The sequence below is a fragment of the Ceratotherium simum genome, unplaced genomic scaffold, assembly GCF_057802395.1.
Source record: "Ceratotherium simum simum isolate JZ-2026a unplaced genomic scaffold, ASM5780239v1 HiC_scaffold_45, whole genome shotgun sequence".
In the NCBI taxonomy this organism is placed as follows: Eukaryota; Metazoa; Chordata; class Mammalia; order Perissodactyla; family Rhinocerotidae; genus Ceratotherium; species Ceratotherium simum.
Window position 1 is genome coordinate 632,374 of NW_028261261.1, and position 71,617 is coordinate 703,990.

General features: G+C 44.0%; 1 protein-coding gene and 2 long non-coding RNA genes across 13 annotated transcripts; 1 reads left to right on the forward strand and 2 right to left on the reverse strand.

The window, feature by feature from the left end:
• Positions 1-3,021: 3,021 nt before the first annotated feature.
• On the reverse strand, positions 3,022-26,873 carry LOC147911248 (uncharacterized). 8 transcript variants are annotated; one of them, XR_015551369.1, is made up of 5 exons: positions 13,437-26,873; positions 8,135-8,301; positions 6,778-6,919; positions 5,701-6,589; positions 3,022-4,858 (listed from the first exon to the last, which is right to left on the reverse strand). It is a non-coding gene; the product is annotated as an uncharacterized LOC147911248 (long non-coding RNA). The 8 variants fall into 8 exon arrangements; XR_015551367.1 differs by lacking the exon at positions 3,022-4,858 and having other exon boundaries at positions 5,068-6,589; positions 13,437-21,086; positions 23,284-26,873; XR_015551370.1 differs by lacking the exon at positions 3,022-4,858 and having other exon boundaries at positions 5,068-6,589; positions 13,437-13,594; positions 20,919-26,873.
• A 3,537-nt stretch (positions 26,874-30,410) lies between these two features.
• On the reverse strand, positions 30,411-34,039 carry LOC101388890 (retinoic acid early transcript 1E-like). Of its 2 annotated transcripts, XM_087428389.1 has the most exons (5): positions 33,913-34,039; positions 33,003-33,266; positions 32,470-32,742; positions 31,676-31,810; positions 30,411-31,283 (listed from the first exon to the last, which is right to left on the reverse strand). In XM_087428389.1, exons 1-5 carry the CDS (start codon positions 33,986-33,988, stop codon positions 31,201-31,203), a joined length of 831 nt encoding a protein of 276 aa, XP_087284515.1. In that variant the 5' UTR covers positions 33,989-34,039; the 3' UTR covers positions 30,411-31,200. The 2 variants fall into 2 exon arrangements, with proteins under 2 accessions (XP_087284515.1, XP_087284516.1); XM_087428390.1 differs by lacking the exons at positions 30,411-31,283; positions 31,676-31,810 and having other exon boundaries at positions 32,462-32,742.
• On the forward strand, positions 32,685-37,501 carry LOC147911249 (uncharacterized). Of its 3 annotated transcripts, none has more exons than XR_015551375.1 (4): positions 32,685-32,831; positions 33,025-34,670; positions 35,093-35,368; positions 36,413-37,501. It is a non-coding gene; the product is annotated as an uncharacterized LOC147911249 (long non-coding RNA). The 3 variants fall into 3 exon arrangements; XR_015551376.1 differs by having other exon boundaries at positions 33,025-34,151; positions 34,242-35,368; XR_015551374.1 differs by having other exon boundaries at positions 33,025-35,368.
• Positions 37,502-71,617: the final 34,116 nt, after the last annotated feature.

The window sequence follows — 71,617 nt, forward strand, 5'->3', positions numbered from 1 at the left end:
TGAAAACATACTGCAGATGATAGTCCTGAGCAGGAGTAACACTAATAAAAATGGGACAATAATGAAAATCTATTTTCATTCCTGATGTCCTTTTACTTTATCTGATGTTCTTTCTTCATTTCCTCCAATGGACCAGAGCTCTCTCACTTATAGCACTTATGGGGAGTGGGGTGGAGGGAAGGCGCCAGTAGTGGTCATTTATCTCTTAGTGAGACTATAAACCAATGAGTCACATTCTAAAGAGGGGTCAAGTGAGGTGAAGCCGGGAGAGGTCACTGGACTTGGCAGTTGGGAATTCATTTACAAGGAGATTGAAGGTTGAGGGACACTATTTTGCTTTTCATGCATCGGGAGAGATCTGAGTGTGTCTGCAGCTGTTGGGGGAAGGAGCCAGCAGAGAAAGAGAGATTACAAACATAGGAGAGTTATTAATGATGGAGAAACGTACCTGAGGAGATAAGGGCTGCATCAAGGTCAGGGGAGAGAGTGACCTTGGAAGAGGGGACACCTTCCCCTTTAGGCCTGGAGGAAAGGAAGGGAGGGTGGGTGCAAACAGGTGAGTGTTTACATTTCAGGGAAGGTCGATGAGGAAGTCCACTCCTGACAGCTTTGACTTTTACGGCTTAAATCTGGTCCAGCCATAGCAGGCCTCCTCTTGAAGACAGAGCACCAGGAGCTGAGCACATGCTATGGCATTTCAACCTCTGGTGTATTTGTAGAATCCCGGGTACAACTCCTGAACAAGGTTCTCAGGAACAGTCTGGATGTGTCAGGGTGCAGGAGGAGGGGATGGGGAACGTGCGTTAGGGACTGTTGGTACCAAACGAAGTGTGGAGTGAGGCTGGCATCCCATAGAGAACTGTGAAAGGTAGATATCTGTGATAAACCAAAGGTCTAGAACTTGATTCTAGAGCTGGCTCAGACATTCCACACACACCAAAACCCTCTGAAGGAGTCAGGAGTCACTGCTGAATTTCTCCCTGCTGACAGTCTAGGGACTTAGTAGCTACTAGAGTCTCCTAACGGCCACCCTGAGGGAAGAAGTTCTGAAAGGGCTCAGGGCCCTGAAGGTGTCAGTTACCCCTCATCCTCCTGGACCAGCCACATAAGTTGGGTATGTTACAAAGGAACGGGGCAAAGAAAGACTTTGGTCAACCCCTACAGAAACCCAAAACCATTACTTACAAACAGGAACCTGACACCAAGGCTGGTTCTGCTTATTCAAGATCAGACAGTAGTTCCAGGCTCCCCTTCTACATGCAGGGGACTAGTGTAGAGATGAGAACCAGTGTTTGGGCTACAGGGAAGGGAGCTGTGGTTAAAGATCCCAATCCCAAGTCTGGGCTCAGGTTTAGCTGTGGTAACAATAAAGCAGACATAAAATCCAGGGGAATTTTCTGCTGGCCAAGTCAGATATGAGGTTGCTAAACTCTCAAATCTGATTCCTGTTTAATGCTTTGATGACAAGGAAAATGAAATCTCCCATGAAGTACTTGCTAGAATACTGAAAATTATTCTAGACTTTTCAATACTTAGTTGGCATAATTTCTTCAATGTTTTTATTTTGGGTAATTCGAGATTTAAAAATTTCCAACTCCTCCTAAAACATATTGTGATAGTTTTCTCAGAAACAACCCAAGGGGATAAATTGCGTATTCTGTTCACATGCCTCAGAGTGACATTCAAAACTGTAACAACTACAATGGGCACCAGCCACCAGGGCAAGGGGCACGCCTGGTTTCCCTTTGTATGTCGATGGGGATGAGGTTCTCTTTATTGAAATATCTTGGGACAGGGCAGTCCAGCAGGCCATCAGACAGGACAGCATCTAGGTTTTTGACATCTGGATTAGTTTATCCATCTATTGTGTAAAAGTTATACTTTAATACTGTCCCGATATTAGAAAGACTACTCTTGGGTAGAAAGAAAGTTTTCTCAATGTTTAGATCTATAACTTAAAAATCGTTTTGTTCTCCTAAATCTTCTTTACTGATTAGTTTGTGGGAGTTAGGACTACAATCTGCCTTTCTACAGGACTATGTCAAAAATGTTTTCTTTCTAGTTAAAAACAAACACAATTATGGAATTATGGTATTATCTTCACTTACTAAATATTCCCTTAACTTCTCACACTCTTTCCCCATCCCTACTGTCTCCTGTTTCTGTCACTAGAGCACTTGGTGAGAGAACTGGGTGCTCTAGACCTTTCTTCCTGTGGTATCATAAATCACTCAATCATAATAGCCATCATTTCTTTGGCTCATTGTATGAGCCAAGCAGTGTGCTAAATGCTTCATATTAGTTGTCCCATTTATTCTCCCTGACAATTCTGTGAGGCAGGTATAGGTCATTATCTCCATCTTCCTAATGAGGACACTGAGATCCAGAGAGAAGATAATGCCCAAGGTCATAGAGCTCAGTGGTGGAGCAAGGACTTGAGCCTCGGCCTCTGATTCTGGAGCCCGTGTTCCTAACCACTGTGCCGTGAGCATTACTCTTTCCATAGAATGTTACACCTGGAAGGGACTAGAGGGATTATCTAGTCCAATCGACTTATAAAGGAGGAAGCTGAGGTCCAAAGATGTGAGGTTACCAGTTCAGAGCCCAAAGATGAGACATGACAGAGGAGATGAGAACACAATGGTGCTTCTGATCCACAGGTCACTGCTCGTGTCATGAACTCCCACAGCTTCATCTACCATCCTCAACTAGAGGCTGTGTGGTCCTGTGAATGTTTTCATGGTCCTCTGCAATGAGTCTCCAAGGTACACATTTATCTGCTTCTGGGGCCGGGTGTTCCCCTCCTCCTCAATCACCTTTCACTCAAAAATATAATTTGGGCGTGGCCCCCATGGCATAGCGGATAAGACTGATGTGCTCCACTTCAGTGACCTGGGATCGCGGGTTCGGATCCTGGGTGCGGGCCTATACCATTCATCAGGCCATGCTGTGGTAGGGACACACATACAAAGTAGAGGAAGATCGGCACAGATGTTAGCTCAGGGCTAGTCTTCCTCAAGCAAATAACAGGAAGATGGGCAACAGAAGCCAGCTCAGAGCAAATCTTCCACACACACACACACACACACACACACACACTATATGTATACATGATTTTCCTTTTTTCTGTTCTTCCCTGAGGAACTACTGTCTGCAGAAAATACATAGATCATATTTTGAAGGTGCATCAGAAACTTCAGGAAACAGACATGAACATACAGCATTATTTATTTTTTTAGGATGGACTTAGAGAAAGGACCTACAGGATTGATATCTCCAATAAACACAGGCCTATGTTTGATACTAAAACGCTAGATAACTAGTGTGACCAATTTAATCAAGCAAAATGTGTGGCTGGGAGAAATGGCTGGACAGAGAGAGGGGAACAAGCACACCAAATCAGAACAGCCTCCATCCCAGAGAGGGAAGCAAGACCTCAGCTAGAAGAGTCCAGGGCAGTCTCTGGGCTTCACACTAGGGAGGGCAGAACAGCCAGGACAGTGTTTCTTTAAAAGATAAACAGTGAGCATCCACCAGGCCCTAGGGCCTGTTATTTCACCTTCTCACCTCACCCTGCTGGCAGGTCTCAGGAGCTCCATTTTTCTGGCTAGACTCAGAGAGGCTCAGCGCTTGCCCAGGGTCATCAAGTACTGATTGGATTACAGGGCTGGGATTAAACTCCGGAGAGTCTTAACTGCCTGTTGGTGGAAACCAGCACATCTGAGTGATTGCTAGGTTGTGGATCATTTCAATATTCTGTTATTATTTTTTATTATCTTTAATAATAGATGAAAATGCTCATAAGTGTGAAAAATAAAAGTTTTGCAAAAATAACCTTATTCTAATTTTGTTAAAAGTGAATAAATGTTTGCATATATGCGTTCAAATAAAAGTAATCAGAAGAAAATGCCACAAATTGGTAATGGTGAGTTTTGCTAGACAATGTTCATTTTCTTCTTTATATTTTTCTGTATTGCCAAATATTCTACAGTAAACATGTATTACTTGATTAGGAAAAAACAGTACATATTATAAATAATAATTGGACATCTAATCTTTCGGCATCTGTGACACTCCATTCCTTACATCTTCACAGTCAGTGTCAAAGGTTTATTAGCAGAAAGGACAAAAACAGAGATTGCAAATACATTTCACATCAGGTGCCAACCCCCATCACCTGGTGGGGGCAGCCTGGAGCTCTATTTTCAAAAGGATTCTGAGGCTGAGTCCTCCCTCCCCAGGAGCCAGCCCTGGGATCACTGAGCAATATCCAGCCCAGACAGGGCTGATGGAGGGCTGCATGAGTGTCAGGCTGTTTGCCATTCCTGAAACTGACTCCAGTGCTAGATGGGGCCTTAAGGGTCATCTGGTGAAATCCCTTATGCACTGATGAGGAAACGGAGGTCCAGAGATAGAAAGCAACTTACTCAAGGTTCTAAAGGCAGAACCAAGACTAGAACCTGGTTAAGGAGACCTGGCCTGTGGTCTCCTCGCTGCCTCCAGCTGATCGATTCATGCCCACGTGAGCCTCTCTACCTCAGCAATGGAGCAAGAGTTCTCCATCTTGGCCTCCAAGAACTCAGTTGTCTCCTCAACTCTTCAACCCTCCTGCCAAAGCCACCTGGGCTCCCCTGATGGTGTCTTAGGGGACTGTCTTCCGTGTACTAACCTTCAATATGGAGAAAATGGAGTAAACAAATCCCAAGGGTTGGATCAAATGGTGGACTTGCCCAGTAGGTGGCAGCACCAAGAAGAAAGAGACCAAAGCAGCATCTGAAGTGCCCTGACCCTCAACTGTCAGAAGAAAAGCCTTTCATGGAATATTTTGTGGACATGTTTGTATGGAGGCACTTAAAATCTACAAAGGAGATAAACAAGATTGGAAGGAAATATACCAAAATATTTAAAGTTGTTTTCAATAAATGGTGGTATTTTGTTATTTTTCTTTTCAATTATTTGCATCTTCTGCAATGAACAAAAAATTCTCATAAAGTTATTAAAATAGTGACAGATTATTTCAGTAAAATGTGTGCAGAGTTTGAGTACTGAAAAGACATTCATAAAGCATTCAGAAATGTGATCACCTATATTTCTGTCATGTATGTCATACAGTCATGCAAATATAGAAGTGTAAAAAAGACGTTTAAAATTCAGAATCCTGTAATGTTTCTGCAGTGTGAACGTATTTAAAAATCTTTTTAGACTCATTAAAAAAAACAAAACAATTACAGATTTAGTTAAATCGGAGGCATAACACTGAATAACTAGCACACGCGACCATGTCAACATGATGTCATAGTTTCTTTACATTCACTTGCTCAGTGTGAAGAGGATTTACATGAATACGTAGGGGTTATGCTGCTTCATCTCAAAATAACCTAAAAGTTAACTCTTAGAGCATTAGTTTCTGTAACACAGGTGTTAAAAATGCCTAAGTCTAATGTATGTACAAATAAATGTATTGGTATCTCTGGAGTATGTATACATAGATATAGGAATGTAAGACTATGTTAAGTAGATGTTCCCTACCATAAATAATCAGTGCAAATGCCAGGGGCTTTTTTTTTTTTTGGTCAAATTCTTAATTTTAACTCTCTTCTTTCTTTTTCCTTAACACTCTTCAAATATAAACTTTATTTTGTGTCATGTCTCATTATAGGCAATGAGGCTTTTTGTGGAGAATCTGCCTCGAGTCCTTACCTGGCATCACAGGATCAATCTGACTCTCTGGTCCCCAGAAGGTGGAATGATTCCTCTTCTCTGTGTTTGATAACACAGGGGGCTGGTTTGGGGCAGTGGCTTTCTGGGATTTCTCCAGTAAGGAGCCCCCACCTTGCATCTTCACTCGGTCCTGTGGTTCTAGGTTGGGCAGTTGCTGTGTGGGTCCCCATCTTCCGGTCAAGGCTCACTGATGCTTGGAAAAACTACTGTTAGTTGTTGGGTTTCTTTTCTGAACTTTAACTAAAACCACCAAATTTGCAGTAGATTGAAAGTCATGGATATTTGGGAATAATAATCTATCCATCTAAGACACGTCAGAGCCCCATAAAAAACTTCTCTCTCTCGTTTCCAAATTGGTAGTCTGTTCTCTCTTCTTCCAATAATTAACTTTCTAAATGTCACACATAAATTGACAAAGACAAAACTTAAAACTAGGATTTGCAATTCTTCATCCTTCCTCAAGCCAGAACTTCACGGAACTTTCTGCAGCTTCTCTTCTTCCTTGCGATGACTTTTCTGTACGTGACATTATAAGACTGGTTTACAGCTCTGACTGAGCCACACCCGAGTATGTCATACATTTTCTAAAAAATTCATCAAAACAAATTGTTAACTCACTTCAGGTTTTAAAAGAGCATATGCTATACAGCATTTTTAGAAGGGCGAAGAATCTTTTGGAAAATTGAAAGCAATTTTTGAGGGCCGGCCCTGTGGCTTAGCGGTTAAGTGTGCGCGCTCCGCTGCTGGAGGCGCGGGTTCAGATCCCGGGCGTGCACCGACGCACTGCTTCTCTGGCCATGCTGGGGCCACGTCCCACATGCAGCAACTAGAAGGATATGCAGCTATGACATACAACTATCTGCTGGGGCTTTGGGGGAAAAATAAATTAATTAATTAAAAAAAGAAAGCAATTTTTGAAAAATGTAAGCAATATCAAAAATTTGACATTTGCCACAGGGACTACAGACTCATGATAAATGCTCATTTAATTTCAGACATAGCTTGTTCACATAAATTTATACCTGAAACCAGGCAGAAAAACAATATTGAGCTTACCTTGTATTATGAATACACAGATATCCCTTCCATCCCCTGGCCTGAAAATGCGAGGCAGCTGTCACAATGTTGACAGAAAGCTTCATCAGACCCGTCAAAACACTGCTCCACTCCATCTCAAGCCAGCGTGATATCAATGCAACTGCCATCATCACAAGAAGGAGTAGCGTGAGCACATGCTCAAACACCCTGTTTATAAATGAGTCTCAAGTCGCAGGAGGGCAGGGAAGGTAAGACTTCCACTAGGTCAAGATTAACAGAGACTAAATAGAAATATCATATGATCCAACTATTCCACTACTGAGTATTTATCCAAACAACATAAAGTCAATAATTCAAAATGATTTATGCACCTTTATGTTCATCGCAGCTTTATTCACAATAGCCAAGGCATGGAAGTAACCCAAGTGCCCATCAATGGATGAACGGATAAAGAAGTTGCAGTATATGTATGTGTATATATATATATATATATGATGGGATACTACTCAGCCATAAACACAAGATAAAGTCGTGCCATTTGCAACAACATGGATGGACTTGAGGGTATTACGCCAAGTAAAATAAATCAGACAGACAAAGACAAATACCACATGATTTCGCTCATATATGGAAGATAAACAAACCCATAGAGAGAATAGATTAGTGGTTACTAGGGGGGAAGAGGGTGGGCGGCGGGCGAAACAGGTAAAGGGGCACATGTGAATGGTGACAGATAAAAACTAGACTCTTGGTGGTGAACATGATGCAGGCTACAAAGAAACTGAAATATAATAATGTACATCTGAAATTTACACAATGTTATAAGCCAATATGATCTTAATAAAATAATTTTTAAAAGAAGAGTTTTCATTATGCAACAGAATGTGAGGACCCTCATGTAAATGTAAAGCTATATTCTTAGTGTATCCAGGCATATGTGTAAAGTGTCCATGAAAATTTTTAAATACTCCTTTTAAATTGACACGTGTTTCACACACTTTAATTTGTCTTAAACATACTCCTTAGCTGCACTCTTTGAACATACATACCAAATAGACCCACCTTTAAACAAGATTCTTTCCTCGAAAAGGCAGATGATTGTCTTTCATGAAAACCACTCAAGGAAAGACAGAGCCTCTATAGGGTCCCGGAGCTCACACAGTCTATTCTCATCCCCTGGAGTGCTCCCTGCCCAATCCAGCGGCGTCACTTAGCCCAAAATATAATGGAGTCTATTTTTATTATTATATTTTTAGTAAGGACTCTCATTTAACAACAGCCAAAAATATAATGGAAGAGCCAAAGAAATGCATAGTCAGAATATAAAATGCCAATCCAATACCATCCTTCCATAAATGGCCCAGTTTCTGCTGACCTTTGGGAATGTGAGGGAAGGACTTTCTTCTCACCTCCCATGGAGAAGGCCATGGGAAGCACTGTCACCGAGACATTGTCACAGCTTCTCTGCCCAGCAGTGTCCATCACAGTGAGCTGAAAGGTGAATGCTTCTTCCTATAAGTGGGACAGCTTCAGGGTTCCTGACTGAGGCACACGACACACAAATAGGAAACATCACATTTAGTTAGGAGATCTGAGGCACGGAGTCCAATATCATCATGAACTGGAAATCAGTGTCAGCCTTGGAGCAGTCCCAGGATCCACATTGCCACCTCTGGTCCAAGGCTGTGGGATACTAAATCCTACACTATTTTGGCAGTCTGGCCCTACTTTGCATTCACAATTTCCAGTTTCACCTGGGCTGACAATGTCTTTGACTGACAATCCTTCAATTGTCCTTAGCAGCGGCTGTTCCGAACTGTACCACCTCTAAGCTCCACACCCAATATCTATTTCCTTCCTTCTCAGCAGGTGACCTCCTCTACCTCAACGAGAAAATTAGCACCAAAATTATGGTCATCACTCACCCCATCCTGGTGATGTACCTGTTTCTGTACCCATCGTCACCTCCCTACCTCCAGCCCTAAGATGAGCTGTTCCTCTTGCACTAGTCCTTGACCCCTCTCCCTCTCTGACCTTCAGAACGTCGACCTATCAATCGACTTCTCTTTCAAATGGCCCTTCTATTACTATACTCAAGTTTCTCTTGACCTAACAAACAAACAAAACAACAGTAAGTAAATAGCTCCCTACACTCCAAGATCTTCTCTATCCACAATCTTATTTCCTTTCCATTTCAACTTATCTTCAAAGGGATGTCCATGCTGCACGTGCTGGTTCATCTGCTCATTTTCCATTTATTCTTTATCCCTTCCATCTGGCTTCTTTCCCTACCATTCCCCTGAACCTGTGCTGGTAAAACTCACCAACTGACCCAGCAAAGACTTATTAGTCTTGTGTTCAATTTTTCCCACTGGGCCTCTTACTGTAGTGAACAATGTTGGCCCCTCCCACCCTCTGGAACTCCCTACTTCCCTGGCTTCTGTTTCTGTGTCCGAGTTCTCCCACCTTCCTTGAAGATCTCCCTCTTGGGCTGCACTTCTGCTCACTCCCCGAGCCCAGGGCTCCCTCTGGACTCCCTGCTCTCCTCACTCCACTTTGCAGGCGGCTTCATGACCACGGCAGAGCAATAGCTTCTGAGGCCCAGTTCTGCGGAGGGATTTTGGGAGTCACTTCTGGATGCTCAGTCTAAAAACTGGTTTTTCAGCCCTCCCAATGATACTATTAACTGCTTAGTAGCCTATTTAAAAAAAATCCTTTCTGTTTAAATGAACTAGTCTGGACAATATTCTGTACAAACAAATTCTGACCATTATACATTTTAATGCATTGAGGCATTAATGGACTTGAAAGTACAGAGAGTTGTCCTATTATAACTATCATCTTCTTGTTTGTATTTTATAAATCCCAGAATTTGGACTCCTGCACACCACCTTGGCTTGGAGGATTGGTCACTACTACATACACACACGAGCAGAATGCTTTACAATCACTTAGAGGCAATGTAATGAGATACAGTGGTTCCCACGTTCAGGCTGCTCAGTAATCACCCAGAGCTCCTGTTAAGGGATGAATTTCCAGGTCCCGGCCTCAGAGTCTGAGTCACAGGGTCTGGAGTGGGATCCGGGAATCTACACAGAATAAGCACCCTCAGGTGATTCACTGATCACACTGGAAGAAACACGGGTGAGGTTCTTAAGAGCACAGAGTGGCATCAAACAGACTGGGTTTGAACACCAGTCTTACCATGTACCAGCTATGTGACCTTGTACAAGTCACTTAACCTACTAAGCCTCAGTTTCTTCCTCTGTCAAATGGAAGTAAAAATAGCACCTACTTCACACAATCAAATGAGATAACCACATATAAAGACCTTAATATTGGTTGTAAATATAATATAAATTATAAATATAAAATAAAAAACTATTTTTTAAGATATAATAAAGCTAAATACAGTAAATGCTTAAATATATACACTATGTGCATTGGCAGATTCTCATCTCAAACTGAATGACCTGACTTTGTTTTTATAGCCGGGAAATGAAACCCCTGTAAAGTGACTTTCATTCACTGAGACAGTGACAGAATTGAGACCTCCGGTTGTAAAGCCATCTATGAGCTGTCCCATCACTTTCCTTGCAAAAGCTTTAAGCTGGAGAGCTGGCAGAGAAGGCCCCCATCCTTTGTTGTTTATTTCAGAGAGATGGTAAGCAGTGTTCACTGCCACGCTGTTACGTGATCCTCAGGCCCAACTCCACCGAGAGAATATCAGACAGGGTCACGATGTGAGTTCTGAAACACTACCCTCAGGGCCAGCAGAGAGAAAGCTAAAGACAGTGAGATAACTTCCAAAGAGTCTGGAGTGGGCAACTGAGCCTCAGAAACGAGAACGTCCTGAGGTGAAAGTGGCATCAGCCTGAGAACAGTCAGAGATCAGAGACTCCAACGAGTAAGATTTAAGATGAGACCAGAACTGTGGTTTGGGACCTTGGGGTCAGATTTAACCACTCTCCTCTTTCACATTGCACATTCAATTCATCAGGAAATCTTGTTGGCGCTCCTTTAAAAATATATCCAGAACTCGACTGCTTTTCTTCCGCCCATTCATCCGTCACCACCCATCAGAGCCCATCCTGTCTCTTGCCTGAGTCACCGCAGTGGTCAGGCGACCTGAGCTCTGGTGGGATTCGGCCTGGCAATCCTTTCTTCTGGAAACTTTCCCTCCCACCTCTGTCCACATAGTTGTAAGGGAAGGGTCATTTACGACCTCTGCCTATGGTCACAGGGGTGCGAGGTTGAACCAAGGGGAGCTGGTGATAGTGCAAAGGGCAGGTCATAAAGCGCAGATCTGCCCACGACGGGGTGGTGGGGCAGCTCTCACTCCCTCCAACTCTGGCTCAGAAGCCGGCAGACCTTGCTAGGTGGCAGCAATGCCATAGGTTACACCACTCTTTATTGCTTCTTGCGACTTACATCGGAACACAGGGGTACGTGATAGCAGATGGCAACCTTAGTAGAATGTGTTGAGTGAGCCGTGCAGCCTTGAGTAAGGTGCTGTGAGATAGAGAGGCTCTGTCCCAACTGGTTGGCCTGAATGCAGACAGAAGGCCTGAGACTGCTGAAGGCAGCAGCTGTGGAGTTTGCTGCCCTGGCGTACCAGAGGAGAGGGTAGACTGTAGTGTTGATCAGAGTGGGGATTTGCAAGGTGTGTGTGACAGGGGACCTTGAGTGTGGCCAGAGGATTGAGGTGGAGATGCGGTCAATGGAGACTTTAAGAGGCCAGAGCAAAATGAATCCAACAGTCTGTACTTTCCCAGTTACACGCGGTCAGATGGTGGAGTTAGATCATATTCACAAGAATAGAACTCTGATTTTCCCGTCTTTCTCAATTCTGGAGGAAGGTGATTTTAGAGAGTTTCCTCAAGAGTTGGGGATTTGTCTTATAATATGCTGCCCAGAGGAGGATCGTTTTAAAAAAATAGGACCAGAGAAGGCAGTAATTAAGACAGAATTAAATTGCTTATCTTGAGATTTCTTTTTTTTTTTTTAAAGATTTTATTTATTTATTTTTTACCCCCCAAAGCCCCAGTAGATAGTTGTATGTCACAGCTGCACATCCTTCTAGTTGCTGCATGTGGGATGCGGCCCCAGCATAGCCGGAAAAGTGGTGCGTCGGTGCGCGCCCGGGATCCGAACCCGGGCCGCCAGCAGTGGAGCGCGAGCACCTAGCCGCTAAGCCACGGGGTCGGCCCCTTGAGATTTCTTGAATCAAAAGGAGAAATATTTTTGGACTAGGCCTTTCTCTTAGTCTTCAAATCCTCTCAAAACATACCACGTAGATAGTGATCTACCTATAAGATTAGCCATGATTAGGAAACTCTAGAAGTAGAGAACAGAGGGGAAAACTGAACTTTATTCTTCCCTCTATAACCCAGTCAAATTATACTTCTGTTATTGTTTTAGAATCTGTTTATAACCAGTTTTCCCCAACTCTGCCCTCATTTCCCTTCTATGCCCCTAACGCACTGTAACCAGAGAAGAATCATTTTTTAAACTGAAATTTAAAAATGCTTTTAGATATAAGCAAAGCTGCTTACTTACGAAGAGCTAGAAGCATGGAGAAGTAGCATATAAAATCAAGAGTGGGGCAAACTTAGCTCCTAACAGCATGTAGAAACACACACAGAACTAGAACTAGAAGAACCATAGGAAGAACCAAGCTTTCAGGCGTTTCCTAGGGACGCCACTCCCTCTGTCCTGTGTGGAAGCCCTTCCTGGGCGCTCCTAGCCTTTCTCACTAGGGAGGTGTCGACAAGGAACTGTGCTTCGTCTTCTTGCCTCCAGCAGCACCTAAGCTCTAAGACTAGCAACTCAATGACTGGTGATGGATGAATTTTTTACCTGGATCTTGAACTAAGAAAAGAAGAAATAAAAATTTTAAAATGTAATCTGATGGTGGTTACCAAAAGGGAAGGAGGTTGGGGGAGGGGGAAAGTGGTATAGGGGCCCATATGTACAGTGGCGGATAAAACTAGATCATTGGTGGTGAACACGATGCAGTCTATTAAGAAGCTAAAATCGGGGCTGGCCCCGTGGCGTAGCCATTAAGTGCGTGCACTCCGCTGTGGCGGCCCGGGGTTCACAGGTTCGGATCCCGGGCACGCACCAACCCACCGCTTGTCAAGCCATGCTGTGGCGGTATCCCATACAAAGTGGAGGAACATGGGCACAGATGTTAGATCAGGGCCAGTCTTCCTCAGAAAAAGAGGAGGATTGGTGACAGATGTTAGCTCAGGGATAATCTTCCTCACACACACAAAAAGAAGCTGAAATATAATAATGTACACCTGAAATTTACACAATGTTATAAGGTAATATGACCTCAATAAAATAATTAAAAAGCTGAAAAAAAGTAATCTGAGTCATTAAAACAAAGCATGAGTCTTTTTCATTGAAGTGTTTTTTGTATTCCGGAGAAGCCAACAAAAGAAGCAGCAAGAACAGGGTAAGCTTCAAAACAAATGATCAGGATCCCTGTTTACTCAGTAGAAAAGTAAATTTACAGAATAAACCATTTTTTGGACAGTCACTTTTATACTTTCTCCACTTGACACCTCTTCTGCGAGCTTACAGACATTTTGGAAGCATAAGTGGAAGGACATTATGGAAGACTACTCCACTGAAACATGAGTTTTCCTTACAATGACGACATGAATTACCTTCACGTCCACTGAAGGGACACCCTGCAGCAGTGTCCACTCATACTGGACGATGGCGTGGTCATCTGTGCTCTCGCGGCCATCCAAAATCACCCCGTCTGCGCGCAGATGCAAAATCACACCCTGCCTGGCCTTGCTAAGTGGAGGTTCATCCTCTTCTGTCAAAGGAAATAAATAATTCACAAGAGAGACAATTCCCTATTTTGTTCTGATTTATTAAGAGAGATATCTTGTTTGCTAGAATAGATGTAGTCCAGCAAAGAACTGCTAAGAAAATGTACAGCAACTGGAGGTTATCTTCTTATTGGTCTTCATTGTACTCTCTTTACATAACAGACAATCAAATAGCAACATATTATGAATATGGAATTTAGCTATAATACACGCAGAAGAGGAAGCGTGGAGGGTCAGCTATTAGCAGGGATCCAGGACAAAGTTGTGGGTACCAGACAGACTACTAGGTCCTCCAATCTGGAGAAGTAGTTTTATTCTCTGGAGTGAAATTTTCACTTAAACTTAAGTTTATAAATCACTAAGTTAACTTTGGTTCTATTGGAAGAATTTATTAAAAAAAAAAAAAGAATTTTTGAAACAAACCTAAAAAAAAAAAATTTAATTTCCTTTTTTTTTTTTTTGTGAGGAGGATCAGCCCTAAGCTAACATCTGATGCCAATCCTCCTCCTCTTTGCTGAGGAAGACTGGCTCTGGGCTAACATCCATGATCATCTTCCTCTACTTTACATGGGACGCCGCCACGGCTTGGCTCAACAAGTGGTGCGTTGGTGCGCACCCGGGATCCGAACCAGCAAACCCCGGGCCGCAGCAGCGGAGTGCGCGCACCTAACTGCATGTGCCACCAGGCCGGCCCAAAAACATTCATTTCTGATATAGACTTTATTTTTTTTCTTATCCTCTAGTTGTTAAAATAGGATGATATAAAGTTTTCAAGGGATCGGAAATAAATTCAGTTTGGAAACTTAAGGCAAGTTCTTGGATTCATACAAAATAAAAGCCACAGAGAAATTCTCTGGAATCTAATTTTTCATCTAGGAAAACAGAAGAGGTTCACAGTTTCTAATAACTAATTTTTATAACAGAAACTGGCACACTGAGTTTCTGAGATATCCTATGACAGCAAAACATGCATGTATTTACCTCTGATCTAGAAGGGTACTGGATAATTCAAGGCTAGCCATGTTCACTGAAATATTAATACTTAGCTGACGGCTGCTTCGGTGATGACTGATGGGAAAAGCTGCACACAGCCAACATTGCTAAGAGCAGAGTTGTGAATATTTTAATTGATTTAAGCTTCTTCTTAGTAAAGTTACTTAAATGCACACATATCTTAAAAAAATAGTAATATAACTGGAAAAAAGACTCTACATGTTCTTGTAATACATCCTTTTTGGCGTCCACTGTTTCCTCCCTCCTCCAGTGCCAAAGCTCTGGTCCAAATTCTGACCTGGACTTGTTCTTCCTTAGCTGACTCTGGACAGTGCTGCTAAGGCACTGCCTTTCTTACTCCGCAGCCAAAGCTGCCTCCTGAGCAAACTTCTCAGGGCCAACCCAGATGTCCCAGTGCCTGAGGTTTGGGGCCAGCCACAATCTTATGAGTTTCTCATTAACAAAGGCAACAAAGGGTAGTCACTGCAGCTACAAAGACTCTTCTGGAATGCTAATCTGATTGGGTCATCCCCCTGCTTCAGAAAAATCCTTCAACAAGTTCCCATCACCTTCCAGATGTTGAGAGACCCACCTGTCCAGCCCAGGATCTCATCCAGCGATCCCCTCAAGGCCCAGCAGCAGAGAATGCATGTGAGGGGCTCACAGCTCTTGGAGCTGTGGCTCTTCAGAATGAGAACGCTGCTGCCAGCCTCGGAGAGAGATGACTTATTTTCTTGAGCACCTTACAAGGAACAAGCACACTTGAAATCACCAAAGAGTACACATGTCTATTGAGAAGATGAGTCCCATTTCTACAGTCATTTAAAACAATGAGGACTAGTAACTCAGATTTCAAGAAGCCACATAAGTAACCCCTGCCTAAGAGGACATTTGTTCTGCCTTTTATCACCTCTGAGTACAGATCCATTGCCTTAAGCCTTTATTCTGCTTCTTCCCGGTAAGGAGAGATGTGACAGCTGCATTACTAATAGGACTTTTCATCGAGTTTTATAGAGAATTTTCCTTCGGTTGTAGAAGGTTCATTGCTTTCCACACGATGGTTTAGTACTTTATAATTCTGGAAAGCATCTTATAATTGGGCACTAATACGTTACAGTTAGCAGCTATTTTCATTAAAATTTACTTTAAAATACTATTTTTAAGTAGACAAACTAAAATACACCTATATGATACAAACAGCAACGAATGCTAATAATATATTTTAAGCCCTCAAAAATTTAACCCCAAAGATTTAAGATGGAAAAATCAAGTAAGCTCTGAAATATCCCACATATTATAAAACTAATTAATCCTGCCCCTTCTGGAAGAAAAAAAATCATTGTTTTACTCATTAACTTTTTGTCAGGTGAGCTTTAAGTATGATTTATGAACACAGTGAAATTCCCACATCCTCTAAATTGATCACTGATATTTGAAATAAGAGAGACACATTTCCTCTCAGTTCAAGTCCAGGCAAATTACACTGTATAATGTATTTTAAAATAAGCCAGAGCTTATCTACCCAGAAACAGGCCTTAAAAATAAACAAATGACAACAAGAAGAGGAAACAAGTGCACTTTCATTCAAAAATATTTGACTTGCTGATGAAGAACAAGATAAACATAATTCTGAAATTTCATCATAAAAATGTAATAACCCAATGTTAATTACTGTGGAAACAGATTTCTTTTTAAACTAAACACACTTGGTAAGATCTACATAGGCGAAATAAGATGCATCAATTTTGATGGAGCATATCAAGGTGGCATTTTATACACAGAAGAATAACATTGTTAACTAAATCTGAATACAGCACACTGCTCTGAATGGAGCCTTAATGACAAGGAAGAGGTTCTGGAACCTGGATATGTATCGAGTGGGCACAAATGATGCAGCTGAGGCTAAGAAATTAGAAGAGACTCCTGAAGTCAGGATACGGAAGTGGGGCCAGAATGAGGAAAAAAGCTTAGATATTACGGGTGAAAATCCACTGTGGTTTTTTTTGTACGTGATTTTCCTTATTGTGTTTTTCTTAATTGCAACACTTTAGGAAAAAATTATCACAACCCCAATACGATTATCATCATTTTTTGTGTGCTGTTCTAGTCTTTCTCCACATGAGCTGATGACAATAATAATGAACAGCTGCCATTCATTGGATGATTTCCCTGGACCAGGCACCATGCTAAATGCTTTTGAGACACAGCTTCACTCCTCTTGCACGAGTCTCTGAGGCAGGTGTTATCATCTGCGTCACACTCTCGAGGAAGCCAGGGTCAGAGAGGATAACTTAGTTGCTGAGACCACACAAGTGATATATTTGCCAGTTCAGAAGTCAGATCTTTCTAACTGAAAGACTCTCCCTTCCCACACACTTTGGGGCACCCGAAGTGTATTCAGGTACAGTAAATATAAATTTACATCCTGAATTTAACCTAAGGTATTAATATGTTCTATTTGTTGGCATTTATTCATATTCTCTAGCATTGCCCACGTTACTACATAAACTTCTCAGTTACCGTTTAATTTCCTCACCTCTACTATTGGACATTTACTCTGTCCCTATTTTTCATCATTATAAATAACGCCATAATAAACTTTTTTGCTCGTATTTTTTCTTTAGCATGGATCATTTTCCTAAAGGAATATTCCAGAAGAATCAGTGACTATTTAATGTTCTCTACTACATATTTCCTGATTGAATTTGAAAAGAGTGGTACCAATTTACACTTCCAGTGACCATACAAGATTATACTAAGTTCTCCACATGCATGCCAATACCAGAGGGAGCTTACTTTTGCCAATTTAATAAGCATAAGCTGGCATTGTTTGCTTTTTTTTTGGTAGGGAAAGATTCGCCTTGAGCTAAGGTCGGTTGCCAATCTTCCTTTTTTTTTCCTCCCCAAAGCCCCAGTGCGTGGTTGTATATCGTAGGTGTAAGTCCTTCTGGGTCTTCTACATGAGCCACCACCACAGCATGGCTGCTGACAGAGCAGGGGTGTGGTTCCACACCCGGAAACAGAACCCGGGCTGCCAAAGCGGACAGCGCCAAACTTTAACCTCTGGGCCATCAAGGCTGGCTCCTACTTTGTGGATGTTAAGTGCCTCCATACAAATATGTCCACAAAATATTCCATGAAGGGCTTCTCCTTCTGACACTTGAGGTTCAGGGCACTTAGATGCTGCTTTTGGTCTCTTCCTTGTTGGTGCTGCCACCTACTGGTCAAATCCGTCACTCCATCCAAGCCTTGGGATTTGTTTCCCTCCATTTTCTGCATAGAGAAGATTTGTATGGAGGAGACAGGCCCCTAATCCACAGTCAGGGAAGACTAGGTGGTTCTGGCAGGAGGGATGAAGAGCTGATGGAGAGAACTGAGTTCTTGGAGGCCAGGATGGAGACCTCTTGCTTCATCGCTGCCGTAGAGAGGCTCCCGTGAGATGAATGGATGAGCTGAAGGCAGCGTGGAGAACACAGGCCAGGGCTACTTGATTAGGTTCTAGTCTTAGCTCTGCCTTCAAAACCTTGAGTCAGTTGCTTCCTATCGCTGGACCTTAGTCTCCTCATCAGTTCATAAGGGATTTCACCAGATGACCTCTAGGCCCCGTCTAGTGCTGGAGTCTGTTTCAGGAATGACAAATAGCCTGACACTCACGCAGCCCTCCATCAGCCCTGTCTGGGCTGGATATTGCTCAGTGATCCCAGGGCTGGCTCCTGGGGAGGGAGGACTCAGCCTCAGAATACTTTTGAAAATAACGCTCCAGGCTGCCCCACTGGGTGATGGGGGTTGGCACCCGATGTGAAATGTATTTGCAATCTCTGTTTTTGTCCTTTTTGATAATGAGTCTTGTTGCTGCCTGCGAAGTTGTAAGGAATGGAGTTCCCCAGATGCAGAAAGATTACATGTCCAGTTATTACTTATAATATATATTATTTTTCCTAATTATTAAGTTAATGTGTATTTACTGTAGAACATCTGGAAATGCAGAATAATATAAAGAAGAAAATGAGAATAATCTTGCAAAACTCACCATTAACAATATATTGCATTTTCTTCTAGTTATTTTACTTGTACACATACATGCACACATTTATTCTCTTTTAACAAAATTAGGAAAATCTTATTTTTGCAAAACTTTTATTTTTTACAATAATGAGCATTTTCTTGTGTAATTAAATTTCCATCAAAAAACACAATTTTTGAAAATCCAGGGTGAAAAGAGTGGGAAGAGAAAATAGAACATTGAACATGTTAGAAAGGCCCTCAGAGCACGTGCTGTCTGTTTAGACAGCAGCTGTCCCCCCTCTCACCCTCTGTTGTCCCTAAAACACCGGACTAGAACCCCCAGCCTCCAATTTCAAGTGAGTTGAAATTATGTTCTGCCCAGCATAACATAAATATACTGAAAATGCATGATTATTCATGCCCTGTGCCTGAGTGTTACAAGGTTCATCAGTTAGTACAGTAACTGTGGAGACAAGTGGAATTTTCTGCTCCTCCTCCCCACAGACATGCTGTGAGGATAAATAAGACAACTCAGTGAAGGTATGCTAAAGAGATGCTAAGATTAAGACTAATAATGTAGTACAGAGAGTCATGAGGTGCAATTTTTCACCTATCGCAGTGACAAAGGTGAAAAAGTATAATAATCAATGTGTATAAGGATGTAGAGAAACAAGTCTCATGTGCTTTTTGTGGGATTAAAATTAGTACAATCTTCCAGAGGGCAGTTTCTGAGACCTTAAAACTGTGTGTGCCATGACCCAATTATCCTACTCTTGGGAATTTATCCCAAGCGTGTTACTAAGGATAGAATTAAGGGCGTGCACAGATATTTGGTTACACCAGTGAGTGCACCCTCCGTGCACTCAAGCCCTCGGTGGGGAGAGCACAGGGCCACATGGTGCCGGTGTTCTCTCCAGTGCAGCAGCACAATGCCGGTTGTTGCTGGATGTGGCTGCAGCTGTACGGCCTGTTCTCTGTGTGGTCCAAGTCTGACATTAACAAGGCTGTCCTCTTGTATCTAACCCAGCTAAAGGAAAGAAATCTGGATTCCAGCACTGCAGAGTGCTAGAGAAGTGGTGTCATATCCACATTCACATTGAATCCCTGTTTTGGAAACTTGAGAATTCACATCCAGCCCAGCAGGTCAGCACATTCTGTAAGGATCTGGATTGAAGAATGGCCTTGGGAGAATACAGGATTTCTGTATGGAGAGTGGGGTTCTGCCTGTGCTTTCTCGGATTCCCCTGAAAAATATGTCAAAGCCTGGCTGGTTAGCGTCTCTCTGGAGGTAACTAGAGTGAGCAACTGTGACCTTCGTGTTATTATGGAAGGTATTTTATTCAGAGAGGACAGCCTTGTAAAGCCTGTTTAAAAGGATTTTTTCACATGCCCTGTATTGCATCTTTTCATTATGTTGGGCTGTCTCTTTCCTTGTTGAGAAACCATTTCAAAACTATAAAACAACATTTCTGGGAAGGTCGTTAGAATGTGTTGAAGCCTGATCAGCAGCTCAGATGAGTAGCCTGTTATGCTCCAACATGGTGGCAGGAATCAACCAGGTTCTCAAATGGATGGAAGATCCAGTTAAGGGAAATTCACTTATCACGAATGAAGATCATCTGATGGTTATCTGCATGATATTATTTTGAGGGAAGTAGATCCTCTTTCAGTGACCTACTCACCTCTTTAGATAATGTCATTTTATCAGCTATAATGAGCATCTGCTTTAGTCATCCCACTATTCTGGGCGCTTAGAGAAACGTGGATCTTGAAAAAGGCATCCTCTACCTTCTCCTCAGTTATAATCTGAAATTTGTGGTCACTGTACTGGGGAGTCCATAATTTTTATTATTTGAAACCTATAGATGGTTTGTACAGTAGATTCTATTTTGTAACATCTGAGCCACTTGGGTCAGTCCCCAAGCACCAGCTGGTTTTAAACCAAATGACATGGTTCATTTCATCTAGAAGTGAGTTGAAGAACTCCAGCATTCTGATGGTATTAGAAGATTACCCTCCAGCCAAATACAAATATATTCATAAATAGTTATATTTTTCTTAGCCTGCCTTCACCAATGAACTGGGAACTCCTTTTAACTAATCTTAGACAAGTTGTAGAGGCATTTTCAAGGCTGGCTAGTATAAACAATTGAAGATGAGCAAAGAGAATGTCAGTAAGGAGTTTTATGGCAATGTTGAGGCCTTAATAACATTCCCAGTGTAACAGACACACAGGCTAAGTGCCCCTGGCTAGCTAAGATTTCATCCTCATACAATCCAGAAGATTTCCTGAAGAGAGGTCCCTCTTACCTACTCTGCAGGCATGCAGTGTGGTCCACCAGTGAAAGTGAGAAAGGACAACTCTTTTGTCTAGGTTAGTTGGCATGTGGTCACAGGAAGCTATAGAACATTCTGGAGGCAGGCCCATCAGGTAGCCACTTTGCCAGCTGGTATTCACAGCTTACTTCCAGAACATGCCTGCATGTTTGATAGTGACAGAAAATGAAATTAGAACAACTTCCATCCAGCTTCCAACTCCCCCTGTGAATGCATAGCTATGCATGGTAAACATAACACAATAGGCCATTCAGAAGAGGGAAAAAACAATTTCCTAAGACATTAACTCCTCTAAAAGGACCAGTACCAAAATGAATCATTTGCAAAAGCAAATGATATAATTGTCTTCTTTTGTTCTGACTTGCTGCTCTGGTGAGAGCGTGTGATGGGCTGTGTGGAAGTGAAGCATTTCTCTATGGCATTCCATATGTTATAGTCTAGGAAAAGTGAATCAGGCATTGTGGGAAATGACAATGAGTTCCTTCAGGAAATGGGGAAAACAGAAATTCACATTTCAAATATCACGAGGGCAGGGCGAGTCCCGTGGGAACTTCTAGAGTCCACGGCCGTTGTATCTCCTTAAGTCTCCTGTGTACACCTCCCTCTCCCTGAGACCTGATTTTTCCCTACATCGCTGGCTTCCCCTCCCCAGGGAAGGAGGGCATTTGAGAAAACACTCTCAAAATTTAACAACTGAAGATTCAAAGTGAACTTATGTCGTGCTTTAATTTAACCCACCTCCAAGGGAAGGAGCCATTTCCAAATACTGTTAACCTCTTTCTCTACTGTATCCTTCATAGAGCTTTGTCCCAAAATTTCCAAAGGAAATATTTAAATTTGTCATTTTCCCTAGATATGTTAATTTGCCTAGATATGAGTAAATACATATGGTGTTGACTATGGTTCTTGGAACGGTGACTTTGAGAGCAGTATGGTTCAGTAGAACAGTGCCTGCGGTGGATCAGTCCTGGGTTCTAATCCCAGCACCACCATTTACTAGCCACCAGGGAATGAACTTCTCTGAGCTGCATTTCCTTACCTGTCAGAGGATAATATATCTTCTCACAGTGTTGCTATAAGGATTTCATCAGATATTGTATGTAAATATCATTTATGTTCTCAGTAACTGTTAGCACTACATGAAATTTTGCTAGAACATTAAAGCCCAGTGGCATTCACTAAGAAACCAGGGTCAGAGAGCTACAAGCCTATAAGACTGTTAATTCAAATAAAAAATAGAAACCTGCAATGGTGGCCCCAGTACTGAGTTCCTCTTCAGAATCTAGAGAAACAACCTGTTACCTTCATTGGAAAGAGATGGAGGAAGGAAAATCGTGAATGTGGTTGTTTTATATTTTTGCACTGAGTGAAAGACAAACCAGTTAATCCTCTGAAAAGAATTGGAGGTTGGTAAATTTTGGTGTTTTGTTTTTATCCCTGGGTCATTATTTATTTATTTTTGGTGAGGAAGGTTGTCCCTGACCTAACATCTGTGCCAATCTTCCTCTATTTTGTGTGTGACACGCCACCACAACACAGCTTGATGAACAGTGTGTAGGTCTGTACCTGGGATTCAAACCCTTGAACCCCGGGCTGCTGAGCAGAGTGTGCAAACACAACCAACCACTACACCTCCAGGCTGGCCCCTGGCTCGTTATTTTTAAAAGTAGGGCATGAGGGCCTGGCCCTGTGGCGTAGCGGTTAAGTGTGCGCGCTGCACGGCTGGCAGCCTGAGTTCAGATCCCGGGCGCGCACCGATGCATTGCTTGTCAGGCCATGCTGTGGCGGCGTCCCATATAAAAAAGTGGAGAAGATGGGCATGGATGTTAGCCCAGGGCCAGCCTTCCTCAGACAAAAGAGGAGAGTTGGCATGGATGTTAGCTGAGGGCTGATCTTCCTCAAAATAAATAAATAAATAAATACATACATAAATAAGGTTTGGGAGTTTAGACATGTCCTTACTTTATAATGAAGTGACGGTGAGAGCCTTAGTAAATGGCCATTTCTTTTAAAGTCTTTGCTTGGCAAAATAAAAAGTTGACAACTCTAAAGTGGCCCCCAAAATGATTTTGAATTTTTATTGGCCCACAAGATCCAAAGGTGTTGAAATCTAGATTCATTTCTAGAATGAAATCACCATTCTAGAAAATTTCTTGGCCTGAGGATGAGAGCCCAAGTTCTCCATGGCCCCAGTGCTCCACCAGCCTCATCATTTAGATTCCGTATTCGCTGTCCCCGTCCTACTGGGACACGGTCTCCACAGCTCCAGGCAACAATCCCTTTCCTCCAGGGGTGAGCAGCCCCCCACCTGTCTCTCAGTCACAGTAATAGCTGTCACCTGGCTGTCTCTTTCCCCTTCAGTTCCTCGGTGGTCACTGTCTTCTGCAGTCTCACTGGCTGCTCTTCTTCCTTCCCCTCCCCTCACTGTCTGGATGGGAGGGGGCTTCCGGAAGGTAGACAATAATAGAAATCAACTTGAAAGTTACATCTGATTCTCTAGCCTACAAAAAATTGCGTATGCCTCGCTCATCTCTCTCATTCCCTTTGAGCTCAGTGTTCACGGAGGAAAGCCCTATCTTGGGCTCTATAGAGGCCAGCATGCACAAGTCCTTTTTGAGTTACATGATGAGGCTGAATGAGTAACATGATGAGTAGAATGGAATGAGCCTGCTCTGGCCTTGGCTGAGAGAAGTAAACGTGGGGTAACCTCATTGCACTGATGCACTGAATGAGTGTGGCTGAGTGACCTTTGCAGACATGCTCAGGAGGAATGTCTGAGAGCAGAGAGACTGGGGAGGAAACTCGGGCAGTGCCAGAGCCAAAGGTGATGGAGAACAGAATAGTGAAAGGATTCACAACCTAGCGTTCACTCAGATGTGCTGGTTTCCACCAGCAGGCAGTGAGACTCTCCTGAGTTTAATCCCAGCCTTATGACCCCCTCACTACTTGATGACCCTGGGCAAGCGCTGAGCCTGTCTGAGCCTAGCCAGCAAAATGGAGCTCCTGAGACCTGCCAGCAGGGCGAGGTGAGAAAGTGAAACGGCAGCTCCGAGGGCCTTGTGGATGCTCATTGTTTATTTCTTAAAGAAAGTCTTTCCTGACTGTTCTGCTCTCCCTAGTGTGAAGCCCAGAGACTGCCCTGGACTCTTCTAGCTGAGGTCTTGCTTCCTTCTCTGGGGTGGGGGGCGTTTTGGTATGGTGTGCTCATTCCCCTCTCTCTGTCCAGCCATTTCTCCTTGCCACATGCTCTGCTTTATTAAATTGGTGACACTAGTTATCTAATGTTTTAGTATCAAACATAGGCCTGTGTTTATTGGAGAAGTAAATCCTGTAATTCCTTTCTCTAAGTCCATCCTAAAACAATAAGTAAGGCTATATTTTCATGTCTGCTTCCTAAAGTTTCTGATGCACCTTCCACATATGTTATATTTATTTTATGCAGACAGTGGTTCCTCAGGGAACAACAGGAAAAAGGAAGATTATATTTTTGATCAAAAAGTGATTGATCAGGAGGGGAACACACAGCCCCAGAAGCACGTAAATGTGTACCTTGGAGACTCATTGCAGAGGGCTGCGAAAACATTCACAGGACCACACAGCCTCTAGTTGAGGATGGTAGATGAAGCTGCGAGAGTTCATGACATGAGCAGTGACCTGTGGATCAGAAGCGCCACTGTATTCTCATATCCTCTGTCATGTCTCATCTTTAGGCTCTGAACTGGTAACCTCACATCTTTGGACCTCAGCTTCCTCCTCTATAAATTGATTAGACTAGATAATCCCTCTAGTCCCTTCCAGGTGTAACATTCTATAGAAAGAGTAATGCTCGCAGCACAGTGGTTAGGAACAGAGGCTCCAGAATCAGATGCCAAGGCTCAAGTCCTTGCTCCACCACTGAACTCTATGACCTTGGGCGTTATCTTCTCTCTGGATCTCCATTTCCTCATTAGGAAGATGGAGATAATGACCTATACCTGCCTCACAGAATTGTCAGGGAGAATAAATGGGACAACTAATACGAAGAATTTAGCACACTGCTTGGCTCATACAATGAGCCAAATAAATGATGGCTATTATGATTGAGTGATGTATGATACCACAGGAAGAAAGGTCTAGAGCACCCAGTTCTCTCTCCAAGTGCCCTAGTGACAGAAACAGGAGACAGTAGGGATGGGGAAAGAATGTGAGAAGTTAAGGGAATATTTAGTAAGTGAAGATAATACCATAATTCCATAATTGTGTTTGTTTTTAACTAGAAAGAAAACATTTTTGACATAGTCCTGTAGAAAGGCAGATTGTAGTCCTAACCCCCACAAACTAATCAGTAAAGAAGATTTAGGAGAACAAAACGATTCTTAAGTTATAGATCTAAACATTGAGAAAACTTTCTTTCTACCCAAGAGTAGTCTTTCTAATATCAGGACAGTATTAAAGTATAACTTTTACACAACAGATGGATAAACTAATCCAGATGTCAAAAACCTAGATGCTGTCCTGTCTGATGGCCTGCTGGACTGCCCTGTCCCAAGATATTTGAATAAAGAGAACCTCATCCCCATCGACATACAAAGGGAAACCAGGCGTGCCCCTTGCCCTGGTGGCTGGTGCCCGTTGTAGTTGTTACAGTTTTGAATGTCACTCTGAGGCATGTGAACAGAATACGCAATTTATCCCCTTGGGTTGTTTCTGAGAAAACTATCACAATATGTTTTAGGAGGAGTTGGAAATTTTTAAATCTCGAATTACCCAAAATAAAAACATTGAAGAAATTATGCCAACTAAGTATTGAAAAGTCTAGAATAATTTTCAGTATTCTAGCAAGTACTTCATGGGAGATTTCATTTTCCTTGTCATCAAAGCATTAAACAGGAATCAGATTTGAGAGTTTAGCAACCTCATATCTGACTCGGCCAGCAGAAAATTCCCCTGGATTTTATGTCTGCTTTATTGTTACCACAGCTAAACCTGAGCTCAGACTTGGGATTGGGATCTTTAACCACAGCTCCCTTCCCTGTAGCCCAAACACTGGTTCTCATCTCTACACTAGTCCTCTGCATGTAGAAGGGGAGCCTGGAACTACTGTCTGATCTTGAATAAGCAGAACCAGCCTCGGTGTCAGGTTCCTGTTTGTAAGAAATGGTTTTGGGTTTCTGTAGGGGTTGACCAAAGTCTTTCTTTGCCCCGTTCCTTTGTAACATATCCAACTTATGTGGCTGGTCCAGGAGGATGAGGGGTAACTGACACCTTCAGGGCCCTGAGCCCTTTCAGAACTTCTTCCCTCAGGGTGGCCGTTAGGAGACTCTAGTAGCTACTAAGTCCCTAGACTGTCAGCAGGGGGAAATTCAGCAGTGACTCCTGACTCCTTCAGAGGGTTTTGGTGTGTGTGGAATGTCTGAGCCAGCTCTAGAATCAAGTTCTAGACCTTTGGTTTATCACAGATATCTACCTTTCACAGTTCTCTATGGGATGCCAGCCTCACTCCACACTTCGTTTGGTACCAACAGTCCCTAACGCACGTTCCCCATCCCCTCCTCCTGCACCCTGACACATCCAGACTGTTCCTGAGAACCTTGTTCAGGAGTTGTACCCGGGATTCTACAAATACACCAGAGGTTGAAATGCCATAGCATGTGCTCAGCTCCTGGTGCTCTGTCTTCAAGAGGAGGCCCGCTATGGCTGGACCAGATTTAAGCCGTAAAAGTCAAAGCTGTCAGGAGTGGACTTCCTCATCGACCTTCCCTGAAATGTAAACACTCACCTGTTTGCACCCACCCTCCCTTCCTTTCCTCCAGGCCTAAAGGGGAAGGTGTCCCCTCTTCCAAGGTCACTCTCTCCCCTGACCTTGATGCAGCCCTTATCTCCTCAGGTACGTTTCTCCATCATTAATAACTCTCCTATGTTTGTAATCTCTCTTTCTCTGCTGGCTCCTTCCCCAACAGCTGCAGACACACTCAGATCTCTCCCGATGCATGAAAAGCAAAATAGTGTCCCTCAACCTTCAATCTCCTTGTAAATGAATTCCCAACTGCCAAGTCCAGTGACCTCTCCCGGCTTCACCTCACTTGACCCCTCTTTAGAATGTGACTCATTGGTTTATAGTCTCACTAAGAGATAAATGACCACTACTGGCGCCTTCCCTCCACCCCACTCCCCATAAGTGCTATAAGTGAGAGAGCTCTGGTCCATTGGAGGAAATGAAGAAAGAACATCAGATAAAGTAAAAGGACATCAGGAATGAAAATAGATTTTCATTATTGTCCCATTTTTATTAGTGTTACTCCTGCTCAGGACTATCATCTGCAGTATGTTTTCAGGGTAAGATATATCAGCCAGGTTCCCTTCTCATTTTTTTGAGAATTACAGGGATTGCAGCTCCAGAACTGAGCAAGAATGTAGCAACCAAGTGTGCCAAAGGCACAGTGGGGAGTCAAATGCTGTATTGGTTAGGATTAGATTTGGGCACCTGTGAAAGAACACAGGTGACAATAGTAGGGGAAGACAAGAATGGAGTTGATTTCACTTTCACGTAAGAGTCTCAAGGCTGCCCTGGGCTCTGATGCTTCACCATGGAGTCAAGGATCCAGACTCTTTCTGTCTTGCTACATGATCTTCAACTTGGATTTCACCTCACATTCCAAGACAGCTGCCTGAGCTTGAGCCATCTCATCTATATTCCAGCCAGCAGGAAGGAGAGGAGCAAAAAGGGAGAAGGGCTTACACCAGATGTGTTTTAAGAAGGTCCCTCACAATACTCTGTTTATCAGGCCTCTGATGAGAACCAGGGTAGATGGCTATACCCACCTGCACGGAAAGCTGGGTGAAACAGAGTTTTAATCCTGCAAGGTCTGGTGTTCAGCAGCAAACGTGAGTTGTATTAGAAAGGTAGAGGGGAAGTCAGAGAACGGGTGGACAGCCAGCATCTGTACCAGTGCTTTACTTTTTTCCAGAGTCAGATCTAGGGACCTGTTTATTTCAGGTCCATGGCAGAGAGTGGGAGGGGACTAGAATTCAAATATCTTAGGCAAAATGTCAGGAGAAACAATGGATCCAATATCACCCCTTGCATGGGAGGAATTGTAGAGTTACTGTGGTTCGATCTTGGAGTGGCCTGGAGGCTGAAGGAAGGAGGCTGCTTCTTAGCCCTGAGGACTATTTTTGATAGTGCCAATGGGGGGCTGGAGTCATTCTGCCCGCAGTAGATCTAGTCCCACACACCCACAGATTCCCTAGTGCTTTTGAAGCGGGGTAAGGTCTCCTTTGGCCTTAGAGAGCTTGAGTCAGACTTGTCCTGAGGAGCAACTTTCACCTGGGGTAAAAATGTCCCCTGAAGGAGTCAGTGAACCTTACGATAACCAGGTTATCATAAATCATTAATATCAACAATTAGGTACAATATATCCTTCATAAAATATTATCTAATGCTAGTACATTGCTTCCAAGTGTACTGAGCTCTTTCTAACTTGATCTTCACAGTGTCTCTGTGTAGACAAAATCCCCTCTTGCTGCCTCTGTGATTATGGAAGGGAGGTTGTGTGGACTGGGGCCAGGATCCTGTGCTTCTCCACAGAGGAGGGGGAGGGAGAGCCGCTGGAGGACAGCACGTCTCCATGTCTGCTCTACACCCAGGCCTTCCAGTGCAGCCTGCTTGCTGGTTCCCACACTGGTGTGCATCTTTGTACCAGGCAAGATCACTGGAGCCATTTTGTAGGCAGGCTGCCACCATTCCTCTACTTGGATCATCCTTGTCCTCACAGGACTGGTCCTGTGGGCAGAGGGGTCAGGACACAACAGGCTCAGGACTCAGAATCCAGATGGAATGCCTGAAAGAGGAGTCACTTGGAGTAGAGTTGGGATTGAGGAAGATATGATGAACAATTCAACCCATAACATCCCATTCGATAGAGATCCACTATTTGTTACACAATGAAGCGATTGACTATCCCTCTGCCATTTAGTGATTAGTACAGTCTTCACTTATACTCATTCTGTACCACTAGATACCAAGTGTCCAGAAGTGCATAGGTCTGTTTCTGGGCTCTCTTTTCTGTTCCATTGGTCTAATCTTTCTCTATCTCTACCAAAATGTCGGTGTTCTAATTACAATAACTTAAAAAAGTTTAATATCAAGTAGTGTGAGTTTAAGTGCAATCATTGAATTTTCACATATTTAGATGTGTACCCACCACTAGATCAAGATAACAATATTCTTACCACTGCAGAGGCTTCCCACTCTCTTTTTACTCAAACCTCCCTGCTCAGAGGCAACCACTATTCTATCTTGTACTACCACGAACTAGTTTTGCCTGTTCTTGAACTTCATCTAGATGGAATAGCACATTATATGGTCTGTGAGATATATCCATGTTGTTATGTGTCACAGTAGTTTATCCTGTGTAATGCTGTGTGGTATTCCGCCCACAGAACTGTAACTTATGTATCCATTCACCTGCTGATGGACATTGGTGGTTTTCCAGTTTGGGGCTGTGATGAATAAAGCTGCCATGAATATTCTTGAATACATCTTTTAGTGGACATGTACAGGTGTGCCTATGCCCAGAGTGGACCACCAGCAAAAAGAGGCATGACCTGGGATGAGGTATGAGAAAGCATTCTTTTCCTGAAATCCACAAATCCTTGGGTGGTTGAGAAAAGCAGGAAGACATGTTATGACACCAATAGGGTGTGACACACTGAGTCTTGTGACATTCTCAGGTGCCAGAATGGGGAAGCAGCCACTGTCAGACACTCAGGAGCTCTGGTGAGCTGGGCCATGCTCTCTGGTGAGCTGAGCCATGCTCTCTGGTGAGCTGAGCCATGCTGTCACATCTTGGAACCATGTTTGTTTGGCCTTCAGAGAGAAACAAGTGCTTGTGCTAGATTTTGGGTCAGATCATATTGGGACCATAGAGACAGACTGAACCCTGGTATTCTTTTAAGCAAGTAAAAGGGTGGATCATTTCTTCCATCAGTAACATTCTCCTCATTGAATCACAGATGGAGGAGGTTATTTTTCTCATCAGAGGGAAGCTTAACTTTGGACTCCACAGAGAGCCCCAGGAATATACCTTAAGCCCAGAGCTGCCAACTTTTCTAAAGTGCTGTCCTGAAATTTCTGAGGTCTGCCTGGGTCAACCTGGAGAGGACACTATGAGGATGGTGATGAAAGCAATGGAAGAACGAAATGAATTCTTAGTGTGAGGGCGGTGATGGAGAAGGAGGACCAGCTGGTGGAAGTCCAGCACTGTGTCTGGCATATCATGGCTCCCTCTGTCTCTGTCTCTGTCGCTGTCTCTGTCTCTCTGTTTCTGTCTCTATCTCTCTATATAAGTGTGAATAGTGTGTCTGATTCCCATCAGAAAAAAATGTATAATGTATTTATAATTTAATTCATCATTGAGTATATTCCTGACGAGAGAGAACTACCAATTTGTCAAGACATTAATGAAAAATGAAACCTCTACAACAAAATTTTAAAACATTTTATTGCTGAAATGTAACATCTCTACAGTAAAGTACAGAAATCTTTAATGGTTAGCTTGATGTATTTTTAAAGATGAAACCCACCAGCATAATCACCTGTAGGATCAAGTTCTAGATCATTACCCAGGATAGCCACTGTTCTGACGTCTATCGCCAAAGATCGGTGGTGTCTGGTTTTGAAATTTCTATAAGCGCAATCCTAGAGTAGATATTCTCTGTCTGACATTTCCCCCTGAACATCCTATCTAGAAGAGGCATTCGGGTTTTATTCTCTATCAGTTTCTGTATAGTGTTCCCTTTGTAAATATATCACACTTTATTTATCCTTTGTACTCTGGAGGCAGCACAGGGCACGTTAACACGTCATGACATCTAGTGTCAGCATAGCTGACTTGTGGTTTCTGTGTAGCAATCACTTATCTGTACACGAAAGTGAGTGTGAGCACACAAATATATCGCATTAAACCGAAATAAACATATTCCTAAGTATTCTTCCTTTAACTGAATAAAAACAATGCCAGCAGCCGCTCCAATTCCACCTGACATAGATGGAAGTCTCATGGAAAGAGGGCCAGTGTGAAATTGGCTGTCCCAATTGACTGTCAGCAAATATCCTACTTTTGCAAATTTCTCAAAATGACCAAGTCAGCACCTTGTAAGGAGGGCCAGGAGAGGAGCTGGTGCAGGTGAAGGGTTCTAGAGCTGAGCTTCTTAGCTTCTTGGAAACCCCCCTCTGAGTAGAAGATCACAGATTAGCTTGGCAGCCAGACTGTCATCAAGAGTCAGGCTTTGCCACCAAAGGTTGGTCTAACATCACCTTCTCACAGTCCGGAGAAGAAACTTCAGATGATGGGTCATCTGTTACAACACGAGAGAAATTGTTGTGCTAAATCATGCTGTCCTCAGAGAGCAAAAAACGTTTTCCCAAAAGGTCTGAGGGAAGCTTTGGTTAGATCACGACAAGATGAGACCAGACCCCAGGCCTTCTAGATCTTAGCCCCTGCTCCACACAGGAGCAGATTCTTGGTTTGCCTGTCCCCTCGCCGCACTATCATGTTGCCTATAACAGCCTCTGTACCCCAACAACAGAGCAATCCCCAGCCCTGCTGTGAAAGTGCATCGTCTCTGTGGAGAGCTGGATCAGTGGACAAGGGCTTGGCTGAGACCCAGGCTCACCACTCCCAAGTGCTTGTCAGACTATGTCCTCCGCAGGAGCCAGAGCCCAGCCTGCTTCTCCCCTTCCCTGGTACCTGATCTCCTCCTACATTTCACGATGATGACACCAATTAGGACTAAGCAAATTAGGACTGAGCCAATAAGGACTGATGCAATGATTATCCACATAGATGAAGACTGGTGGGTGTCTGGGGCCTTTAATGGTGGTTCTAAAACAAAGAAAAAAACAGAAGCCCTTACAAACCTAAGAATACATACACCTTCCTCACACCCACTTTCCAAGGCAGCATATGTCCCCCCACATATTTAATGACTCATTATGACAGCCACTCTAACAGGTCCTGGGGAATAAAGATGAACAGGAGTTGTGCCCTGTCCTCAGGGAGCTCATGTTTCTAGGGAGGGAGACAGCAAATGTCCATCTGATCACCATACAGGGTGACATGTTTACTGTGGGTAGACCTTTATGAGGATGATAGAATTTGGGAGGCTTAGTTAGTTCTATCTGGGAATGTGGTGAAGTCTTCATAAGAAGTGTCATTTGAGCTGATTAAAAAATAACTAAAACAGAGGAAGAAGAGAAGGCCTGGAAGCACAATGGTGCATAGAGATTTGGGGACATCTAGTCCAGGGCAACTGGACCATTGATCAATGGGGGAAGGGGCTCCTGCACTGAGGGAGGGGGATGGGAAAGGAGGATGGTGGGACATCCTATGGCAGTCACTGACTCTTCCCACAGAAAGTCCACCAGAAATCAATCAATTGAACCATCCAGAAAATTTTCAAATACACACAGACTCACATGCACACAGGGAAGGCGTTAGACCTTCCAGAGAGCTATCTCATCCCCTGCCCTCTGCTCAGTTACCTGTGGGTTCCAGCAGTTTCTCCCAGTGTTCTAAGAATTCCCTAAGCCAGTGATTGCAATCTCCAGTTGAGATTCTCCTGAAATGCTTTGCCAGTTCCTGGTGGTTCTCCCACTCCTCCTTGATCCCTCTGGCTCCAGGATCAACGACTGTCCAGTTCATGGTCATTGTGTCAAAGAGGGCTGTCTGCCCTTCGATGCTGAACTCCCAGGATGCACCAGTGCGTCGTTCTGCTTCACGCTGACAAGACAGCTTGACCTGCATAGTGTGAAGACCTGCAACCCCACCCACAAGACATCATCATCCTGGACTCTTGAGAGCTCCACCATCTCCCATCAGGTCAAGTGTGTCTGCACATTCATGGGTCTGTATTCTTCTCTCCATGACCTGCCCTTTCTTGCCCATTAGGTCCACCTCGTCTCTAAGGCTGGACCCATGTTCAGTTCTTTTACTCAAGGCCCCTTCCCTGCATGTGCTCTGCTCCTCCCGCTCTCCTGCTGACTGTCTCCATCTCCCCACCCCTTCCCATACTTACCCCTGGTCCCCTTTTTCTCCAGTTTGATGACAGGCAGGATCATCCTGAGGTCTCGACCCACTTCTCCCAGTGTTTGAGTCAAGTCCATCCATGCTTTGGTGGCGTTTACCTTCTCCCCCAGGAGACCCAAAGGTCTGACCTTGTTGCTGTTACTGTCATACTGAAGGAAAGGCTTTTCATCCACTGAGCCCTGAACTTCACCCCAGGGCTGTCCAGGCCTGGACTGAGATTTGACAGTGAAGTCCAAGCAAAGAGAGTGAGCATCTGTAAGAGAAAAACGGAGTGTTGGCCCTGGGACTCCCTGTGGGGGGCCTGGCTGTGGAGGGAGGAGTCTCCATCCCAGCCCTCCTCCATCTTCTGGATCCTTGTCCTGTGTCACCTTTACCTGGCGGAGGTTTAGTAAAACATTCTGATGTAAAATACATGATACCGTGGACCCCTCAGGTGCACATATTGTCACCAGGAGGAATCATTTGACAAATATTTTAAGCAACATCTACCAAGTACTGAGATACAAAAAATACAAGACAGTGTCTGTCCTCCCAGGCTTTAAAATCTAGCTGAACAGACAGGACTTTCAACAAAAAGGAAATACAGACACCATGGGACACATGTCAAATTCCTGATGGTCCTGGTATTCAGCAAAAGTTTCCCAGAGTAGAAGATGGAACCTGGCAGGAGAGGGCGAGCCGCCATATGTGAGCACAGTACCAGGTGGGGTGCCTGAGGCTGGGGTCCTCCCCCTCATCTTGGTGTCAGTAACACCTGGGAGCCAGTCCAGCTAAACCTCACCCTCACCCTGGTGAGAGCACGTGGACAGGCACTCACCGGCCTGAATCCTGGGGGAAGCCCTTCCCTTTCCTCCCCTCCTTCCCCTCCCAGCCATGTCTGGAGCTCCCAGGACACTCACCGCCCAGAGTCTTCCAGGCTTGTATCAGCAGCAGTATCTCCCAAAGAAGACCTGCCCTGCGAGATGACAGCAGCATTTTAGGAGAGTAACCCGCAAAAGTAGCTGGGCGTGATTATGAATCTTCACCAGGTGTGGGGGGGCACTGCCCAGTGTCTTCACCCCGGGACAACTGAGGACGGCCTATTGGAATCCAATGGGAAGAACAATTATACCAAAGGAACATTTGCAAATATCAAAATGTAGGTACTTATTTTTTTTTTAAAGAAGTGACATAAAACACAAAATTCATTTTAAATAACCTCTCTTCCTTCCCTACTCACTGCCAAAAGCCTCTTCTGGTGTGAGCAAGATTGCTGGAAGGCAAGTGAGCCAACCCCCACCTTGCCCCAACTAACTTCCTTTCCTAACCTTCCACCAACTAATTTCCTGTTCGTGTCCTCCCTGCTTCTTTTGCTCCCCCCTTCTCCCCTCCCTCTTCCGCTATTCCCTCCCACCTCCAGTCTCCCACTCCTAAGCTCTCAAACTCTTTCCTCTCAAATGAGCAAGATTCGCTGTCACCAAGTGCACCCCCGCGTTCATCAAACTCGCTGAAGGCAGACAGCGCCTGGTCTGTCACAGAAGATGGGTGGACCATAGATTCCAACAATCCTGCTGGAGCCAAGGCCTCAAGAAAACCCGAGACGTTACTGCTCGTCTCTGTTCACCTGCGGGCTCCAGACTCCCCCAAGGGCACCGGGGGAGCGAGGCCAAAGCAAAAGGTCTAGGGATTTCCTCCCTTTCCTTATCACCCGGGAGCCCCTCCCCCGCCCGGCTACTGGCCCCGCAAGCGGGCCAACCCCGCCGGTCGCGGCCCGGAGTCAGGGGTGGTGGCTTCGGGAAGACGGGGGCCCGGCCCTGGGGTCTTACTCCCCCGCTCCTCCCCTCCTCACCTTCTCGGGTGGGACGCCGGCGGGCGGTGGGCGCGGTCCTGCACGAGGCGGGTCCTCCCCGCGCGTCCGCGGTCGTGGCTGCGCGTCTGTCCCGGTCCCGATGGGGCGGGGGCGCCGAGGACGGTCACGGGGGGCGCCGGGCCACCTCTCCGCAGGAGGGTCGGGGACGCGGATGCGCGGAGGAGCGATCGCGGCCGCGGGGAGGGGACGCAGGGACTCCGCGCCGCACCTTCACTAGACGTTGTTTGCAGATGTCACGGAGTCTGCAGACTTGACCCACAAGTGAAGTTCTCGCAAGTTCAGTCCTCGGTTCCGGTTTCCGCTTTCCCGCGCGGAGGCCGCGGTCCCGGCACCGGCTGCGCTCGGCGCGCTCCCCCTGCCGGGCGCGGGGCGGGAGCGGGACCCCCAGTGGCTGCGCCGAGGTCGCCGGGCGCTGCCCCCGCGCTCCGGGTCACTGCGGTCCCCGGGGGATCCGGGCCCGGAACAGCCTTGGGGAGACGGGAGGGGACCCCGCCCGGCGGAGCAAGGTGAGGGCGCTCTCTGTCCCTGGAGATGCGGGGGTGGGGCGGGGGTAGCGGGGCGCACAGGTTCCTTCCTCCTGCCAACCCTGCAGGGACTTTGGGGACCCGGGACTGGAGGAGGGGCAGGCAATGGAGCCACAGAGCGACCTCCCCGTCCTCCCTGCATTATATCCAGTATCTCTACCCCGCCCCGTGTGTGTCCCCACCAACCCACTTACCCCCCCAGGCTTCCTAACCCCACCCTCTTCCCTACTCTCTGCCCAGTTTCCTCACCCTTCTCTCCTTCATACACAAACACACACATTCCCCCTCCACTGGTGTTTTGGGACCCCCACCCCCAACTGTGTTCCTGGGAGGAGGTGTTTACCGTCTGCCCTTCTTAGGGTGGAGGGGTCTGAGAGTATGATTGTATGCTTGGTCAGAGTCTCCAGGCCCTCGCTCTGAGGAGCAGAAACCAGCTCAGCCCCATTGGGCACGAGCGAGGCTTACCCAGCAGGCCCATGCGCCACAGCAAATCCTGGTGGCACCACCTGGCAGCTGCCATATGTCAGTCATTCTTGGATGGAGTTCCTCCTAAGTTGGCTAAAATAAATAATAAAAATAAATAAACAAAAGTGCGTGGCACAAGGCAACCAATTTATTCTTCTGACTGTCCTTCCCCCTTTCATGAACAGGAGCTTTTTGGTTATACATCAAATAAACCTTGCAATGTTGGTGTTACCTATGTGTGGAGGAAGGCAAGGACCAGGGTTGTCACTTTTTCCCCCAATCTGTAAGAAATGCAGCTGGGAAATGTGCGAGCCAGGTGCCCTTTATCTCTTCCTGTTGTGGGTCTGTCCGGCTGGTGTCTTCAGTCGTGAGGTGTGGGGTTGCAAGGTCATTCTTACACAGGCTTAGGAGCCTGCACGGCTGTTCACAGAACAGCGTGGATTTCCGCACTTAGTTTGAGCCTGTGCAGCTCGCTTGCTAGATTCTCCTGTTAGACCAGGGACGGGGGTCCCAGAAGTTTGTTGACATTTCTTTCTGTGAGGAAGTGTCTTGCTCTTTCAGACCACGGCAGCTGGCTGGTTTGTGTATCAGCTGGGCCTGGGTTCCTTCTAAGAAATGCTTCTTGGGACAAGGAGCTGGAAGGCCTCCTTCTGCTGACTGGGAGGGAGGATTCTACAATGGCTGTGAGCGTGGAATTTGGAATCAGATGGCCTGGGTTCAAACCTAGTTTTGCCAATTCTGTGGGAAAATGACTTCATTCTTGAAGCCTCAGGTGCCTCGATTGTGAAGAGGATCATACCACCTGAGGGGGTTCTGGTGGGTGCTGAAATGGGAAAATGCAAATAAAGCACTTAGTATACTGCAGAGCATAAAATGAGCACTCCAGGAGAGGAAACTTCTATGGTTCGTTCTCAACACATTGGGATGTAAAATATTTGTGGAGTCTCTTTGACGGATAGTTTAACTGAACTACAGTCAGAATAGCTTTACTCACTTGTATATAAACAAAGAAAGAAAGAATTGTGAGGGCCTTCTGATGGCAAGGAGCACGAGAGTAAGGCCCTCTGAGGACTTTGTAGAGGACATTGTCCTCACCTCGCAGGGTCATATGACAGGGTCATAAAATCAGTATCCACTTAAAATGAGAATCCAGTTAGGCTTTCCCCAGAGGACAGTTGTCCATTTGTCCAGTTGTCTCTGCTTTTACACACTTTTTTTTTTTTGCATATTTTTACAGACTTCCCTAGTTTGGAAAGAGGCAAGGGCAGTAGGAGAAGAAACGAGAGAGAAGCAGTGCTGGTCTTTTGTCTGTAGAAACTCTACCTGATGGCCGGGTGCCAAGACAATGGGCTCATGTTCTCAGGGAATGTTGGCGCTCTCGGGACAGTGAGAACTCTAGTCTTATTCTCTTTCTCCTCTCCTGTTCTAACCTCTCTCCACCTTCTTTCCTGTGATTTGCCATTCTGTGCTCGCATCCCACTCTCCAGACCCCGTTACTCAGACTCTGATGCTGGGACCCGGAGATCCGTCCCCTAACAAGAGCTCTGGGTGATTATGGAGCAGCCTGAAGTGTGACGACCACTGTATCTCATTACATTGCCTCTAAATGATTGTAAACCATTCTCCTCCTGTGTGTGTGTGTGTGTGTGTGTGTGTGTGTGTGTGTGTCTGGAGTACTGACCAATGCTCCAAGCCAAGGTGGTGTGCAGGAGTCCAAATTCTGGGATTTCAAAAATAAACACAAGCAGATGATAGTTATAATAGGGCAACTCTCTGTGCTTTCAAGTCCATTAATGTGTCTATGTAATAAAATGTATGATGGTCAGAATTGCAGAGAATAATGTCCGGGCTAGTTAATTTAAACAGAAAGGAACTTTTCAAAAAATAGGATATTGAGCAGTTAATAGAATTATTGGGAGGGCTGGAAAGCCAGTCTTGAGACCGAGCGTCCGGAAGTGACTCCCAAAATCCCTCCGCAGAACTGGACCTCAGAAGCTATTGCCCTGCCGTGGTCATGAAGCCGCCTGCAAAGTGGAGTGAGGAGAGCAGGGGGTCCAGAGGAAGCCCTGGGCTCAGGGAGTGAGCAGAAGTGCAGCCCGGGAGGGAGATCAGCAAGGAAGGTGGGAGAACTCGGACACAGAAACAGAAGCCAGGGAAGTAGGGAGTTCCAGAGGTTGGGAGGGGCCCACATTGCTAAATACTAGTGGGGAAAAAAACAAAAAGACAAAACTAATAAATATTGTTGACCTTGACAACTAGGTGACCTTTGCTGAGTCAGTTGGTGACTTTTACCAGCACAGGTTCAGGGCAATGGTGGGGAAAGAAGACAGATGAGAGGGATAAAGAGTAAATGGAAAATGAGCACATGGACGCAGCACGGACAACCCTTTGAAGTTGAGTTGAAATGAAAAGTAAATAAAATTGTGGGTAGAGAAGATCTTGGAGTGTAGGGAACTTTTTATTTCTTGTTGTTTTGTTTGTTGGTTAGGTCAAGAGAAACTTGAGCATAGCAATAGCAGAGCCGTTTGAAAGAGAAATTGATTGATGGGTCAGTGTTCTGAAGGTCAGAGAGGGCAAGGGGTCAAGGACTAGATGGAGGGGTTGGCCTGGAGTGCAAGGAGGACAGCTTGCCTTACGGCTGGAGGTGGGGATGTAACGATGGGTAGAGATGCAGGTACAAGCCGGGGATGGGGTGAGTGATGACCATAATTATGGCCGCAACTTTCTTCTGGAAGTAGGTGAGGTCACCTGCTGAGAAGGAAGGCAGTCGATATTGGGTGTGGAGCTTGGAGGAGGGCCAGGTTTGGAACAGCGGCTGCTAAGGACAAGTGAAGGATTGTCAGTCAGGAAAATTGTCAGCCCAGATGAAATTGGAAATGGTGGATTCAAAGTAAGGTCAACCTGCTAAAATCGTGTAGGATTTAGCATCCCGCAGCCTTGGACCAGGAGTGGAAAGGTGGGTCCTGGGACTGCTCCAAGGCCGGCACTGATTTCCAGTTCACGATGATGTTGGACTCTGTGCCTCAGATCTCCTAACGAAACGTGATGTTTCCTATTTGGGTGTCAGGTGCCTCAGTCAGGAGCCTGAAGCTGTCCCACTTACAGGCAGGAGTGCACACCTTGCAGCTCACTGTGATGGACACTGCTGGGCAGAGAAGCTGTGACAATGTCTCGGTGACAGTGCTTCCCATGGCCTTCTCCACGGGAGGCGAGAAGAAAGTCCTTCCGTCACATTCCCAATGGTCAGCAGACACTGGGCTATTTAGGGAGGGATGGTATTGGATCGGCATTTTACATTCTGACTGTGCATTTCATCGGCTCTTCCGTTGTACTTTTGGTTGTTGTTGAATGAGAGTATTTACAAAAGCTATAATAACAAAAATAGGGTCCCTTATATTTTAGGCTAAGTGACCCTGCTGGATTGGGGAGGGAGCACTCCAGGGGATGAGAATAGACGGTGTGAGCTCCGGGACCCTGCACATGCTCCATCCTTCCTTGACTTGCTTTCATAAAGGACAATCATCTGGCTTTCCCAGGAGAGGATCTTGTTTAAATGTGGGTGTTCTATTGGGTATGTATGTTCAAAGAGTGCGGCTAAGGAGTACATTTAAGACAAATTAAAATATATGAAATACATGTGTCAATTTAAAAGGAGTATTTAAAAATTTTCATAGACACTTTACACAGATGCACAGATACATTAATAATATAGCTTTACATTTATGTGATGGTTCTCACATCCTGTTGCACCATGTAAACAGTTAAAAAAATTATTTATTGAGGTCATATTGGCTTATAACATTGTGTAAATTTCCAGTGCACATTATTATATTTCAGTTTCTGTATAGACTGTATCATATTCACCACTAATAGTCTAGTTTTTATCTGTCACCATATATATGTGGCCCTTTACCCCTTTCGCCTTCCTCCCACCCCATTTTCCTCTGGCAACCACCAATCTGTTCTCCTCATCTATGTGTTTGTTTGTTTAATTTCCACATATGAGTGAAATCATATGGTGTTTGTCTTTCGCTGTCTGACTTTTTTCGCTTAACATAATACCCTGAAGGTCCATTCCGTGTTGTTGCAAATGGCACGGTTTTGTCTTGTTTTTATGGATGAGTAGTATTCCATCACATATATATATGTATATTCTGCATTTCTTTATCTGTTCATCCATTGATGGGCACCTGCGTTGCTTCCATGTCTTGGCTATCGTGAATAATGCTACAATGAACATAGGGGTGCATAAATCTTTTTGAATTATTGATTTCATGTTCTTTGGATAAATACCCCATATTGGAATAGCTGGGTAATATGGTATTTCCACTTTTAGTTTTTTGAAAAATCTCCATACCGTTTTCCATAATGGCTGTACCAGTTTGCATTCCCACCAGCAGTGTATAAGGTTTCCCTTTTCTCCATATCCTCTCCAACCCTTGTTATTTCTCGTCTTGTTAATCATGGCCATCCTGACGGGTGTAAGGTGATATCTCATTGTAGTTTTGATTTGCATTTCCCTAATAATTAGTGATGTTGAACATCTTTTCATGTGCCTGTTAGCCATCTGTATATTTTCTTTGGAAAAATGTCTGTTCATATCCTCTGCCCATTTTTTGATCAGGTTGTTTCATCTTTTGTTGTTGAGTTATATGAGATCTTTATATATTTGGAAATTAACCCCTTGTCTGATATATGATTTGCAAATATTTTCTCCCAGTTGGTGGGTTGTCTTTTTATTTTGTTGATGGCTTCCTTCTCATCCACTAGCTTTTTAGTCTGCTGTAGTCCCATTTGTTTATTTTTTCTTTTGTTTCTCTTGCCTGAGGAGACATGGTATTCAAAAAGATACTGCTAAGATCAATGTGAAAGAGTGTACTGCCTATATTTTCTTCTACGTGTTTTATGGTTTCAGGTCTTACATTCAAATCTTTAATCCATTTTGAGTTAATTTTTATGTATGGTGTAAGATAATGGTCTACTTTCATTCTTTTCATGTGACTGTCCAGTTTTCCCAACACCTTTATTGAAGAGATTTTCCTTTCTCCATTGTATGTTCTTGGCTCTTTGTCAAAGATTACCTGTCCATAGGTGTGGGGTTTTATTTCTGGGCTCTCAATTCTGTTCTGTTAATCTGTATGTCTGTTTTTCTGGCAGTACCACTGTTTTGATTACTATAGCTTTGTAGTATATTTTGAAGTCAGGGGGTGTGATACCTTCAACTTTGTTCTTTTGTCTCAGGATTGCTTTAGCTATTAGGGGTCTTTTATCATTTCATATAAATTTTAGGATTCTTTGTTCTATTTCTGTGAAGGGTGTCATTGGGATTCTCATTGGAATTGCACTGAATCTGTAGATTGCTTTAGGTAATAAGGACATTTTAACTATGTTTATTCTTCCAATCCATGAGGATGGAATATCTTTCCCGTTTCCTTCTGTCTTCTTCCATTTCTTTCACTAACGTCTTATAGTTTTCATTGTATAGGTCTTTCACCTCCTTGGTTACGTTTATTCCTAGGTATTTTATTCTTTTTGTTGGGATTCTAAATGGGATTGTATTCTTGATATTTCTTTCTGCTAGTTCGTTATTAGTGTATAGAAATACAACTGATTTTTGCATGTTGATTTTGTACCCTGAAACTTCAGTGTGTTGGTTGATTATTTCTAATAGTTCTTTGGTGGATTCTTTAGGGTCTCTCTATATAGAATCATGTCACCTGCAAATAGTGACAATTTTAGTTCTTCCTTTCCAATTAGGATCCCTTTTATTTCTTTTTTGTGCATAATTGCTCTGGCCAAAACTTCCAGTAGTATGTTGATTAAGAGTGGGCACACTTGTCTTGTTCCTGTTCTCAGAGGACTAGCATTCAGTTTTTCACCATTGAGTATGATGTTGGCCATGGGTTTGTCATATATGGCCTTTATTATTTTGAGACACTTTCCTTCTATACCCATTTTATTGAGAGTTTGTGTTATAAATGGATGTCAGATCTCGTCAAATGCTTTCTCTGCATCTATTGAGATGATCATGTGATTTTTATTCTTCATTTTATTAATGTGGTTTATCACCTTGATGGATTTGCAGATGTTGAACCATCCTTGCATCCCTGGAATAAATCCCACTTGATTCTGGCCTATGATCCTTTTAATGTATTGTTGTATTCAATTTGCTAATATTTTGTTGAGGACTTTTGCATCTATGTTCATCAGCAATATGGACCTGTAATTTTCTTTTTCTGTATTATCTTTGTCTGGTTTTGATGTCAGGGTAATGTTGGCCTAGTAAAATAAGTTAGGAAGTGTCCCATCCTCTTCAATATTTAGGAAGAGTTTGAGAAGGATAGGTATTAAATCTTTGAATGTTTGGTATAATTCAACAGAGAAGCCATCTGGTCCTGGACTTTTGTTTTTTTTTGGGAGGTTTTTGCTTACTGTGTCAATCTCTTTACTTGTGATTGGTCTATTCACATTCTCTATTTCTTCTTGATTCAGTTTTGGGAGGTTGTATGATTCTAAAAATTTATCCATTTTTATTCTAGGTTATCCAATTTGTTGGTATATAGCTTTTCGTAGTATTCTCTTATAGTCCTTTGTATTTCTGTGTTGTCTGTTATAATTTTCCCTCTTTTATTTCTGATATTATTTATTTGAGTCTTCTCTCTTTTTTTCTTAGTAAGTCTGGCTGAGGGTTTGTCAGTTTTGTTTATCTTCTCAAAGAATCAGCTCTTAATTTCAATGACCCTTTCTATTTTTTTTACTCTCTATTTCATTTATTTCTTCTCTAATTTTTACTATTTCCTTCCTTCTATGGACTTTGGGCTTTGTTCTTCTTTTTCTAGTTCTTTTAGGTAAAGAACTAGAACTTTTTCTAGTTCTTTTAGTGTAAGATTGTTTATTTGAGATTTTTGTTTCTTGAGGTAGGCCTGTGTTGCTATAAACTTCCCTCTTAGTACTGCTTCTGCTGCATCCCATAAATTTTGTTATGTTGTATTTTCATTTGTCTCCAGGTATTTTTTTATTTCTTCTTTGATTTCTTCATTGATCCAACAGTTTATTCAGTGGCATGTTGTTTAGTCTCCACCTATTTGTGACTTTTCCAGCTTTTCTCTTGTAGTTGTTTTCTAGTCAAACCATTGTGGTCAGAAAAGATGCTTGATATGATTCCAATCTTCTTAAATTTATTGAGGCTTGCTTTATGTTCCCAACATATGGTCTATCTTTGAGAACGTTTCATGTCACTTAAGAAGAATCTGTATTCTGCTGTTTTTGAATGGAATGTTATATATATATATATAAAGTTCATCTGGTCTAGTGTTTCATTTAAGGCCAATGTTGCCTTGTTACCTTTCTGTCTGGATGATCTATCCATTGATTTAAGTGGGGTGTTAAGGTCAACTACTGTTATTGTGTTGCTGTCAATTTCTCCCTTTAGGCCGGTTGCTAGTTGCTTTATATACTTTGTGCTCCTGTGTTAGGTGCATATATATTACTAAGTGTCATGTCATCTTAGTGGAATGTTCTTTTTATCATTATATAATGTCTTTTTATCATTACATAATAATATATAATATTATATAAATTATATATTTGTCTCTTGTTATCTTTTTTGTCTTGAAGTCTGTTTTGTCTGATATAAGTATAGCTACTCCCACTTTCTTTTGGTTGCCGTTTGTTTGGAGAATCATCTTTGATCCTCTCACTCTCAGCCTGTTTGTCTTTAGAGCTGAGATGTGTTTCTTGCAGGCAGCATATTGTTGGGTCTTGCTTTATAATCCATCCAGTCACTCTGTGTCTTTTGATTGGTGAATTCAATCCATTTTCATTTAGAGTGATTATTGATCTATGAGGGCTTAGTACTGCCATTTTATTTTTTTATTTTTATTTTTTGTGAGGATGATCAGCCCTGAGCTAACATCCATGCTAATCCTTCTCTCTTTTTTTTTGCTGAGGAAGACCGGCTCTGAGCTAACATCTATTGCCAATCCTCCTCCTTTATTTTTTCCCCGAAGCCCCAGTAGATAGTTGTATGTCATAGTTGCACATGCCTCTAGTTGCTGTATGTGGGACGCGGCCTCAGCAGGGCCAGAGAAGCGGTGTGTTGGTGTGCACCCGGGATCTGAACTCGGGCCTCCAGTAGCAGAGCGTGCACACATAACCACTAAGCCACGGGGCCGGCCCTGCCATTTTATCTTTTGTTTTCTGGTGGTTCTATATTTTCATCCTTTGCTTTTCCTTGAATTTCTGACTGCCATTTCAGTTTGGTGGTTTTCTGTGACGTTTTTCTCAGTTTTCTCTTTATTTATGATTTGTAACTCTGCTCTGATTTTTGTTTTGTAGTTACCACGAGGTTTGTATAAAAGATCTCATAGATGAGGTAGTTCTTTTTTTCTGATAGCCTCTTATGTGCATTAGCCTATGCAGGTTCCGTACTTTTCCTCCTCACCTTCTGTGTTTGTAGTGCCACAAATTATTCTTTTTTGTATTGTGAGTTTGTGACCAAATTGAAGTGGTTGGAGTTGTTTTTGATGCTTTCTTTCCTTTGATACTTTATGTTATAATTGTTTACTAACCTATTCTGATACAGACCTGCAATTTTCTGATTCTGTCTATCTATTCATCTCCTTGATCAAAGCCTTCTAAAGCTTTCCTTTTTGTTTCAGGTAGGAGGGCTCCTTTCAACATTTCTTGTAAGGCAGGTCTAGTGGTGATGAACTCCCTCAGCTTTTTTCTGGGAAAGCTTTCATTTATGTGTCATATCTGAAGGATTATTTTGCTGGATAGAATATTCTTGGCTGATAGTTTTTGTCTTTCAATGTTTGGAATATATCATTCCACTTTCTCCTAGCCTGTAGTGTTCCTACTGAGATCCGCTGAAAGCCTGATGGGGGTTTCTTTGTAGGTCATTTTCTTCGTCTCTTGCTGTCCTTAATATTTTTTCTTTGTCACTGACTTTTGACAGTTTTTGTATTATATGCCTTGGTCTTTTTATATTGAGGTGATTAGGAGTTCTATTGGCTTCACGTACTTGTAGGTCCAGTTCCTTCCCCAGGTTTGGTAAGGTCTCAGCTATTATTTCATTGAATAAGCTCTCTGCTCCCTTCTCCCTCTCTTCTCCTTCTGGATTACCTGTAATTCTTATGTTACTTTTCCTAACTGAGTTGGATATTTCTTGAAGAATTTCTTCATTTTTAAACTGTCTTAGTTCTCTCTCCTCTCCCACCTGAATCATTTCTAGGTTTCTATCTTCAAGCACACGAATTCTTCCCTTTATATGGTCTGTTCTATTTTTGTTGCTTTCCGCATTATTTTTTCATCACATTAATTGAGTTCTTTATCTCCAGAATTTCTGTGTGGTTTTTCTTAGAGTTTCACTGTCTTTGGTGAAGTACTCCTTCTGTTATTAATTTTATTCCTGAGCTCATTGAACTGTCTTTCTGAGTTTTCTTGTAACTCATTGAGTTTCTTGATGACAGCTCTTTTAAATTCTCTGTCACTTAGATTGTAATCTTCTGTGACTTCAATTTGATTTCTGGAGAGTTGTCATTCTTTTTCTGTTCTGCCATGTTATTGTAGTTTTTGTGGTGTTTGAGGAATTGATCCTCAAATGCTGGTGGACTTGTGGTAGTAACCACCTTTCTTATTTGGGTATGGCTTTGGTTCCTTTGGTTTTGAGCTGCTTCTGATTGTATTTGAGAGGCTGCACTTTCCACCCTCCACTGACACTGCTAAAGTCATCATCAGTGCCCTCCTTGTGCCATTTGTGCCTCTGAGGTTGCTGATGCTTTGCCGCTTACAATGTCACTACAGTGTCAGGTGTCACCACTGGGGTCACCAGCCTGCAAGCACTTCTGGGGTCATCTGGGTCTCAGTTCCCCCACTGACTTTCTGTGGGCTCTCCATAGATTCAGGTGCTGCTGCCCCATGCACCATCTGTGCTGCTGTTCCCAGGTTGTCTGGGGGTGCTGCTTGCACCACTGCCAGACATGCTGGATTCATGGGTGTCACTGTTGCTGCCTGGGGACTGGGGACCAGGGGACTTGTATGCAGTCCCCACTGCTGGTGCAGCTGGTGTTGGGTGGTCACAGTTCTGCTGTGGTTCCTGAAGCCTCTGGTCACAGGTTCCTCCTGCCACCACTGGTGAGGAGCGGTGGGCTTAGGAGGGAGAGATTTTTGTTGCAGTTCACGCCTGAAGCCTCCTGTTTCTGGTGCTAGCTGGTGTGCTTTGAAAACTCATGTCATGGTGCCCTGCCCCAGGCAGGAAAATCAGAGTTTTGTATACTATCCCTACTGTTGGAAAGACCTGGCCACTGCTGGGGGAGGGAGGGTGCATGCACAGTGGATCCACTGGGAAATGGGCAGAGAGCAAGCCACACCTGTTTTTTCTACTGCTGCCACGTCCGCTTGGAGTTGCGTGAGCTGCAGCTCCCACTGTTTCTACTCCTGCAGTGGCCACACGTAGGTGTGCGTGCCAGTGTGAGAATCTGCACCCTGGATCATGGCTCTGGGGAGGGTGAGGGGGCTGCTCCTCTAGTTTCATTGCCTCTCGGGGGTCCAGTCCGCTCACCTTCAGATGTATAGATGCATAGATCTCTTATGCGTCCTGTTCTGCTGTGTACGGAATCCTCTGTTGGTCAATGGATGTCTGTTTGGTTGGAACTTACAGGAGAGAGACAATGGGAACAGCTCACTCTGCCATTATGCTGACGTCACTCACAATGTAAACTTATTTATCTCATTTTTTTATGTTTCTTACTTTCCCAAGCATCTATATTTCTAAGATTAGCCCATCAAGTTAAAAACAAAAAAAACAAAAAAAACATAATATGGAACGTGGCACCACTAAAGATATAGGGGTATTGCAGAGAGAATCTCCCACAATCCACCTCTGGAGAAGTGCTGAGATGTTGTCTATTTCAGGGTCCTGTCAGTTGGCAGTGGATGTTGTCCCAGTGTCTGCAGTGCACAGGAACTGTGTGAGCACTGAACATGGAGTTTTCCACTGCATACCTGACCACTGTCCCCAGGTTTTGAAGCTTCACCATCACTAGCCAAGGCTGTGATCAACCTGAACCATATCTCTGAAATCCTTGATTACTCAGTATTTGGATCAAAGTTAAGCCAGAAGTTGGAAGAATAAGCATAAAATGATTGGAATGTGTCTGTGATTTTTGGACCATCGCTGATCTTCTCTTCCATCAAAGACATAGGTCAGTGTGCATATTGGGAATGAAGGACAGAGATTTTAGAATCCTAAGGACTTGGCAACCTTGATAATTGGCCTTCCACAGGGATACAGAGCATAAGCAGCATTCAAAATTTGGTTGGCTGACTCCCTGTCTAGCCAAGGTTCCAGCTTACTGTGTGGAAGGAGGGGCGACTGCACATGGACAGGCGAGACACCAAACTCCTTCCCACAGCAGCACTGTGAGGCAGCGATGGTGAGTAAGCAGAACCGTTGATCCCAGCACAGATTTGAGCAGGCCCAGTTGATTCAATACAGCTGCACAGGAGGGCCAGACAGTTATTCAAAGCATTTTTGAGGACCTTGAGGTCTGCGGGACACGCACCGGGGTCATTGGAAGCACGGCATTGGCTCCAGCTGATCACTCCCTAATGGAGGACCCCTGGGCCCACAGGGCTGTCCCCATGGGACCCAGTGCTCACCTGGACAGGGACCAAGTCAGGTGCTGATTCTGGGAGGAAAGTGCTCGTGGGGAGAAAACACAGATACCCGGTCATCCCCTACAGAAATTAGAGAAGGATTGCTTTTGTACAGCGGAGGTGCCTGGGAGGGAGAAAGGGCCTGCGCTGCAATAAGCAGATGGCTAACACCTCACCAGCCACTTGTCTGCCCTGGTTTATTTCCTCAGACCAATTTTACAGGCTACAAATGCAAATTGCCAGTTGTCCATTTCCGACATTTCTCCAAGATGATAACATGATAGAAGTGTCAGAAAGTGATATGAATCACTTTTGATTACTGAAAGGCCACTTGGGTATAGATCTTATGTGTATAACTTTATATAGGAAATAAAAAAGAATGGCTGTCATCCTAACTGCTGTCTGGAATCACTCACTGGTCAAACCAAGGTAACATGTTATGAATTAAAGTTAATAAAACACCACAGAGAGACACTGAAAACCAGGGCTGCTTCTCTCCCTTCTATCATATATATTGACCTTGCCGTTAATAACCCAGCTGTAATGGTGACTGAGGGTGGCACCTTCTGGGGTAAACAGAGAGCACGCACTCCTGCTTATGTGATGATAACTTGGTTCGGTTTTGGCTGAGGGGCTGCATGTTTTCAAGCTTTCAAAAATAATCTACTCAAATAGCAAGGCAACAAGCACTTCCACTACAATCTAAAGCAGTGGTCTCCTAATAGGATCCCCTACAGGTGGCCAAGACATTTTTAGGATGTAAAAGAAGACACCAGAGCTTATATTTTGTTAAGTTTTAATCTTCTCCTTTAAATTTTCAGTATATTTTATAACATGTACAATATATTAGTACAGCAGTACATGCATATTATTTATCGATTGGAGATGCGTGTTTGCTAATATATTATTGATTGAGATGTGTGGTCAAATAGTTTGGAGACCACTAATCCAGAAATAGATGGATAAATTACAAATATGGATCTATCTCCAGAACTACCAAGGAATGAGTGCAACCTTGAGATATTTAGGATTTTCATGCTCTGAATTTAAGAAATGTGAGCAGTCGCTGTGTCCTGCTTGGACACAGAGTCCCCTCCACTTTTCCTCCTAGCTCCTTCCCTGTGACTGAGCAGACTCTCCTTCCAGGCCCAAGTTCTCAGTCAAAACTGAGGCTCTGTGCTTCCTCTTCTTTCTCGGGACTCTACCACCATTTCTTTACACTCTTCTTCCTCCTGGATCAAGACATCTTCAAATCGCCCTGCACCCAGATGGACTCCTTTCCCAGCCTTTTAATTCCGCTGCTTTCCAATGGAATTTTGGATATCCAAGATTTGGCTTGGGCATGTACACTATGCTCAGCCATTTGTTTGAGTAGAATATCATCATTTACTACTCTCGCATGTCCTGAGAGAATGATCTAGTCCATTCTGTCCCTGGAAAGTTATGAAACTCTTCATGACCTACATCTAGCCTAACACCTTTAATCTGCATTACCAGTGCTGGAAAGTCACCCAGTTCTTGTAAAGTAGGCTGAATCTCCAGCGTGATGTGGCAGGGTGAGGGGGAATGCCTTTCAAGAAAATCCATGTAGCTCCCATGAATTGCACCCTAGATTAAAAACTTGTAAGGATTCAAAGAATAGATAATTGTTTGAGGAAAATTAATTGACATCAGCTAGAAGCTGAAGATTCTGTTTATTCCTTACAAAGCCAAGGATGTATGGTAGTCAACAAATAGAGTTTAATACTAGAAAGCTAATCTCAGTAGAAATTGTTACTTAGGGAGCAGGAATGAGAGACATAGTGTGTATAAGGGCTGGATGGAGAAGCCCAGAGCTACTGCTTCTCTGTTCCCACCTCTTAGGCAGTGTTGGCTTAGAGAATTACCCTAAGATGAAGAGCCCATGGTGATTCCTGAGAATTAAGTCAGGAGGGCCAAGAGGAGACCCCCTAACCTTTCCAGAACCCAGTGCTCCATCCAGCTCCAACTGTTGGGTGTTTCCTCATTGTCTGCATCTCACGCACACCCAAATGCATTTCATCACACATTAGTCTCTGTTAATCTTGACCCAGTGGAAGTCTTACCTTCCCTGCCCTCCTGTGACCTGAGACTCGTTTATAAACAGGGTGCTTGAGCGTTTGCTCAGGCTACCACTTCTTTTGTGACGATGGCTGTTGCATTGATGTCACGCTGGCTTGAGATGGAGTGGGGCAGAGTCCTGATGGGTCTGATGAAGTTTTCCATCAAAATTGTGAGTCAGCTGCATTGTGTTTTCAGGCCAGGAGGTGGAAGGGATGTCTGTATTCTCATAATACAATGCAAACTCAATAGTGTTCTTTTTCTGCCCAGTTTCAGGTGTAACTTCATGTGAACAGGCTGTGCCTTAAATTAAATGAGCATTTACCGTGAGTCTCTAGTCTATGACAAATGTCAAATTTTTGATACTGCTTACATTTTTCAAAAATTGCTTTCAATTTTCCAAAAGAGTCTTCTCCATCCTAAAAATACTGAACAGCATAGCTTTTTAAAAAACTGAAGTAAGTTAACATTTTGTTTTGATAAATTTTTAGAGAGTTTATGGCATCCTGGGGTGTAGCTCAGTCATAGCTGTAAACATAATGTCATGTACGTAAAAGTCAGTGCAGGGGCCAGCCCCGTGGTGGAGCGGTCAAGTGCGCGTGCTCTACTGCTGGCGACCCCGGTTCGGATCCCTGGTGCACACCGACGCACTGCTTGTCAGGCCATGATGTGGCGGCGTCCCACGTAAAGTTGAGGAAGATGGGCCTGGATGTTATCTCAGGGCCAGTCTTCCTCAGCAAAAAAAAAAAAAAAAAGGAGGATCGGCATGGATGTTTGCTCAAGGCTGACCTTCCTCACATAAAAGTCAGCGCAAGGGAGAAGAGAAGCTGCAGAACATTCCTTGAAGTTCTGGGTTGAGGAAGGATGAATAATCTCCAAACCTTAGGTTTACGTTTTGTCCTTGTCAATTTATGTGACATTTAGAAAGTTAATTATTGGAAGAAGAGAGAACAGACTACCTATTTGAAAATGAGAGAGAGAAGTTTTTTATGGGGCTCTGACATGTGTTAGATGGATAGATTATTATTCCCAAATACCCATGACCTTAAATCTACTGTGAATTTAGTGGTTTTAGTTAAAGTACAGAAAAGAAACCCAACAACTAGCAGTAATTCTTCCACGCTTCAGTGAGCCTTGACCGGAAGATGGGGATCCACACAACTACTGTCCAGCCTAGAACCACAGGACCCAATGAAGATACTGGGGCGGTGGGAGGGGCTCCTTTTTGGAGAAATCCCAGAAATCCACTGGCCCAAAGCAGCCCCCTGTGTTATCAAACACTGAGAAGAGGAATCATTCCACCTTCTGGGGACCAGAGAGTCAGATTGATCCTGTGATGCCAGGTAAGGACTCGAGGCAGGTTCTCCACAAAGAGCCTCATGTTCTATAATGACTCTTGGCTCAAAATTAAAGTTAAATTTGAAGAGCATTAACGAAATATCTTAAAAGGAAGAAGAGAGTTAAATGAAGAATTTGACCAAAAAAAAAAAAATACCTGATATTTTTGCTGATTATTTATAGTAAGGAACACTTACTTCATACATTCCTCCATCTATGTACACTTAGTCCAGAGATACCAATACATTTATTTGTAAATAAGTTAGAATTAGGAAGTTGTATCGCCTATGTTATGGAAACCATTGCCCTAAGGTTAAATTGTAGATTATTTAGAGATGAAGCAGCATAACCCCTACGTATTCGCGTAAATCCTCTTCACACTGAGCGAATGTAAAGAAACTAGGATGCCATGTTGACATGGTTGCATGTGCTGGTAATTCAGTGTTATGCCTCCAATTTAACCAAAATCTGTCCTTTTTGGTTTTTTAAATAAGGTTAACTAGATTTTTAAATACATTCACACTGCAGGAACATTGCAGAATTCTATCGTTTAAATGTCTTTTTTACACATTCATATTTGCACGATTGTACGACATGCAAGAAAGAAATATAGAGGATCACATTTCTGTATGATTTGTGAATGTCTCTTCAGCGCTCAGACTCTGCACACATTGTCCTGCAGTAATCTGTCACTATCTTAACAACTTCTTTATGACAATTTTTTGTCCATTGCAGAAGACACAAATAATTAAAAAGGAAAATGATTTAAAATACCACCCTTTATTGAAAACAACTTTTAAGATTTTGGTATATTTCCTTCCCATCTTTTCTTTATCTACTTCGTGGATGTTAAGTGCCTCCATACAAATATGTCCAGAAAATATTCCATGAAAGGCTTTCTTTCTGACAGTTGAGGTTCAGGGCACTTCAGATGCTGCTTTGGTCTATTCCTTGTTGGTGCTGCCACCTACTGGTCAAACCCGTCACGCCATCCAAGCCCTGGGATTTCTTTCCCTCCATTTTCCCCATAAGGAAGGTTTGTATGGAGAAGACAGTCCCCTAAGACATGGTCGGGGAGACCAGGTGGTTCTGGCAGGAAGGATGAAGAGTTGATGAAGAGAACTGAGTTCTCGGAGGCCAGGATGGAGAACTCTTGCTCTGTCGCTGTGGTAGAGAAGCTCACATGAGATGAATGGATTAGCTGAAGACGGTGTGGAGACCACGGCCAGGCCTCCTTAACTAGGTTCTATTCTTAGCTCTGCCTTTAGAACCTTGAGTAAGTTGCTTCCTATCTCTGGACCTTAGTTTCCTCATCAGTTCGAAAGAGATTTCACCAGATGACCTCTAGGCCCTGTCTAGCATTGGAGTCTGTTTCAGGAATGACACATAGCCTGACACTCATGCAGCTCTCCATCAGCCCTGTCTGGGCTGGATATTGCTCAGTGGTCCCAGCGCTGGCTCCTGGGGAGGGAGGACTCAGCCTCAGTATCCTTTTGAAAATAGAGCTCCAGGCTGCCCCCACCAGGTGATGGGAGTTGGCACCGGATGTTAAATATATTTGCAATCTCTGCTTTTGTCCTTTCTGATAATAAACCTTTGAATATAATATATACTTTTCCCCCTAATTATTAAAGTAATACATGTTTATTGTAGAAAATTTGGCAATACAAAAAATATCTATAAAGAAGAAAATGAAAATCATCTAGCAGAACTCACCATTAACTATTTGTTGCATTTTCTTCTGGTTACTTTTATTTGTACACATACATGCATACATTTATTCACTATTAAGAAAATTAGGATAATATTACTTTTACAAACTTCATTTTTTGCACTTATGAACATTTTCATGTATTATTAAATATCCATCAAAAACACAACTTTTGAAAGTCCAGGGTGAAGTGAGTGGAAGAGAAGATAGAACTTTGAACATGTCAGAAAGGCCCTCAGAGCATGTGGTGTCTGTTTAGACAGCAGTCATCCCCTCCCTCCACCTCTGTTGTCCCTAAGACACCGGACTAGAACCCCCAGCCTCCAATTTCAAGTGAGCTGAAATTATGTTCTACCCAGCATAACATAAATAGACTGAAAATGCATGATTATTCATGCCCTGTGCCTGAGTGTTACAAAGATCATCAGCTGGTACAGTAACTATGGAGACAAGTGGGATTTTCTGCTCCTCCTCCCCACAGACATGCTATGAGGATAAATAAGACAACTCAGTGAAGGCACGCTAAAGACATGCTAAGATTAAGACTAACAATGTAGTACAGAGAGTAATGAGATGCAGTTTTTCACCTATCGCAGTGAAAAAGTATAATAATCAACATTTATAAGAATATAAAGAAACAAGTTTCCTGCGCTTTTGATGTGATTAACATTAGTACAGTCTTCCAGGGGGCAGTTTCTGAAGCCTTAAAACTGTGTGTGCCTTGACCCAATTATCCTACTCTTGGGAATTTATCCCATGCATGTTACTAAGGATAGAATTAAGGGTGTGCACAGATATTTGGTTACACCAGTGAGTACCCACTCCGTGCACTCAAGCCCTCGGTGGGGAGAGCACAGGGCCACATGGTGCCGGTGTTCTCTCCAATGCACCAGCACAATGCCGGGTTGTTGCTGGATGTGGCTGCAGCTGTAGGGCCTGTTCTCTGTGTGGTCCAAGTCTGACATTACCAAGGCTGTCCTCTTGTATCTAACCCAGCTAAAGGAAAGAAATCTGGATTCCAGCACTGCTGGGTGCTAGAAAAGTGGTCTTGTATCGACATTCACATGGAATCTGTGTTTGGGGAACTTGAGAATTCACGTCCAGCCCAGCAGGTCAGCACATTATTTAAGGGTCTGGATTGAAGCATGGCCTTAGGAGAATTCAGGATTTCTGTATGGAGAGTGGGGTTCTGCCTGCACTTTCTCGGATTCCCCTGCTAAATATGCCAAAGCCTGGCTGGTTAGCTTCTCTCTGGAGGTAACTAGAGTGAGCAACTGCGACCTTCGTGTTATTTTGGAAAGCATTTTATTCAGAGAGGACATCCTGATAAAGGCTATTTAAAAACGTTTTCCCACATGCTCTGTATTTCATCCTTCCATTATTTTTGACTGTCTCTTTTCTTATTGAGAAACCATTTCAAAACTATAAAACATTTCTGGGAAGGTCATTTGAATGCGCTGAAGCCTGATCAGCAGCTCAGGTGAACAGCCTGTTATGCTCCAACATGGTGCCAGGACTTAACTGGATTCTCAAATGGATGGAAGATCCAGTTAAGAGAAATCCACTTATCACAAATGAAGATAATCTGATGGTTACTTCCATCAACTTATTTTGGGGGGAGTAGGTCCTGTTTCATTCACTTACTCTCTTCTTTGGAAAATGTCATTTAGTCAGCTATAATCAGCGTCTGATTTGGCACACCCCACTGTTCTGGGCACCTAGAGAAACATGAGTCTTGGAAAAGGCATCCTCTACCTTCTACAATGTTTCAATCTGAAATTTGTGATCACTGTACTGGGGAGTCCATAATTTTTACTATTTGAAATCTATAGTTGGTTTGTACAGTAAATTCTACGTTGTAACATCTGATCCACTTGGATCAGTCCCAAGGAACCATTTGGTTTTAAACAAATGACATATTTCATTTTATCTAGAAGTGAGTTGAAGAGCTCCAGCGTTCTGATAGAATTAGAAGATTACCCTCCAGCCAAATACAAATATATTCATAAACAGTAATATTTTTCTTAGTCTGCCTTCACCAATGAACTTAGAACTCCTTTTAACTAATCTTACACAAGTTGGTGAGGCTTTTTCAAGGCTGTCCAGTACAAATAACTGAAAATGAGCAGAAAGAATACCAATAAGGAGTTTTATGTCTGCAAGAGACCTCAATAACATTCACAGTGTAAGCAGACACACAGGCCAAGTGCCCTGGGCTAGCTGAGATCTCGTCCTTGTAGAATCCAGAACATTTCCTGAAGAGAGCACCCTCTACTTACTCTGCAGGCATGCAGTGTGGTCCACCAGTGAACAGTGAGAAAGGACAACTCTATTGTCTATGATAGTTGGCCGGTAGTCACAGGATGCTAGGGAGCATTCTAGAAGGCAAGCCCATATGGTAGCCACTTTCTCAGCTGGTATTTCCAACTTCCTTCCAGAACATGCCGGTATGTTCTATGGTGACTGAAAATGAAATGAAAACAACTTCCACCCAGCTTCCAACTCCCTCTCTGAATGCATAGCTCTGCCTGGTAAACATAAGACAGTAGGCCATTCAGAAGAGGGAAAAAACAATTTCCTAAGACATTAACTCTTCCAAAATGATCATTACTAAAATGAATTATTTGCAAAAGCAAATGATATAATTGTCTTCTTTTGTTCTGACTTGCTGATGGGGTGAGAGCCTGTGATGGGGTGTGTGGAAGTGAAGTGAAGCATTTCTCTATAGCATTCCATATGTTATAGTCTAGGAAAAGTGATTCAGGCAGTCTGGGAAATGACAATGAGTTCCTTCATGAAATGGGGAAAACAGAAATTCACATTTCAATTATCAAGAGGGTGGGGCAAATTCCCTTGGGAATTCTAGGTTCCAGGCCGTTGTGTCTTCTTAAGTCTCCTGTGCACACTGCCCTCTTCCTGAGAGCTGTTCTCTCCAACCTCCTACGTCACTGGCTTCCTCTCACCAGAGACTGGGTGCTTTTAAGAAAATACTCTTCAAATTTGACAACTGAAGACTCAGAGTGAACTTATGCAGTTTGTTAAATGAACCCACCTTCAAGACAAGATCTCCTTTCCAAGTACAATTAACCTATTTCTCTACTGCATCCTACATAGAGCTCTGTCCCAGACCTTCCTAAGGACATATTTAAATTTGTGAGTTTGCCTACATATTTTGATTGGCCTAGATGTGAGTAAATAAACACGGTATTGAAGGGGAAGGAAGAGTATCCTTTACCCACTCTGGGTCCTTTCTGGCTGGGCTACATATTAAATTGACATGAGACTGAATAACAGGAGAAAAATCAAACAAAGTTTAATAACATGTATGCATGGGAGAAACCGGGGAAACTGATTTTCTCAACAAATGGAGGAGGTTTTTCACCTTAAATAGCATATTGAGGTAGACAAAGGAGGATTTGGGCGGGGCGGGGCGGGGCGGGGAGAGCCATGGGAGATTACCAGAAATCACAGTAAACAAGAATATGTAGATTTAAGTCCTCTCTTCCTGTACTGAAGAGAGTTTCTAGAGATAGGGTCATTCCCCCCTCTTCCCAGTACAGAGAGGGAGATACCTTTACAATTGTAAATGTTTGGTAAACAGAACTTTGATAAGAAAGGGCTTAGTGGGGACCCTGCCAGTCTATCCATACCCAGAGTTAGATTCATTTAGGCAGTTGGTGGGGGAGGTCAAATGTCCGTCAGAGAAAATAATCAAGGTGAAGACATATTTCGAGGTGGCCAATTTTGATCTCCCACAGTATCCACTATGGTTCTTGGAGCTGTGACTTTGAAAGCAGTACGGTTCAAAAGAAAAGCACCTGCTGCGGCTCCGTCCTGGGTTCTAATCCCAGCCCCACCCATTACTAGCTACCAGGGAATGAATTTCTCTGAGCTGCATTTCCTTACCTGTCAGAGGAAAATATCTTCTCACAGTGTTGCTACAAGGATTGCATGAGATACTGTATGCAACTGTAGCTTATGTCTCTTGGTAACTGTTAGCACTGCATGAATTTTTGCTAGAACATTCAAGTCTAGTGGCATTAACTAGGAAACCAGGCCCAGAGAGCCTAGAAGGCAGTCAATTCAAATAAAAATTAGAAACCTGCAGTGGTGGTCCCAGTACTGAGTTCCTTTTCAGAATTAAGAGAAACAATCTCTTGTTTTCATTGGAAAGAGATGGAGAGAGGAAAACTGTGGATGGCGTCATTTTACCTTTTTTAATGAGTGAAAGACAAACTGGTTAATCTTCTGAAAAGAATTGGAGGTTGGTAAATTTCGGTATTTTGTTTCTATCCATGGCTTATTATTTTTAAAAGTAGGACGTGACTTCCCAGCCATGTTATCTTCCAAATTAATTACTGGAGAGAGTACTCCCTGAGTGTGCATCACTGTTATAGCAACCTGATGATGTGTAGAAACCATTATTCCCATTTTATAGGTGAAGACATCGGGGCACAGAGAGGTTAAGAACTTAGACAAGGTCACATAGCTAGTAAGTGATGGAGCCAGGATTTAACTTTGCAGTCTAATAGCAGGCACAGCGGGATGATGGCTTATGCAGGAAACCTCACTGTGTGCTCAAGGACCTTCTCTCTTAGCTACAGAGGCAGGAGCAGCTACAGCTCCCCTGACCTGCTTATATGGTACTGTAGGGCATTAGAAGCTCAGAAGGAAACGCTCCATGAACACTGGAGCAATCGAGGTTGGCTACTTGTAGGGCTGCATTATGACTTTAATGGCCCCTTCTTCCATATAAAAAAAAATGGAATATTATATATATATGTATTTTTTTAGGAAGATGGGCCCTATGTTAACATCTGCTGCCAATCTTCCTCTTTTTTCCTTTTTCTCCCCAAAGCCCCACTACACAGTTGTGTAGCATAGTTGTAGGGTTGTAGCTCTTCTATATGGGACGCCACCTCAGCATGGCTTGATGAGTGATGCATAGCTCTACGCCCAGGATCCGAACCGGTGAACCCCGGACCACGGAAGTGGAGCATGCAAACTAAACTGCTACACCACTTGGCAGGCCCCTGGATATTGTATTTTATGACTGTGCTGGTAATGAGAAGAATATAATACAGGCTGGATTCACTATTATATATTCATTATTATTATGTTCATTATTTCTTGTGATTTTAAAAGAAATTAATTTAAAACATTTTTGTGGGCCGTTAAAAGTACCATGAGCCCCAGGCTCTGTGCCCCTTGTGCCTGGTGGACAGGTGGCCCTGCCCTTTGATGGATGTGGACATTCAGCCATGCTCTGAAGAGTGGGGAGAAAGAATTTGAATAAGTGGAAAACAAGGATTTTAATTAATGGCATGAGCAACGAGAATAGGGAATGAACATTACTTAAGCAGGCCACCCCAGCTGCCCAAAGGGAAGAGTGCTTGTTGAAATAGAGGGCGATATGGGAGCCTTGAAGACCCGCCTGAGGCATCTTGGACAGGCTGAGCGACAAAGGAGAAAAAGAGAATTTAGAGACGTCCATACCCAAGCCAAAGCCAGTTGAAGAAGGACCAGTATCCATACATGATAAAGGCCTCATCCATTCATGGCAACATGAGAAAAATAAGGACAATGTAGCGAGTTTTTTGTAAAGCTAAATTTATTCCATCGAAAGATCTGTTCTTTATATGTATTAAAACCTTCATGATTTGGGGGTTTAGACATGTCCTTACTTTATAATGTAGTGAAAGTGACAGCCTTATTCAATGACCATGTCTTTAAAAATCTTTACTTGGCAAAAGTTGACAACTCTAAATTGGCCCCCAAAACGATTTTGAATTTTTATTGGTCCACAAGATCCAAAGGTGTTGAAATCACCATACTAGAAAATCTCTTGCCGTGTGATTGAGAGCCCAAGTTCTCCATGGCTCCTGTGCTCCACCAGCCTCATCATTCAGATTCCATATTCCCTGTCCCCATCCTAGTGGGACATGTCTCCACAGCTCCAGGCAACAATTCCCTTCCTCCAGGGGCTGAGCAGCCCCCCACCTGTCTCTCAGCCACCGTAATAGCTGTCACCTGGCTGTCTCTTTCCCCTTCAGTTCTGTGGTGGTCACTGTCTTCTTCTACAGTCTCACATTGGCTGCTCTTCATTCCCCTCCCCTCACTGTCTGGATGGGAGGGGGCTTCCAGAAGGTAGAAATAATAGAAATCAACTTGAAACATAAATCTGATTCTCTAGCCTACAAAAATGGCTTATGCCTTGCTCATCTCTCTCATCCTCTTCGGGCTCCATGTTTATGGAGGAAATTATTGGGTGTATATAGGCCAGCATGTATGGGTCCTTTTCAAGTAACACGACAAGGTTGAATGAAGTAACAGGATAAGGAGAGTGTAGCAAGTTGCTCTGGCCTTGGCCAAGAGAAGTAAACATGGGAGAACCAAACTACGCTGATACCATGAATGAGTGTGGATGAGTGACATTTGCAGACACGCTCAGGAGGAATGTCTGAGAGCAGAGAGACTGGGGAGGAAACTTGGGCAGCGCCAGAGCTAAGGGTGACAGAGACGAGAACAGTGAAAGGATTCACAACCTAGCATTTGCTCGGATGTGCTGGTTTCCACCAACAGGCAGTTAGACGCTCCTGAGTTTAATCCCAGCCAAGGGGGTCATAAACCCCTCACTACTTGATGACCCTGGGCAAGCGCTGAGCCTCTCTGAGCCTAGCCAGAAAAATGGAGCTCCTGAGACCTGCCAGCAGGGCGAGGTGAGAAAGTGAAACAGCAGGTCCGAGGGCCTTGTGGATGCTCATTGTTTATTTTTTAAAGAAATGCTTTCTTGACTGTTCTGCTCTCCACGGTGTTGTCAGGGATCAGAATGGGCCATCCCAAAATGTGTCTCTTTGCCTTGATTATTTTTAAGAAGAAAAGACTCTGAAAGAAACTTTGACCTTCCCCCTAACTGATTAAAACAATTTAAGATAAAAGGCCTGTCCCCAGGACAGGCCATCACCACAGATCACTCTGGGTATCCATAGACTGTGAGGGAATTTGCTAAGCCCGGTCTTATCACAGTTTTGTCTACAAAACCTTTCCTTTTCCATTTCCATGTGAATTACCTTCTTCCACTTTGAAGTCCAAAACCACTACCCCCAACATCCTCATTTGTCTTAGCTGAAGATGGTATTTAAGGTGGGGACTTTGGCCATTCTGGTGAGTTACTCAGTTTTCCTGGGTGTCTCTCGTGTATATCTGTTAGTAATGTTGTTGGATTTTGTCCTGTTATTCTGTCTCATGTCAATTTCATTCTTAGACCAGCCAGAAGGACCTAGAGGGTAGAGGAATTGGCTTTTTCCCCTACAGTGTGAAGCTCAGAGACTGCCCTGGACTCTTCTAGCTTAGGTCTTGCTTCCTTCTCTGAGGTGTGGTGAGCTCTGGTATGGTGTGCTCATTCCCCTCTCTGTCAAGCTGTTCTCCTCACCACACACTCTGCATTATTAAACTGATCACATTTGTTATCTATGTTTTAGTATCAACCATAGGCCTGTGTTTATTGGAGAAATAAATCCTGTAAGTCCTTTCTCTAAGTCCATCCTAAAAAAGTAAATAAGGCTATATTTTCATGTCTGTTTCCTGAATTTTCTGGTGTACCTTCAACATATTTTCTGCAGACTCTAGTTTCTCAGGAAGAATAGAAAAAGGAAAATTATATTTTTGAGTCAAAGACTGACCATGGAGAAGGGGAACAGCCAGCCGCAGAAACAAGCAAATGTATAACTCGGAGACTCAGTCAGAGGACTGCATAAACATTCACAGAGCCACACAGCCTCTAGTGGACGATCAGAGATGAAGCTGTAGGAGTTCATGACAAGAGCTGTGAGCTGTGGATCAGAAGCACCCGTGTGTTCTCCTCTCATCCATCGTGTGTCATCTTTGGGGTCTTGAACTGGTAACCCCCCAGCTTTGGACTTCAGCTTCCTCCTTTATAAGTTGATTGGACTAGATATTCCCTCTAGTCCCTTCTGGGTGTAACATTCTATAGAAAGAGTAATACTCCTGGTGTAGTGGTTAGGAAGACAGGCTCCAGAATCAGGTGCCAAGTTTCGAGACCTTGCTCCACCACTGAACTCTGTCACCTTGGGTGTAATCTTCTCTCTCTGGATCTCCATTTCCTCATTAGGAAGATGGAGATAAAACCTACATCTGCCTCGCAGAGTTGTTAGGGAGAATAAATGGGACAATTGATATGAAGCATTTAGCACACTGCTTGGCTCATATAATGAGCCAAATAAATGGTAGCTATTACGATGGAGTGATTTATGATGCCAGAGAAGTAAAAGTCTTAGAGCACCAGGTTCTCTCTCCAAGTGCTCTAGTGACAGAGACAGGAGACAGTAGGGATAGGGAAAGAGGGTAGGAGGTTAGGGGAATATTTACTAGGTGAAGAAGAATACCATAATTCCATAATTGTGGTTGTTTTTAACCAGAAAGAAAACACTTTTGCCATAGCCCTGTAAAAGCAGGTTGTAGTCCTAAATCCCACAAGCTAATTAGTAAAGGAAGATTTAAGAGAACAAAATATGATTCTTAAGTTATAGATCTAAACATTGAAAAACCTTTTTTTTTTTTTTACCTGAGAGTAGTCTTTGTAGTGTCTTGACAGTATTAAAGTATAACTTTTACACAATAGATGATTAAAATAATCCAGATATCAAGAACCCGGATGCTGCCCAGTCTGCAGGCCTGCTGGATTTACCCTGTCCCAAAATATTTAAATAAAGAAGCCCCATCCCCCATCGACCATACAAAGGGAAACCTGGCCTGCCCCTTGCCACATTGGCCGGTGCCCATTCTGTTACTGAGCAAGAGCTCACCACCCCATGGGCACAGAAGTGAATATAGATATTGTTACTGCCCAACGTGGCGCCTTCTGTTTGCTGCAAGACATGCCAATAGTTAAGAGGCAAGGTGGTAGGAGAAAAAGGACTTTTTAATTACAGCTTGCTAGCAAGAGGGAACATGGCCGACTCACGTCCAAAAGAACCGCCTTAGGGGGACACGAAATCTTACAGCAGTTATGTAGGCCACTGGGTTATAGGGGAGGGGGTTAGGAATGTTGACCTTCTGGTATTACAGATGGGAGTGCCCACACCAGATCTTTCAGTTTTCACTGGTGATGGCTAACAGCACAGATTCTCTGTTCGGGGGTCATCACATTCCTAAGCAACTCAAAAAAAAAAAAAAAAACAAAACAAAGTTACCATCTTATCACAGCTGGGAGGTAAGTGCACAAGCAGGGGTCGTAAAATCTCCAGAGCAGTTAGATCTCCTGGAGGGTGCAGATCCAGGTGGGTTAGTTTGTCCGAGGTCATTCAAAGTTACAATAGGGCTGCTTTTCTACAATATGGCTTCCCTTATGTCAACCTTGTCTTGAGCCGGTATCAATACTGTGGCACACTGGTCTTTGAAAGCGGAAGCAGTTTATTGTGCAATTGATGGGCAAAGAGACAGAAGGGCAGGCTCTCAACACTGTCTCTCCCATCCAGGGTATGGGGTAAGGTTTAAGGAATCCTAGAGGGCAGGCTGTTATGCAGAAGCACTGGCAGGATGAGTTTCAATTGGCAGATGAAAATTTTCTATTCTGGGCATGCTCCTGGCTGGCTGGCAACACCTGATAAACAGCTTCAATGTCCTGTTGAGATGAGGTCAGTTTTGGGTGTTACCAGGGAAAGCACAGTAAACAAGGTGAAGTTGTGATGCAGATTTGAGTCATTGCCTTATCTACTGATGAGAGTTTCTAGAGATTTAAAGTCATCCTCTCCATCCTGGCACAGAGAGGGAGGCACCCTTACAAATGGAGGTTTCTCTTACAAATGTAGATTTCCCTTACAAATGGGTAACTTCTACTAGGTTTTCAGATCTTTGCCTATGTCTGCTTTTTTTTTTTTAATAATCATCAGCTCAAAGTAGCCCTCATGCCAAAGAGGCATATTTTGGGGTGGCAAGTTCTGATCCGGGTCCTGTGGTTACAATTCTAGTTGTTACAATTTATAATGTCAATCCCAGTCATGTGGACAGAATACCCAATTCATCCCCTTGGCTGGTTTCTCAGAAAACTATCATGACGTGTTTTAGAATGGGTTGGAAAATTCTAAATCTCAATTTGCCCAAACTAATAACTTTGAAGAAATTATGCCAACTAAATATTGAAAAGTCTAGAATAATTTTCAGTATTCTAGCAGGTACTTTATGGGAGATTTCATTTTCTTTGTCATCAAGGCATTAAACAGGAATCAGATTTGACAGCTCAGCAACTTCATATTGATACTGACTTAACACAAGGTTGACATAAGGGAAGCCATATTGTAGAAAAGAAACCATATTGTAACTTTGAATGACCTAATGAACTAACCCAGCTGGATATGCACCCTCCAGGAAATGTACATGCTCTGTAGATTTTAAGGCCCCTCCCAGCTGCTATAAGTTGATAACTTTGTTCTTTTGAATTCCTTAGGAATGTGACGACCCATGGGCAGAGAGTCTATGCTGATAGCCATCATCAATGACAACTGAAAGATCAGGGTATAGGGCATTGCTCCGGTCTCTGATGCATATCCAGTATAATAAAAGATTATCAGGAACTAAGACCAGATGTCTGCCCCCACCCAGAGATCAGATGGGTGCCCCCACCCAGAAACCAGCTGCCTCCCCCACCCAGAGATGAGCTCCCTACATAACTGGCCTGTATTCTTTGTTCTGTAAGACAGTTCTTTCAGACATTAGTCAGCCATCTTGCCCATTGCTAGCAAGCTGTAATAAAACCCTTTCTCTCCTACCACATTGCCTCCTGACTATTGGCATGTCTTGCTGCAGACTGATGATTCCCCTTGGGTGGTAACAATATCTGACTTGGCAAACGGAAAATTTGCCTTGATTTTATGTCTGCTTTATCGTTAGCACAGCTAAATCTGAGCCCCAGACTTGGGATTGGGCTCTTCAACCACAGCTCCCTTCCCTGTAAACAAAACACCGGCACTCATCTTTACACAAGTCACCAACATGTGGAAGGGCAGCCTGGAACCACGGTCCTGCCCTGAACAAGCAGAACCAGGCTCGGTGTTGGGCTCCAGTTTGTAAGTGGTTTGTGGTTTCGGTAGGCGTTGAGCAAAGTCTCTTTTTTGTCCCACTCCTTTGTGACATATCCAATTTATGTGGCTGGTACAGGAGGGTGCAGGGGAGCTGAAACTTTCTGGGCACTGAGACCTTGCAAAACTTCTTCCCTCAGGGTGGCCATTAGGAGACTCTAGTAGCAACTAAGACCCCAAACCCTCAGCCTGGAGAAATTCAGCAGTGATTCCTGACTCCTCCAGAGGAGTTTGGTGTGTGTGGAACGTCTGAGCCAGCTCTAGAATCAAATTCTAGACCATTAGTTTATCACAGATGTTTAATTTTCACAACTCTCTGTGGGAACACCAGCCTCTTTGTATTCTACAAATACACCAGAGGTTGAAATGTCATAGCATGTACTCAGCTCCAGGTGCTCTGTCTTCAAGGGGAGGCCCGCTGTGGCTGGGGAAGTTCTAAACCTAGAAAATCAAAGCTGTCAAGAGTGGACTTCCTCATCTCCCTTTCCCAAAATGTAAACACTCACCTGTTTGCACCCGCCCTCCCTTCCTTTCCCTCAGGACTAAAGGAAAAGGTGTCCCTTCTTTCCAAGGTCACTCTCTCCCCTGACCTCATCTCCTCAGGTATGTTTCTCCATCATTAATAACTCTCCTATGTTTGTAATCTCTCTTTCTCTGCTGGCTCCTTCCCCCAACAGCTGCAGACGTGTTCAGATCTCTCTCAACACATAAAAAACAAAATAGCGCCCCTCAACCTTCACTCTCCCTGTAAATGAACTCCCAATTACCAAGTCCAGTGGCCTCTCCCGGCTTCACCTCACTTGACCCCTCATTAGAATGTGACTCATGGGAAGAATTGTAGAATTATTGAGGTTGGCCTAGAGGCTGAAGGAAGGAGGTTGCTTCTTAGCCCTGAGGAGTATATTTGATTGCACCATTGAGGTGCTAGGATTCTTCTACCTGCAGCCAATCCAGTCCCACACACCCATAGCTTCGGGAGTGCTTTTGAAGCAGGGTAAGAACTCCTTTAGCCTTAGAAGCTTGAGTCTGACTTGTCCTGCAGAGCATCCTTCATCTGTGGTAAAAAAAGCCCCTAACGGAGTCAGTGAACCGTGTGAAAACCAGGTTATCATAAATCATTGATATCAACAATTAAGCACAACATGTCCATCATAAAATGTTAACTAATGCTACTATATAGCTTCCAAGTTTACTGAGCTCTTTCTGATTTGGTCTTCACAGTGTCTCTGTGTAGACACAATCCCCTCTTGCTGGCCTCAGTGATTATGGAAGGGGAGTTGTATGGACTGGGGCCAGGATCCTGTGCTTCTCCTCAGAGGGGGGAAGGGAGAGCCGCTGGAGGACAGCACGTCTCCATGCCTCCCCTACACCCAGGCCTTCCAGTGCAGCCTGCTTGCTGGTTCCCACATTGCTGTGCATCTTTGTACCAGGAAAGATCACTGGAGCCATTTTGTAGGCAGGCTGCCACCATTCCTCTACTTGGACCATCCTTGTCCTCACAGGACTGGTCCTGTGGGCAGAGGAGTCAGGACACAACAGGCTCAGGACTCAGAATCCAGATGGAATGCCTGAAAGAGGAGTCATGTGAAATGGAGTTGGGACTGATGAAATATTTTTTCCATGTTGCTTGATCCAGTAGGATAACATAGAGGATCAATAAAGTGTCTTAAACAGTCATTCTAAGAGGTGGCAATTTCCAGGGCCCCTTGGTGCCCTCCAGGTAAGATACAACTCCCTGTGGTCCAGGAAAGAAAGAATAATTGAAACAATGGCTGTCAATTTAAGGATATTGTTGAGTTGAGTTGAGCTCTCTGGTCTTGGCACCGACATCATGTCTTCAGAAGAGAAGCCAGTGTTTGTCCAAGGGCCTACCGAAACTCTAGGTCAGATCTCCTTGGGGCTAGCCTCTCTCCAGTCTCTGCCCATCTCAGACCCTCCCCACCTTCAGAGTTAGAGAATACCACAATTCAATCTTTTCATGGTTGTAGAGCTTCTCCTAGTGGCAATGACAGTATTTGGCCCTGATCGCACAAAAGTGAATGAAAGATGTACTTTGTCTGCAAAAATTAAACGAACTAATACATCTATTGAGGGAGACAGACAAACGTACAACTTGCTGGACCTCACTGATCAGAGCCTTGAAAACACAAAAGAAGGCATGATTGAGTCTCTCCAGGAGGGCGATGAAGCCTTCATGGGAGATGAATCTTGGGGGAAATAAAATTTAACCAGGTGGGAAAATGAGGAAAGTGATGTCTGAGGAAAGAGAGGAACACAAACCATAGCGCTTAGAAGCTTTGCAAACGTTGGATGAGATCAGGATGATTGGACCTTGAATTATTGAGAAGGTCTTCTTAGAGGGAGGAAAAGTGTCAAAAGGATAGCTGGGAAATATCTGTGGAATCATAGATGCTTCAGAGAGAAAATCCACCAAGTCATCCAACCAATAATCAATCCATCCACCCCTCCATCATCCACCTACCCATCCATCTATTCCACCCATGCATTCTGCCTTTCTTACCACTGATTCTCTCTCTCTCTCTGTCTCTGTATCTATCTCTCTCTCTCTCTCTCACACACACACACACACACACACAAGAAAGGGGCTAAGTGTTAGTTTTGGGTCCCAGAACAAGAGACTGCCCTGCCTTTGGGCATATGATTCAGCAGATCCAATGCTGGTTGATGTATCAGTGGTGGAGGGATACTATTTGTTTTTGTTTTCATTTTCCACATTAGGACAGTTTCACATTAGGTTTTATTTAGATTAAAATTGTTCCTGTCTTCCTCCTGTCCTCTAAATCACTTGCCTACTTAACCCAGCCTTGTGCATTGGGGCTGCCAGGCCCTTCCTGGTTTTCTCCTCCCAGGGATTCAACCCAGCCTCCTGTCCACAGCCCTATGCATGGGAGTCTCTTCCTGACACACAGATCATCTGGACCCACCAAACTCTTGCCCCAGTAAGCCTGAGTCCTGCCCACACCCCACCTCCCATGTGTCTCTTGTTCTCCAACCATCCAGTGCAGGCCTCTGTGGGATAGAGACTCTAGTGATTCAGTCCAGAATGTTCTACACTCCTCTGTGCCTGTCAACTCACAGAATTTGCTGCTATCCCATGTCGCTGTCCTCAAGCAGAAACAGGCCCTATGCCCTGGTACAGGCCTCCTCCAGTTTCTACAGCCTTAGGGCAATGGGAATTTATTGACAATAGGTGTTATTCCTACTCAATTGATGAATGTGTGGAGTAAGAGGCCTTGGTCTATTTTTCTCAATAATGTGAGGAAAGGGCTCAGTGGATGGGGACAGGATGGGATTCATGGGCTCTCCCCGGTCCTCACAATAGGCTAAGACCTCCCCAGCAGACAGCGGCCACTGGGCCCCTCACCTCCCTCTCAGAAAGATAAGAATATGATTAGTGTTCCCACAATGGGGCTGGCCGGGGTGATTGTAGTGATGACCTGAGCAGAGCGGGGGTTGCACCCATGGAGTCAGGGATGGTTTGGCCACGCCTGCTTGTCCAGGGAAGTGAGCCCCAAACTTCAGAAGAACCTCCCTCAGCTCTTGCTCCCCAAGGGAATTCAATTTATCAGAGATGAATAAACAACAGCATGTGTTAGCCCATTGATTACAAAAGTGATAAAGGGACACGTTCTATTCCCAATGCACACAGAAGTGTGGAGCACAGATATATGCAAACACCTCTCACCAAGTGTGATGGTCTCACTGTGGACTCGCGTGTTAGGACACACAGAACAAGATAATTAATGGAGCCTGAGGAGGGTCAGGAAGACTTAATGGGAGGTGGCATTTCTGTCCAGCTTTAAGGGAGAACGGGCTCTTGGTTATGGGAAAGGAAATACCTGACAGAGGAATGAGCCAGAACAGAAAGCCTGAAGGCTCGATGGTGAGGACCAGCGAGTAGGCCAGTATTGTTGTACCATAGACTAGTGGGGAATAGGAGATATCAGGAGGTGAGACAGGACAAGGAGGATGTGTGGGAAATCCCTCTGGCAATCGTGAGTTCCAGGCAGAAAATGCATCAGGAACGCACAACATACACACACACACACACACACACACACACACACACACACACACACACACACACATCCCATAGAGGGTTGATCTAATCTCAGAAGGGCTGCCAAGTTCTTATCTCTGACTATGGTACCTACCTCCTGCATCCAAGGGAAAGTCAGGATCTGCAATAGTGAATTTGCACACCCGCCATTCCTGGCCTGAGCTGCTTTTGTCTCTAGAAGGGCCTGGGCTGCCCACGCTGATGAGGTTGAGGAGGGAGAGGCTGAGGAAGGCTGGAGCACAGAAGGATGAGGAGGAACATCGGGGGAGGACCAGCTCTGTACAAGGAGCAGGATCTGAGGTGGAGACTGGGGAGGCTTACAGTTCTATCACCTCTATTGTATTTATTTAGGCATTTATTTTCTTATATCAAATTCTGAAAACCATTTTTGTCTTAAATCCATTTTGAATAACTTAAAACATTTCTCGAAACAAGCAGAAACTTAGAAAAAGTTGTGGCTGCAGTTACAGAAAACTCTCTTCCAGAACCATTTCCGAGCAAGTTGGCACTCTGATGTCCCGTCACTGCCAAGAACATGAGTGCATGTTTCTTACAAACCAGGACATCTCCGAGGTTGCCACAATACAATCACCAGGCAGATTTCACGTCGAGACATTTCTACCATCTACCTTCAGACCCCATTCAATTTTCACCACCATTGTCCTTTCTAGCTCAGGGGTCTGATGGCTTTAGGGATTTTCAGTCTCCTCTTCAGGCTGAAGATGTGGGGGAGCAGTGTTTCCTTTGCCCCTTTTGTTGATCTGCATGATTTTTACAGGAAATTGGAGAGATCTGTATTGAGGTGGCCACTTTTATTGTATGTCTATCAGAAGTCCTCATTAATACATTTGAAAGATTTAAAATTTCTTCAGCCAGCCTTTGATATTTGGCAGTGGTTGAGATGATCGAGTCTGATGTAAAGAAAACAGAAATCTTTCACTGACATTTTTTAATATATGCTCCTTTTCTCTGGAAATTCAGATTTTTGCCACAACACCACCACTACAATAAACAACAGTATATCTACAGGTACATACTTGCAAGACCGGAATGAACACTGACTCTGCTGTGAGTAGGGTGAGCATGTCTTCAGCCTTACTAGATAGCGTAAAATTATACAGTGCTTTAAGGTTGATTCATGCCAACAATGTAAGAGAATTCCTGGTATTCCATTTCCAGTCCACTCATAAGTGTTGATATATTTAAAAATATTTGCCACTCTCATGGGCATATGAGGGTATCTTGTTCTCCTTCTAATTACAGTGTTCTTGATTATTTGTGAGATTGTCAATGTTTTCATAGGCTTATTTGCCAGGTATTAACTCCTCATAGCATTTGCCCTGTATCTTTGAAGAATCAGACTTGTTCCAATATACCTGTAGGAGCTCTTTGTATATCCTGGATACGGATCCTTTTTCCATAGGGGAGTAAGACACCATTTAGAAGTAGAGCTGTTTCTGCTGTGAAGACTGACTTCTCACTAACGAGGCGAGTCAGGGTGGAGGGATCACAGAAAGTCACTGCTGGGGCGGGGGATCTGGGCTGACATCAGAATGATTCTTGTTGCTTAAGTCTCAGAATATTTGATTGCATCAGGGTGTCAGGATAATTTTGAGACCAACATACGTACTGCTTGATAGATAATTTACACGTGATCCTTCATTTTCTGTTTCCACAAGAAATCTAGCAGAAACATTCATTTTATTTATTCCATAACGTGGAGGAAAAGTGAATGCCATTACATCTCTACTGGATTATAAAACAAAATTCTGAAATAATGTAATTTTTTAAAATGTAAGATATTCATATAAATATCTATGAGAGGGTAATAAATTCCTCGAGGAAACAATCATGAATATAATCTTGTTCTATTTAAAAGACATGAGGTTGTTCCTCAGGACAGAGAAAGAATCCCTGAAGTTCTGCAGTCTCACGTGACATTTTTCTGACAATATCATTTGCAAGAACAAGGTCCGGATGCAGAGATGCATCTGATTTTCCACAACCAGAGAAGTTGGAAAATGGTCTCTGGCTTGAGAATTCTTGTTCAATAGTTCAGAGGCGAAGTGCAGGAATCCCAACCCTTAGCACCAAGAGAAATGGCACCGATGTTTAGAAAAACTGTAAAGTAGGATTATTGGCTAGGGCATAAAGCGAAAGCAATGCTGCATCTCCTTGATCCTCAAGATCCCTGGGGGCCTCTGCCTTTGCTGTAGGGACTGAAACCCCAGGTGGGGGAGAGATGCAGGGCAGGTGATGGAAAAGCCCCCAACCAGAAGGGAGACTGGAAGAACTAGAGCAGACTCCCAGGGGCTTCTGGGTAGCAGCTCCAGCCTCTGAAAGGGAAACAGGTATTTGTCCCAGGGACTGAGGAAATCCTGGGTCAGTTCTCCTGGGGCTACCCCTTCCCAGTCACCCCCATCTCAGAGCACCACACTCACTGAGGGTCATATAGATTCCTCCACTCCTACCCCCAGCGCTAGTCCTGCAGCCTGGACCAACTTCCCCCCTCCTTTACCACGTGACAGAGTCAGCTCTGGGCCCCATGATGGCGCTTTGGGTCTCAGGAATAAAGTGAGTAATGATTCAATCTCTTCTGCTTACTTAGATCCTGATCCTCCCTCCAGTGGGAAGGCCTAGAGGACCCAGTGGCAGCCCCGTGCAAAGAGAGGGGCCTGGATCCTGGTTCCTCGAGCACTGGGGAGGGCTGCAGGCAAAGATCCTCCTTTCTCCTCCTCTCTCAGCCTCTCCTCACCCTGCTGGCAGCTCACAAGCCCTGAGTGTGATGGTTCCTGCCCCACCCCATCCATTCCTGGTCCAGCTGAGCTGTCCTTGTCCAACCCCAACACCAACCCAGTCCCACCTATCTCCTGAGTCACCTCTGCTCCAGGCGGGGTGCAGTGCCTCAGGATCGGGGGTCCACAGCAGGAGGCTGGCTGCCAGGTGATGGCAGCAGGGCTGGGCCAGGGTTCCCAGGTGTCCATGGAGAACTGACCTCCCTCTAATCTCATCCAGACAGTCTCTACTCTTCACCTTCTGCCCCACCTGCCGTCACCCAAGCCGCTTTCTGTGGGAATGCAGCCTTAAACTCCAGCTTTTTGAGTTGGGTCTGCAAGGCCTTCCCGCCCCTCTTCCTGCGATTAGTCCCGGGCCCCTCTCCTCTAGGCATCTGGATAGAATCCCTTCCCTATGACACATCGTGTGGAGCCACCCTGATGCCCTCACCTAAAGTTGCGTGTTGCCCCTGCCTCGTGTTCCTGCTGTCTCCTTCCCCGACCCTCCTGTGAGCCCCTCCCAAAGGGAGAATCTGGTGTGAGTTAGGCCAGATTTTGCTAAATCTCTTCTCACTCATTCAACAAACATACATGAAGCACCTGTGATGTGCTAATCACTGTGCTCGGTGCCAGAAATACAGTGCTGAGCAGGACCTGTTCCTACTCTGTGGAGTTCGTGTCTAGCACAAGATGATGTAGAGGATTTAACAGAGAGAAGCAACATTTTGTGGGGAATCACAGCCAGCTTCTTTGAGGAAGCAATGCTTTATGCTGTTTCCCCTCTGCATTGCCCTTGTCTGTTACAGCAGTGATCACAGATGTGTGGGACTACGGACCCAATCTACCTGTATCATCAACGATAGGGATGCATGTCAGTAACATACTGACCACAGAGCCTGGCATGTGACAGTGTCCTGTAGGTGAAATGAATGAACCAGCTCTGTGGCCCAGCCCTGCTTCATGGAGAGGACAGCGGTCACTTGGGAAGGACAAACATCAGCACATTGTATCCCAACAAAACCAAAA

Coding starts and splice junctions, on each gene's coding strand:
- LOC101388890 (XM_087428389.1), bottom strand. CDS start 33,988: ATGCTGCTGTCATCTCGCAGGGCAGGTCTTCTTTGGGAGATACTGCTG. Junction 32,743..33,002: donor GGAGAAAAAGGGGACCAGGG/GTAAGTATGGGA, acceptor GTGGGGTTGCAG/GTCTTCACACTATGCAGGTC. Junction 31,284..31,675: donor GAAATGTAGGAGGAGATCAG/GTACCAGGGAAG, acceptor GTGTTGTAACAG/ATGACCCATCATCTGAAGTT.